The 72,089-nt window shown below is 39.9% G+C and overlaps 1 long non-coding RNA gene and 2 pseudogenes across 1 annotated transcript; 1 reads left to right on the top strand and 2 right to left on the bottom strand.

Annotated features, from left to right (window-relative positions):
* Positions 1 to 28,758: 28,758 nt before the first annotated feature.
* Positions 28,759 to 44,445, bottom strand: LOC134202946 (uncharacterized; annotated as a pseudogene).
* Positions 44,446 to 54,576: 10,131 nt separating this feature from the next.
* Positions 54,577 to 62,186, top strand: LOC134202942 (RNA-binding protein spenito-like; annotated as a pseudogene).
* A 5,999-nt stretch (positions 62,187 to 68,185) lies between these two features.
* Positions 68,186 to 69,676, bottom strand: LOC134202944 (uncharacterized). The gene is made up of 4 exons (XR_009977385.1): positions 69,095 to 69,676; positions 68,877 to 69,026; positions 68,468 to 68,765; positions 68,186 to 68,381 (listed from the first exon to the last, which is right to left on the bottom strand). It is a non-coding gene; the product is annotated as an uncharacterized LOC134202944 (long non-coding RNA).
* Between the last annotated feature and the right edge of the window lie 2,413 nt (positions 69,677 to 72,089).

The following is a 72,089-nucleotide window of genomic DNA, read 5'->3' as shown; positions in this document are numbered from 1 at the left end:
AGAATATCCTTCAAGAATTCCTCTAGAAATTTCTTTAGAATTTCTCCAGGAATTCGTCCAAGTATTTCCTCGGAAATTCTTCCCTTCCTTCAGGAATTTCTCCGGGATTGTTTCCGCGAAATTGTCCTAGAATTCTTTCCGGACTTCACTCGGAATTTACTCCAGAATTTCATTCGGAAATTAGTTTGGGAGTTCCTCCATGATATCTTCCAAGAATTCTTTCAGGAATTCCTTCAGAACAAACAAAGAACAGCAATTCACCTGGGAATACTTTCACGATTCCATCTGGGAATTTCTGCATTAATTCCTCCTGGTATTTTTTCGGGAATTCCTTCAGATATTTCTCCAGAAATTTCTTCATGAACTTCTCCAATAATTATTTCAGTACTACCTTGTGAGAATTCCTCTGGAAGTGCTTGTGGGAGTTCCTCCGGAAGCTCCCCCAGGAGTTTTTCCAAAAGTTCCTCTAGTAATCCGTCCAGGAACTTCACAGGAGATTCTTTGAAGATATTTGGCAGGAATTTCAAGGGAAATGGGATTTCGTAAGTTCCTCTAGAAATTCAACTCCGGGTATTCCATCGGCTGTTCCTCAAATTTCTCCGGGAGTTCCACTAGTAGTTCCTCCGGAAATTCATTCAGACTTTCGTTCAGGAATTCATTTAGGCTTTCTTTGGGAATTTATCTACAAATTCCTTCAGAAGTTCCCCAAAAAGTTCTCTGGGAGCTCCTCCGGGAGGTCATTTAAGAATTCTTCCAGGAGTTTCTCCTGGAATTCTTACGGAAGTTCATCCAGAAGTTCCTACGAGAGTTCCTCCAGGATTTCCTCCGGAAATTCTTCCTGTAGTTCTTCAATAAATTCACACCCGGAGGAACTGCAGGTGAAACTCCCAGAGAAATGCTCATACAAACTGCTGGTGGATCTCCCGGAGGAATTCACGTAGGAACTGCCGGAGGAGCTCCCGTAAGAAGTTCCGGAGGAATTTTAGAAGAAACTTCTAGAAAAATTCCTAGACGACCTCCCGGAGGAACTCCCAGAAAAACTATCGGAAGAACTTCGGGAGGAATTTCCAGCTAATTTTATGAAGAAAGCCTAAATGATTTCCTGAAAAAATCCTGGAAGAGTAACTGGTGGAACACCCGGAGGAATTTCTGAAGAAACTCCCGGGAGAATTTTTAAATGAACCCCGGAGGAACTGACAGTGAATCTACAAGAAGACTTCTCGGAAAAAAATCTTGATGAATTCATCTTATAGACAAATCTCGCCTGTGTAGGGGTATGTAGCAGGACCATCATCATCATCAGAGGACCTCCCGGAGAATTCCTTGAGGAGCTTTTGGAGGAATTTCTGTATAATTCCCGGAGGAAATTCTGGAGAAATTCCCGGCAGAATTTCAAAGAGCCCCCGTAGGAACTGCCGATAGAACTACCGGAATAATTCTCGAATGTAATCGTGGAGGAATTCTTGGGGGATCTGCCGGTTGAACTCCTGGAAGATTTCCCGGAGGAACTCCCAGAGGAATTTTCGAAGAAACTTCTGAAGGATGTCCAGTGGAAATCTTGAAGTTTCCACCGGAATTCTTTCAGGATTTCTTTAGGAATTAATCTAGCAATTCCTCCAAAAATTCCATTGTTGATTTTATTTTCGGTATAATTTCTGTATAAATTTTCGGTGGAATTCCTGGAGAAATTCTTTGAAATTTTCACAAGAAATTATTCGAAACTTTCACGGAAAAAATATGGAATTTACACAGAAAGTTCGAAGATTTTTCGCGAAATTCTCAGGAATGTTTATTGGCAATTCTGCGGAATTTCCACAGAATATTCTTAGGAATTCCAAGGTACAATTTTTTTGAGATTTTTTTTTATGAGAAACAGCACAAAAGAATTATCTAAAGGATTCCCTGCAGAACTTATAAAGGAATTCGTGGAGGATTTCTTGGAATAAATAATGGTGGAATTGTTGGTCGATTCCCGGCGAAATTGATGGTTGAATTCCTGAAGAATCCGGGCGTGAATGCGTCACGTTTATTGGCATTACGTTTTAGTACAAAACTCTGACGCGCAACGCGCTCTTGTGATTCAGCCTTTACAGTTGGTTGTGGATTTGGTTTCAAAGTTTATGGAGCTTAGAAGGAAATAGTACCAAGCACTAATATTCATGTGTTTTTATAAAACTACTATAAAACTACGATTCAGAAGACTTAAAAAATTTCTAGCATATCATATGAAAATCACAAAGAAGTAATTTTTTTTTCGTTCGATCGTGTTTTCTCCAAGGTTAAAAATAACTCTGCTCCCATGCATGGTTAAACAGTTCGATAGTTATTTTTTTTTAAATAACCGTCAATCTGTCAAAACTCAAATGAGTCGGCTCTGGAGAAGAATTTTAACTACGATGTCAAAAAAAACCATCGAACAGTCAAATTATAACAAGAAGTTAAACAAATCGGACATATCATATCATAAAGATAAATTTATATTTTGTAAAATGAACCGGTGCCAGCGAAAGTGGTACATAAACCATTTTTGTCAATTTTGAGTTTTTTACACGAACGGCTTCTATTTGCAAAGATCTAGTAAGGGAATAACGAAAAAGTGATTTTTGGCAACTAAATCTGGAGATATGCACATTTTATTTTCTGGTATATATCACAATGGCCATTTCGTTGCCAGAAAAAGTGGTACATGTACAGTTCCACCCACTAAAATCAGCTTATTTAAAAGAAAATTCGGCAACATGACTGTTTTCACAACAGATTTTAATCCTATTTTGAATTTCAAGATAGTTTTCTGCCGTTTAGAATGATTTTGAAAATGTACATGTACCACTTTTACTGTCAACGTTTTTCGGTTTCTGTTTCCTTTTGTTCCCATTAATAGTGGTACATGTGCAATTTGCTCCAATAAACTTGAAATTTGTCATAAACATCGCTTATTTTTCACAGCTATCTTCAGGCACATCAGTCATAACATGTTGGTACAGTTTAATTGCAAAAAACTGCAAATATAAATTTATTATTCGATGTTTTTGGGAAAATGCGTCTCCTGAAAAAAATTCTTAATGTAACATGTACCACTTTCGCTGGCACCGGTTCATAAAAATACTAGCGAAGGAAACCCAGCTTTGACCGGGTGTTGGACGTAATCCTACGTCAAAAGAAGTTAAGAGAACGTGATGATGATGATGATGAATAACGATTCCCCGAATATAACAATTCCTCGAATGTAACATTTCCCCGAAAGCTTCTCTCTTTTTATTGAGTGTGGAACAAAGTGTTGGGTTTCCAGTTGGGCTTGCAAGCCTTGCGAGTGATTGTACGACAATTCCCCGAAAACCAGTTCCCCGAATGCAATATCCTCGAATGTAATTTCCCCGAATGAAACATTTTCCCGAAAATATAGTATCTCCTGCAAACACATTTTTTCAATCGAGTGTTATGCGTCCGAGAAGAGCAGCGATCGAAGATACGTTCAAGAGTGTATTATCCAAGTGTCATCCTTTGATAGTATTGGATGTTCTTGGTCCTCCAAGATGTGTTGTTGAATTATAAAAATATCAGAGTAAAGTATTACCAAGGTAGTTTTTGAACTAATTTAGTTGATAAAAGCCAGCATTTTCTATAAATAGAACCTCGAACTACAATTCCGGTTGTCCTGTATATCCTTAAGAAGTATAAGGCAATGATGGATGTGATTCCTAAAAACCATTTTTGATGTTGAATCTAATATTATAAATTTAAAAAAAAAACTAAATGAAAACATAATAATCGTAGAAACAAAAATAATGCGTTTGTCCGGAATGAGGCAGTGATGAATGTGATTCCTTCTTTTAATAAAAAATTCATTTGCCCACTCAATGGTAAATTTGTCCCTTCTCTAGAATTGGGTGTTTACCCAGAATAATGAATGTTATTATTCTTTCTTTAATAAGCTGTATCTGCCCGGAATAAGATAATGGGGGATGTGATCCATTCTTCAGAAATAGGCATTTTCTCAAAGTATGGAAATGGACTGTGTGATCCCTTCTTCAGAAATAGTAAGCTCGAAATAAGGTAAAGGTAGTTTCCCTTTTTAGAATATAAAAAAAAATCTGCGAGATCCCTACCTGAGTAACATGTATCGAGTGCATAATATTTTAACAAAAAACATTTTGCCGAATTCATTTTCGTGGTACGACATTTGACGGATTATAGCTTTTTTAGAATGGATTTTGGATGAATGCCGTTTTCAGAGTGTTCGATTAAGCACATTGGCATTTTCTTTGATAAGTGTGGTGTAGAATAGCAGTAGTTTTGGAACATATAATTGCCCCACACCAACCTTCTATTATTCCTGAAAAGCGCGCTCCATCAGTGAACGAATTATCTCATCTCCTTACTTTATTACGGACCGACGTTTTTTTTTAATAATAGGGTTAAGGCACGAATTTTCGTCTTTTCGCCATAGTCTCGAAAACCAATAAAGGAGACACTTTTTTGACAAACTTATTCGTATCAAATCTTAAGCTCAGGAGATACCTTCTGCTATGGTGGAGCTCTAGCGAATGGATGTTGCTTTCGATGGTTTTAGCCCCTATGACGATGGACGGAAATACCTGCCGTGTCCCTATTTTATCTTTTCCTTTCCCCTTATACCAGATAGACGAATTCATTTAAAGAAGGCATTATCACCTATATTCGCATTATACCAGGCAGACGCGATCATTCAAAGAATTGTTTCATTCTTTTACTTTATTCCAGGCAAACGAGTTAATTTAACGTTCATACCGATCAAACGTATTCATTGGATGAAAGTAAAGAAAATGGCAGTGCAATGGATACACTTGTGCTCAAGCACCATTAAATTCTTCCTACCCTAAAACATCCTAGGCTGAACTGGGAATCGAACTCGCAACCCCCCAGATTGGCAATCCTACGCCTTTGCTTGCTTGGCTAACTGGATACCCTTCGCTAAGTATTGCACACAAAAATAAGAGAGAAGAATTTGGGGAATTGTCACATTCGGGGAAATGTTACATTTAGGGTTACATTCGAAGAATTGTTTTTTTTTGGGGAAATTGCATTCGGGGCAATTACATTCGGGAATTGTCGTACAATCGTTGCGAGTTCGATTTTCGATTCGGCCTAGGATACTCCAGGTGAGTGGCATTTTCAACTCATTGAGCACAGTATATCAATTGTACTAGCCACACAAGACATTCATGCAACTGGCAGGTACGAGAAACCTTTCAATTAATAACTAGTAGAACACTAAGTTGAGAAACAGCATAAGCTTTAAATAGAATGGGAGCCATTGTTGAAGAAGATAATGCGCAATAGAAGATAATACTTTCTTTGAATGAACGCATTCGGTCGGTATAAGGCGAGGTGAGGAGAAAATGCTTTCTTCAAATGAATAAGTTTGCTCGGTGTTATGAACGCATCTCCCCAGTTTAAAGCAAAGTGAAAAAGATAATGTTTTCTTCAAATGAACGCGTCTGCCCGGTATATGACGAAAGGAGGAGATAATGTCTCCTTTACATGAAAGCAGCGTCCTTTATTAAGGGAAAGGAAGTGATAATGCCGAAGGAAAATGAATATTTGCTCCGCGCAACCTGATACCTATTCCAAAGAGTTTTATTATTAGTTCTACGAAACTTTTTATACAATTTATCTCTTTCACGTTTCAGGCGTAAAAGATCTAAATTATATCAGCTGTTAGAATTATGCAAAGTTACTTACTTCTTTTCTACTAATTGATTGGTACAGGGTTTCAAAACGTTTGTAAGAACTGCTGATCTTTCATCATTATTACCGGAATTTTCTTGAAAATACAAGTTTCTTTCGAAAAGATCAGAAATTACTTGTTTAGAGTATTTTATCCTGTACATCAATTTAATTTAATTTTTATCATTACTATTATTGTCGGTAACGTTAATGACTAGCGTTTCATGATCGGTTACTTTTAAATCATTATTCGTATCGCTATCAATGCGTAGATTGGATCCGATAACACAGATTATGAGCATATCGAAAACTTCGTGGCCTTGGAGAAATGAACAAAAACGGTTAGCTATTTGTAGATTTCCTTGCAAAAAACGTTATGGTGATTGCGGAATCGTTGTTTCCCCATCAACCAGTGCACAAAGTCAATCAACCAAATGATGAATATTAATGTTGACATATCGAATTTCAACGGTACCTTTATTTGCCAATGAATGTTACGTCATCGATCGTATAAACAACGATAATCTATGGGGAGCTCAGAGATACAAGGGAGTTTCGGATAAAACTGTCAGTCTAATTGAAGTGCAGTACGAAACTCTCAAGGGTGAAGACCTGCATAATGGACCTCTTTCTCTGTCCCCATGTGGTTAGTCGTTAGAGTATTAGCATGTATTATATCTTCATTATATTAGATTATTTTATATCGTGGGTGTTTGATCTTTGATCACTAGCATGATGATCATGGGCTTGAAGCTCATCCTAGGATAAGTAGTACAATCTTTCTTTAGATTATACACCTTTATACACTCCTTAGCCTGGGGGCCCTCCTTAGCCGTGCAGTAAGATGCGCGGCTACAAAGCAAGACCACGCTGAGGGTGACTGGGTTCGATTCCCGGTGCCGGTCTAGGCAATTTTCGGATTGGAAATTGTCTCGACTTCCCTGGGCATAAAAGTATCATCGTGTTAGCCTCATGATATACGAATGCAAAAATGGTAACTTGGCTTAGAAACCTCGCAGTTAATAACTGTGGAAGTGCTTAATGAACACTAAGCTGCGAGGCGGCTCTGCCCAGTTTGGGGATGTAATGCCAATAAGAAGAAGAACCTTTATACACTATTGCTAACAAGTATGCCTTGTGTATCCTTAAACGTGGTAAACTGACCTAAAATTTCACATAAATAAAGTATTAAATAAAATCAATTGCACGAGTTCAACCCACTGCATCACGAACGAATGCGATCCGTCTTGAATGCAATCTAATGATCAGCACATCTCTCACAGTTTGCTCTAACCTATAGCAGTAGTAGTAGTCGAGTAGAGTATAAACAAGTGAAATTTGTGTTCTACCGTCCGGTTTCCAAACATATGTTTTCCTCAGCACCAGCCATAATTGGCCTTCGACGGTGGTTATCTCCAAACCGAGCATTACGATTGCGTCACGCTAGACTGGCTTTACATCGAAAACTGTGTTGCTAAGGTTCTAGCTGGAAAGCACTTGAACTTCAACAGTTGGCTGAGTTCAATAACAACGATTTAAATTGCTACAATTATTGCCTTTCTCTTCTTAGCTTTCGGTGCATCTATGGATCCGTGATATAAACACATTCCACTCATAGACAGAATAAGAATTTTATGAATGAATGAACCACATGATGATTGCGCAAAAATTCACGTGTTCAACTCCTTCTACCAGCAGTTTGTTCAACCGGTTTTTCTTCATTGGCACGAAAGCATACTTACTGCAAAAATATTGGTTCCGACTTCGAACTGTGTGCACCACGGCACGTCGCCACCAATGAGTTATGAAGTTTAAGATCGAGCTGTAAGGTCACCAGCATGGAGATCAAAGTCTATCGTAGTCTAGCGAGCTAATACGAAAGGAGAACTGAGAGGTTCTATCAGCTTGTTTTTGCTTAAGAGTTGTGTAATGCCATGCGATTTTACATAAACATGATTTTAAGAAGATTTGATCTTCAAGTAAGAATAATGCAACAATATAATAGTAGATAAAAAGGCTTGCTGCCGTTATCTATCACCAGTGGGTCCTACGCAAAAAAGTTCTTGGGTGGAATATTGAAACGTTACAGTGACACAGCAAATAGTTTTTTATAATTAAAGGGCGTGTAAAATTGCAGCAAATACCATCAAACGTGTTAACATTTGACATGCAATTGAATTTGACTGAATTTTACAAGCAAGCACAGTTTCATTTTTTTTTTTTAAAGAACAGTAAGATCGATTGAATGTCACGTTTATTTTCATGCTCCTACCTACGTGCATGAGAATACATTTAAAATCGCAACATATGTTTGTCTGTGAGTACATATCATAAAGATACCATGGGTGTTCAAGTTTTATTTCTAGTCAAATAAAATCGCAAAGAATTCCCATTTTATATGATCAATTGTTCACGTTGGGGGAGAATGGGATATGAAACTAATCAAAAGCCTCTGTCCACGTGGTTATAAACAGCCCCAAAGCTAATATCCCTATTCAAGCTTTAGCCAAATATGAGTCGAAATCTGGAAATTATTTGCAACGTGCCAAAAAAAATTGTTTCATTGATTTCTCAGTGTAAGTATATCAAAATCTTCTTCTTCATTACCATTACATCCCCCACTGGGACATTGCCACCTCGCAGCTTAGTGTTCAATTAGCACTTCCACAGTTATTAACTGCGAAGTTTCTAAGCCAAGTTACCATTTCTGCATTTGTATATCATGAGGCTAACACGATGATACTTTTATGCCCAAGGTAGTCGAGACAATTTCCAATCCGGAATGGGAATCGAACCCAGCCACCCTCAGCATGGTCTTGCTTTGTAGCCGCGCATCTTACCGCACGGCTAAAGAGGGCCCTTAAGTATATCAAAATGATCAGGCAACAACTGTTAAACCTTTTTCGAGGTGAAATTGTTAATGTTAATGTCGTAAACGATATACAGTTTCACCCTTGGAAAAGGCCAAATATACAGGCCGAAACGACGGGAAAAACAAAACTGATGGTTTGGACATACTTTCCATCGTAGCCCTGATCAACCGAATCAGTTTATCTGGAAATCCGCGCTGGTACATTATTTTTTATTTTATTTATGTCATTTTGGATTTTTTTTGGATTGGAAGTTTTCTTGACTTTCCTGGACATAAAAGTATTATCGTTTTAGCATCATGATATTGATTTCACTTGATGGGCTACAGCTCTCCCTCGATGGATCTATGCCGAATGGAGTATCCTTCACAGGATTCAATCCTGGTTGAGAGCCCTCAGGTCCTTTTCAACTGCAAAAGGCCATCGTGTACGCAGCCTTCCACAAAGCCTACGTGTCCAGCCCACCGTAGTGTGCCGCGTTGTATAATCTTAACAATATCCTGCTCTTTATACACCTGCTATAACTCATGATTCATGCGCCGCCGCCAGACTCTATTATCCTGTTTACCGCTGAGTATTGTCAACCGCACCTTACGCTCGAATACTCCGAAAGCTCTCCGATCAGCCTTCTTTAATGTCCATGTTTCATGGCCGTATAAAGCCACCGGAAGAATCAGAGTATTACTTACTTGATACTTGATAGGCTACAGCTCATCGATGAACCTACGCCGAATGGAGTATCCTCTCCACTGGACTCGATACTGGGCCAATCGCTTGCAGTCGCCCTGAACATTGAGCGCCCTCAGGTCCTCTTCAACTGCAAAAAGGCAAAGCCTTCCGGGTTCTCTACTAAATATTTTCGTCGCTTGATAGATGTTATACTTGAATGCAGTGTTTGTCGTGGGGACCACGGCTCGGAAGTCACGTTCTCCGGATTTGGGCCATCGAACTTTTCGAATTGCGGCCACGTTCACTACAACCTTCTGCAGTTCGAGAGCCAGACGGCTCACTCGTCCAAGTTCATTTAGGGTCCTGACATTCCAGGAACCGAGTTTCCAATCATAGTCCTTATTTCGTTGCCGGGTCGGTTGCCAAAAATAGCGTTCTCTTTCTCTTCTGTCTCCATTTATGTGGAATTTGAGAGGCTTCAGTAAGCTACCTTACCGAGGTCGCGTTGCAGAGTATTACACAGCTCAAATTTCGTTTTCGTTCGCAAGCTGGTAACGAAGTTCATAATAACCCTTATTCGTAGCTGCAATACGCTTTTTCACCTCACGGCCCAAGTAACATTCATACAGTGTAACCGTTGGGTTCCAATACTTACTTGTTGGCTCCACCACAAGTCCTTTTTACCCATACCCCCCTCTAAATGTGACCATGCAACAAAAACAATAAATCCCATCACACTCATTGTCGACATATTTGTCAACGAATAAGTGTGCGTTTCGGCTTTCCTATTACTTATGCTTGACAGTTGAATCGATTCGAGCAGTTTGAGAATGAGGCAAAACATAATACAGCCCTGTTGCACCGAAACTCTCCACAGATGGTGCTGTAATTTTGCAACCAGGCTGGGCAAACAGATATGCAAAAACATAAAAACATGGTGAGTTATGCGAAACGAGGCTTCCTATATAAGAAAGCCAGTTTCTTAAGAAATTCTCTCTTTCTGCTGTTGATCCTCAAACGGAATCGTAGTGCGCGCGTGTGTAGTGTTTTAAATCGGCAAGGTTAGAATTCAAAACCTTATTTGGTGAAATGTTAATTACTTTGTGCTGTGTATTTTTCAATAATTTAGGGTCAGCAAAATCGCCATACGTTGCATCATTGTATCAAAGCAACTTTGTGAGCCCACAGTCTAAAAAATCATGGTTAGTAGAAATACCTAATGTAGTTACTTCTGAAAATTAATAAGCGTAAACTTTAGAAGAACACAATGTGAATACCGAACATATCTGTAACATAAAACGACAAGTGAAACAAAAACAGAAAAAGGTAATTATGAGTGAGCACTGAAGAAAGTCTTAGAGGTTAGGAATAGTGGCGTTGCAGGGTAATAATTCTTGGTGGTCAGGTTCGTGTAAAAGGCATTTTTCTTTCTATTATTTTCCGAGTGTTTCATCATTGCTGTACCCTGAATGGACTTCCCGGAAGGTCCGCGTCCGGTGAATGCATCGTGCCAAAATCGTGGTCATCGTTTAGATTTCTGGTGCAGTACGAACCGTCTCTCGACTTGGGTGACGCAATCCATCCCGACAGCCTGTTGTTCTTCATTGTCAGGCCGCCATCTTCTAAAGATCGTCGAGCACCGAAATCGGCAGCGCACGCCATCGTTCATGAATGGACTCACATTACCGTCGATCAACAAGAAAGGACACTGACTTGCTACGTCACCGTAAGCACAGACCGGACAAATAGCAAGCCCTTGGTCATCGCAATCCCCAATAGCCCCCCCCCCCTTTATGATGGGCTGTCGATATACAAAACCACCGCCTAGGATTCGGATCCGAAAACAAGAACTAAACATGCAAGTACCCATTATGTAACGTCACTAATAAAATTGTTAAATGTTAAACCTCAGGTGTAGCACATTATTGGAAAGATCAGTCTTGAGTAAGAAGCTTTTCACCAATTCTCATTTGTATCGTTTCCGGGTTCAAATAACTGAACCTTCAAGCCTCGCCTTTAGTTGATCAGCAGTCATTTCAGTAACAACCCCCCCCCCCCCTTTAACATTTCAATGCTCTGTTTGCCTACCCTTCGTACACAAATCCTCATTGGGGGAATTCTAATAATATTGACTCCTGCTCGAGTTGACTATCTGTGGTATGCGTATTGGGTTGTTCGAAATGTGTCCAACGACCCTAAGATCCAATCCCGATGAGCTAGCGAGTTTCAACAGCTATTTGGCATTCGATGTTATTTATTGTGGTTTTAAACAATGGGCTTGCTCTCCAGTTTTGATGAAGCATTTACCACGCATGAATAATGATTCATCTTCAAGCTGTTACCAAAACCTTTTGTGGTAGGTTATAAATTCCGAATACTATGAAGTTTTAAATATGAATTTATTAGAGCAGCCCTTGCCTTGATTAAACCTGTTATTTGACATGATGAAATACTTCTTAAACTCGTTTTGTAACTATAAAAGTTACTTTCAGCTTTACATCAGATCAATTGGCATTTGTGCTTGCTACATAAAGAGTCTTATAAAATCCAAACTCTGCAGCTCTGAAAAAAAAAATCAAAACCAAAAAAGTGGGAAAGTGAAGACGAGTAGTAAGAGCTGAATCTTTCATTTTTTCAAAAGAAATAGCTCTGAAACATCACCACGCTGCTTGCTTACTCATAATATGCATGCAGACAAATTTTCAGCTTTATTAATCACCTTGATATAGAAATTTTCATTTCCGAAATCGCGAGGTGACAAATTTTTAAGAATGAAAGATAGAAGGAAAACACGGTGCGTAGACCCGCTCCAGTCATTATAAAAAAATACCCTTTGCGCCGTCACCACTAGTGGAGTACTTCATGTTTTACTTACGTGCATCAATGATCAATTTGAATTCTTTACCCGTAACTTCTATCCATGCGTTCTGCTTTTTTTTTGTTTGGTAAACTTGAACTGTCAAATTTACTCTAGTTATGATCACCATCATCACTATATGTCGAAAAATGACCATTCAGCATTTGTAACAGTCATTCGATCCTTCATGCCCTATCTAAACATTATGATTTTATGGTTGATTTCATCAATGCAAAACAATGTTAATAAATAGATGGCGAAAAATCATCTCGGATGCCATCGCCATATTTTTTTCACTACAGATTAGGAGAGAATTCGAAATGAAATATCTATTAGTACTGCATTACATTCATGATTTTATATGACATTTTCTAAACAAATCAGCTGCAAATAATAAAACAAATTAATAATATGCAATTACCAGATTTTTGTTTTTGTAAACAGATAAGTGCAAATTTAACATAAATTTATTTTTCGAAAAATATTTTTTAAAACGGGGTTGACTGAGAGCGCATCAGTTATATCGGAGTTTCGCTCCATATGATGCAATAAATCTCATTTGGCACCAAAAATTGAAGCACCACACATCAAATCTGCTTCGAATATTTTTCTCGATGATTATAAATATTTCATTTCAATATTTGATTATGGCATTTCATGGATTGATGTACAATAAACTTTAATTTATTTTGTTGGGACTGAACGTATTTTATTATTTCATATGAATGTTTGCATAAAGCTAGATCTAGAGATCCCCGCAGGGATCAAGATTAAATGGCTGAAAAAGGGTTTTAAATGGTGCCTACTGTCTTTTATAATGGTTTACAAATATATTACGAAAGGTTTTTGGTGCCTGATTCGTATTCGTGTTCAGTCATATTCCGATCTTGAAACCTGTCTTGAATTTACCCTTCAAAACCATTTCAAGAGTGGGTCAACTAGGCAGATACTATTTTTCAAGAGGTTATGGTGTAAGCGATGAAGAATAAAATGCCTTGACTATGGTTTTATTGTTGTAGGATTCAAATACTCTTGCAGTAGATCATAAATCTAAAAATGTTACTTGGGGGATGACATCATTATCGCACGTCACTAATGTGCAAGTACTTCGTTTGGCTGGTATTAATCGTGAGTTCAATCCTCGCTGTCTCCCTCTTAAAAAGCACAAAAGCCTCTTCCACGGCACTGCTGATGATGATGGTTTGATTTTGAGGGATATTAACTCAGGCGGTCATTCATCCCTATCCACGGCACGGCGATTAATCCCGATAATATCGATAACGTCCGCAAATCCTAGGAGCATATGCGATGTTGGGATAATGGTACCGTTACAACGATTCAGCCGTATCAGTTTCGCTGGAAAACCATTTTCTAGCTTAATTTGCCATAATTCATTCCGTTTCACTGAATCGTGCGCCGCCTTGAAATCTATAAACAGATGATATGTCTTCAAGCTGTACTCCCGGAATTTATCAAGGATTTGTGCCAGGGTAAACATTTGATCCGTCGTTGATCAACCCTCACGAAAACCTGCCTGGTATTCGCCGACGAAGGACTTCCAATACCTGGTATATGGCGAACATCTGGCCCGTGGTAAAGCGTCCGCCCATGAATCCCGCGTGGTACTGTCACACAAACTCTCTTGCAGTTGCATTCTTCCTATCTATTAACTGTTAACTTTTGCAGCGGTTGAGGTGCTTCCCATGGCTGATTGAATATCGAATTGAATATCATGGCTGATTGAATATGGTGGCAGCAACTTGATTGTGACTGAAACCAGTCGCATATAAGTTACAGTAACCTATGTGGAACATGTGTGTTGCTAGAGTCCCCTTGCGTTGATTGGCTGCCACCTATGCACACTATTATTTGCCAGCACCATGAAGCCGGTTTCCAAGTCTTTGGTGGGGCCTGATCTTTGATAGAAAGTGAAACGACTCTGGGGTAGATGCCCGTTTTCTCACACTTTCTGTAAAGTCCAGCAAATCTTCTATAGCGCCACGACGTCGAAGTTGCGGGGATGTAATTCATTGTAGATTTCCCTGTCGCAACCTGCGAAGCCAAGCGACTTGCAGTTCCATGTTTTGGAAAACATCACGTCTAGTGAATTAGGGTTTGGGAACACCTCAACATTATATATGGATCTCCAAAAGTAAATTTGTTATCAGCAATATTCAGCTATCGAGAAAATAAAGCTTCTCAGTGCATATAAATAAATATAAAATGCACACTTTGTCATAAGCTTAGGCAATTGAATTTATTTATTGATTGTCTGTAACTAAAGCCTTGCCAGATCCGCACGAAGCTTAAAAATTCTTCCGGATCCGCGCGAAATCCATGTGTCTGCTAATTTGTTATCAGTACCAAACTTTCGCTATTGTATAAAACCGTTATCATGGGGCCCTCCTTAGCCGTGCGGTAAGACGCGCGGCTACAAAGCAAGACCATGCTGAGGGTGGCTGGGTTCGATTCCCGGTGCCAGTCTAGACAATTTTCGGCTTGGAAATTGTCTCGACTTCCCTGGGCATAAAAGTATCATCGTGTTAGCCTCATGATATACAAATGCAAAAATGGTAGCTTGGCTTAGAAACGTCGCAGTTAATAACTGTGGAAGTGCTTAATAAACACTAAGCTGCGAGGCGGCTCTGTCCCAGTGTGGGGATGTAATGCCAATAAGAAGAAGAAGAAGAAGATAAAACCGTTATCAGGATAATCTTTATTTTCTTACAGAACTACATTCCAAATGGAACACAGTCTGCTCTTCAGCTTGGTGTTATATCAATATTTCAGGAATTCGAGTCCTACAAGAAAACATCATCGGAATCGAATTCGTCATCTCCTGATTAATAACCCTGAGCTTTTGCTCACAAGGGCTAACTTAACCTATTGGCTCTTGAGTGGGAACTCAATATCGAAAAAATGTTTTTCTTGAGTATCAAATTATTTATCTGTCAGGTAGTTCTAAGTGTTGCAATAGTTTATCTCAAATTAAAGAAAGTTTTTTATTATAATTAACACATGTAAGGCTTGAAATTCCATGTGAATTGAAGATTAATTCTGCGTGTGCCTTTCACGTACATTAACTACACAGTGGTTTTATGTTCGCTCAAAGAACAAATATTTTACTGGAGACCCATAATAATACGCGCCTGACAATTTCTAGAAAAAAACTGAAATTTGAAAATAATAGTTCTTAGCGGTTCTGCATCGATATTTGGTTCTGATTTCAGCAATCGATCACCAAAGACGTATAGCTTTTTGGGCACTGGTCATCATTTCTAAATTGACCGTGTTTCCGGAGATATTAACTCTCATCCCGCAAAAATGATCAGGCCGGAATCGCGGCTTACGATTCCTCTAACTTCTTTGTAAAGCAAAACAAGTTTACAGGAAAGTGTTCAAACAGTCAAATTTGCCGATACCTATGTACGTATAATCATTACATGTATCCATAAATCATATGTTTGCCTAATATCGGTAAAATTAATCTTAATCTTCCGAATTTCGAAAATTTCTCACCGAGTTCTCTGTTGTTAGATTCTTCGCATAAATTTCGTGAAATTTGATACGTTCGACGTTTGTTTGAGAAACTGCACATGTAACATTTTTGGCCAAAATAAGATTTGTATATATTCTGAACCCTCATCCAAAAATACGTATTCTGGCAAAAAATACGAAAAAAATGTTTGTTCAAGAATGTATGATTTTTTCTCGTTTGTTTGAGAAACTACATATGTGTATGCACGAACTTTGAAGAGCAATTACGTAGTTCTGCTTACAGTTTTTGCACTGGAAGTGCCCCAGGGTGTTCAGTTTTGCCAGAAACCGTTGATCTGTATCAAAGAAATCTAAAGATTCGACGCCAATTTGTTCAAATTATTCAGATGTATAAGATAATTGCGTGAGTAGAAAACAAAACAGCCGAAGATTCCAAGATTGAACGTACCAATGCATAGTAGAGGAATTTTTAACATAGAGGATCATTAACTCTCTAATGCACAAGACCGCCTTTAGACGGGGTATTTTGATTATTATTTTTGTTATTTTCAGTTGATGAGATTTCGAAAAGTTTTTGATGTTGATCAATAATATAAACTTAAATGCATGTTTAAATGTGGTTTAAAGTCAATTTTCAAAGTTCTACAAATCTATAAATTTTTTTTTTTGAAAATTGAGTAATATTTTGTTTCTCCGTGTTTTTGCTCGTACACCTTTGAAGAGTGAATTATTTGCAGTTAAGTATTTTTCTACAAATAACTTATATCTCCCGCATAATGTGCATATTCACATATGATTTTTCACAACATTGTAAATTAATAAAGGTCCAGCTGGATACCCCAAAAAAATATCTTTCTCAACCTTTTTGTCTAACCCCTGAAAATAAATATTTCTTTTTCTTGATTGATGACTTGTGAGGAAAGTCAGATTTTTACTTTTTTTTGGAAAAGATGTTTAATTTTGACACATAGTTACGTTTGCCATTTTAAAGGTGTTTTTATGAAATACTAGCAGACCCGACGAACTTCGTTTCGCCTAAACTGGATTTATTCTCTGCTTAGTTCTCCAGTTATGCAGAAATTTCTGTTTTATTTGTATGGGAGCCCCCTTTTCCAAAGGAGGGAGGGGCCTCGAAGAACCTTCCCCGGCCCCAAAAACCTCTGCATACAAATTTTCACGCCGATTGGTTCAGTAGTTTCGGAGTCTATAAGGTTCAGACAGACAGACATTAATTTTTATGTATATAGAGAGAAGAGAGACTAGAGAGATAAGATTTCACAATATGTCATAAAAACACTCTAAAAATGGAAAACTTAACTATGCGTATTAAAATTTAATATCTTTTCAAAAAAAAAATTATCTAATAACTGTAGGGAATTTCTCAATTACGATTCATGAGGAAATCTTCCCCTATGAATTATATGGAATTTCTTCTCCTTGTATTCTGGGGAATTTCTTCGATAGCACTTATAAAAAGTTCCGTCTACAACCATACGTACACCATATTGTGTCTGAATCAAGACGGCGCCTGCGGCAACTGCAGATGCATCAGATTCGCTTATGAATTGCTGGTCGAAATCCGGGTTGGCAAAGACAGGCGGGGTAGTCAAGATGCCTTTGACATTGCATAAAGCTTGTTCTGTGTGCTCGCTCCAAACTAGTTTACCCTTATTTTTTTAGCAAGTCTGTGATGGGTGCAAGAATCGTCGAATAGTTAAGGATGAATTGTTTGTAGAACCCCAGCATGCCCATGAGCCTTCTAACCTCCTTCAATGTTGTAGGAGAGGGATAATTTAGGATTGGATGAAGTTTGGTACTATCAATCGATCAATTCTTCTGACAATACGTAACCCAAATATGATATTTTCTTTTGAGAAAAACGGGATTTGTCCACACTTATGGACAAATTTGCTGCTCTTAATCACTGGGCTATGATGCGCCATAAGCGAAAGTGTTCCTCTATTGTCCTCGAAGTAACCACGATGTCATCGAGGTACACGAAGACCTGTGGTTCGAGATCGTATCCTAGAACTCGGTTCATTAGTTTCGTTTGCGTAACCGGAGCTCCTGTTAAGCCAAAGGGCATAACGTTAAATCGATATAACTATTTCCCAGTTCGAAATGATGTGAAGTCTCTGCTTTCCAGAGCAAGAGGAATCTGCCAATAGGCCTTTGGCAGGTCGATTATCGAGAAATAACGCGCTTTATCGATTCGACCTAGGATGACCTGCATGTCAGGAAAGGGGTAAGCCTTTTTTTTGTGACCTCATTAATACGTCGGCAATCAAGGCACAGCCTCCATTCGCCAGATGACTTTTTCACTGGGAGGAGGGGATTACACCAGTCTGATGTCGATTCCTCTATCACGTTTAAGTCCTTCATTCTTTGCATTTCCCTTTCCATTTCTCTCTCCGTTGTGGGTGACCACCGGTACCTGGGTGGCCTTTCAGGTTTTTCTCCTTCCAAGACTTCAATGCGGTGATGCAGAACTGACGTCCTTCCAAGTTTCCCATCGGCTTTCATGATATCAATTATCTCTTTTAGCTCCTTTCGCTGCTCCGGTTCTAGTTCGTGTTCTGTGGTTATCTCTGATGAGTCTAGTTACATTGGTTCTTCTATAGATGGTAAATCTAAACTCGATTTTTACCGGTTCAATGACCTCGGGCTCGGGCGGGTTCAATGACACCCTCACTGAATTATTCGTCAATGCAGCTCATCGACCGATTCCATGTTGATAAAAAGTTCGTTTCTAAACGGGTCAAATTGCCGTTTTCTTCAAAAGCAGGTGTTATTTTAAAAGTGTTGCAAAAATCGTCACCAAGAATCATTTTTTTTTTGCCAGATTTGGAACGACTAATGTCGGTACAACTTTGGTAGTTCCACGAAACGAATAAGGAATATAAACTAGAATAACGCATTGGTGTGAGGTTCCATCCGCCGTTCGAATCTGAAGGTTTGTTGGTTCCTTAAAAAAATTATGCTTTGCTAACAGATTAGGGTCGCTTATTATGCTAGCGGCTGCTCCAGAATCCAAAAGTCCTCAAACACAGGTTCCTAAGATGTTTACCATGATATACGGACAACGGTTCTCCTTAGTTTGTAAGGTCATGACGGTTGGATAGTGATGGTAGATTGGTGAGATGCTAGTTGAATCCGGATAATTAGAAGTGGTAATCCCTAATTCCCTTCCCCTGATATTGCGATGTATATTTGTACAATTCATAGCAATTACCTCAGGTTGGCCACACATATGGCAAAACACCCTTTTATTCCTTGTACAATCTTTCCAAAAGTGCCCAAACTGCCTGCATTTCCAGCACAGAATTGGATTCGATATCGTACCTGCATTCTCTGCTGAGACTTACACCCTGTCTTCTGTTTGGGTTCCTTGATCTATGGCATTAATTTCCGGATTTTCCATCTCGGGCGTTTCGGGCCAATCAGTTTCGTCTAAACAATGCACCGGATATGATCTCGGTCGCCTTGGACAATTGCTGGCACAGCCGTTCCACTTCACCCATGATGGTTACAAAGGTTTCAGTTGGCATTTGTTTCCGCTCACGTATCTCTCTCTCGATGACTTTATTCTTGTTGGGGACCTCGAATCGCAGACGCAGGTGGTACTTCAGGGTCTCCCACGATGTGAATTTGTGACTAAATGTGCAGTACCAGATTTCCGCGACTGACTCCGGGCGAAAAAGGAGGTTCGCCTTACTCAGCAACTCTGTTTCCGACACTTGGTTGTTGCGAGCCAAAACTTCCACCCTCTTTAAAAATTCAACCGCAGACATTCCTTATGGGTCTCCACTAAACTTAATTTGCCATTTGTTGATGGATTATGGATATGTATATGGATTTAAATGTTGTTCGACGTCCCTCTCGTTTCGCTGAACAGGAGTCGATGTAGCATTTCGTAAATGATTCCGGTTCAGCATCGTTTCTTGTGTTTGTGGATGTCTAATGACTCCTTGTGGTTGTGCATTTTGTTCCATCAGTCCACTTCAAGCTGCAGCCCCAAAGCTAGGATTTGGGTCATCCCTACGTCGATCGTCATTCGGGTAGGACCTCCAGTTCTGCAACTACTGCATACCCTGAACCACACGAATCATCATTCCTTCCAATTGATTGGTAAGCACATTCTCCACGATTCTACAAACTTCAGCCCGAAGTCTGGTATTATCCCCAATAGTGGGAGTTTCTGGACTTTCATTTTCTCACATTATCCTTGGTTAATGGGGGTGCGAACGGTCGATCGTATTCCCCTTCCCGTCGAAGGCCAATAAAAGGAGTTGATCGTGGGGGAGATGAAGGGCTAGAGAACCCTGCAACCTCACTATTTATATCCAATAGAGGCGAAGATCGCAAGTTTGGTTGTCGAACCGCTTCAAACTCTGCTTGCCTTATCGATGACGATACCACTGGCTGTTTTATCTGCCTATCAAGTATTTGACTTGTTTGTCACCCGCCACAGTAATTGTCTCTTACCGCGTCATGCTGGGCTCTGGCGTGGTGGACCTCTTTTCCCGAGCAACTCGTTAGACCAAAATGGAAAACCAAGTCAATTCTTCAATTAGTGGTAGTAGTGTAGGCGACAACCCCTTCGCAAGAGGTGGGTTGTTCAGGTCTCCGCCTAGGAGACCAGAGACAATAGTTGGCAGCTCAGTGCGCAGCGCCAGCGTGGGTTACTCAACCTTCCTCTCGGCTAGAAAAACGCCGGTAGGGGTTATTGACGGCCCATGGCTTGTGGAGGCGATGAACCGCAAACGCGATGGGCTTTCGGCCTTCGAGGTGGCGACGGAACAGATGGACGCCATCATCGACTTTGCGTCATCGAAGCATAATATCAGTAAGGACCTCAAGAGGAGCTTGCTGAAACTTCGAAATTCGATGCTGGACGCCAAGCTGGAGAGGGCGGTCGGGACGGCTAAGTGTAAACCCGTGAAATCGGTGGAGTCGAGGTCTACCCAGACTGAGGCCCAAGGATTCGCGGACTCGGGCAAGGTCGAATCGACCGAAGGTGTGCCAGCGAAGACGGTGGTGCCAAAGTCTACCCAGACTGAGGCTCAAGTATTTGCGGGTACGTCGGGGGTGACTGTCTCCAGAGGATGAGCTCCCTGGGGGCCGCTCCAAAACTCGGAGGGTTACTACCCCGAACAAGGGTAGTGGGGCTGGGAAGCTGAACCCCGGTCAGGTACCTCCAAAACCGGGGGAGGAAGGACCTGGAAAGGTCCGTCCACTCAGGCAAGACGGTGGTAAGGGGTTACGGCAGGCTGAAAGTTCTCAGCCGCACCATACCAGGGATATAGAGGGGGATGACGCCTCCTCGACCCTGGTCAAGAACAAGTGGAAACCGAAGACGTCAAGAGCTGAAAAGAAGGCCCAGGCGAATGAGGGTGGCAAGAAGTCTAGGGTAGGCGCCAATCGCTCCAGGGGCGATGCCCTAGTCATCACGGCGGACGAGGCTAAGTACTCGGATGTTTTGAAGGCGATGAGGAGTGACGTCAAGCTCGGTGAACTAGTCGCCGACGTACGTCGAATAAGACGTACCCGGATGGGCGAGATGATACTCGAGCTGAAGCGGGGCGTCTCGCAAAAGGGCGCCGCCTACAAGAAGTTGGCGGAGGAGGTCCTAGGCGAGACGTCAAGGTGAGGGCACTCACGACGGATGTGAATCTAAGGGTTAAAGACCTGGACGAGATCACCGAAGTCGAAGAGCTCGTCACGGCACTGCAGCGACAGTGTGAAGTGGAGACGCCCACCGCAGCCGTTCGGCTACGGAAAGGTCCGGCAGGGACGCAGGTAGCATTGGTTCGGCTATCTGTAGCGGACGCCTCCAAGGTAGTCAAGTTAGGGAGCGTCAAGGTGGGGTGGTCGGTATGCCCTGTGTCGGTATATGAGCAACCCTAAATTTGCTTCAAGTGCCTGGAACCGGGGCACAAGCAATGGGACTGCAAAGGCCCTGACAGAAGCAATCTCTGCCGACGCTGAGGATTGGAGGGACATAAGGCACAATGCTGCACGAACCCTCTCAATTGTTTGATTTGTTCCAGCAAAGCTGTGAACAGCAAGCACCCCATGGGGGGTTCGATGTGCCCGTCGTTTAAGCGTGCTGCAAAATCACAGTGCAGGTAACGCAGCTGGCTTGCTCGGCCTCGCCCGAGTGTTTGGTGTGCGCAGGTTTAGAGGAAACGGCGGAACACGTGTTGTTCGTGTGCTCACGTTTTCGCGCAATGCATGACCACATGCTTGCTACATGTGGTCTGGACACTACCCCGGACAACCTAGTTCGGAGGATGTGTAAAGATGAAGTTGGCTGGAACGCCGTTTTATCGGCTATCGCCCAAATCGTCTCGGAGCTACACAGAAGGTGGCGCGTGGACTCAAGGATGGCTAGTTCAGGCGCAAATAAGAGGTGGTCCAAGGGATCGGAGTCGGCTTCATGGGTCATACCGGTGGTCATGCTCTGTGGTTGAACTCGATCCTTTTATCGAACAAGTGGCCGCGCGAAGAACAACATGGTGTCGCGTTGGTCAACCGGGCGGGTTCCGAGCCCGATGACGAAAAGGGGTCCTCGTCAAAGCTGGGGCAGGCGTAGGCCTCGCGTCGGCAAGTCCCTCTATGTGCTGGCGAATAGGCCCTATCGCAGAAAGGTCAATTTGGGGTGCACGCGGCATCATCATTTTTGATACCAGTCGTGGAGAGGGAAGCAGGGGCGAAGTCGACCCTTCCCACCTTCATAGGGCGTGGTAAGGCCACCTGTAAAGCCGGCAACGCGCTGGCACGATACCATGGTGCTCTTCTAAAAAAGCGAGTTACGATGTTCGATGCTGCAAGGACACGCAGCTAACCTCGAGGGTGCGTTGTGCACTGGCCCCCCTTTGAAGCATTACTTTCTGGTTTTACCGAAGGGACTATGGGCTTGGCGGCAATGGAAACGGTTTAGCGGGTCGGGGATGTAGTCCTGCCTCCCTCGGTGATCCCTAACCCCGCACTTCCTGGTCAACCCAGGATGTCTGTTGAGCAGATTCCCCCTCCATTGTTTAGGAAGAAAAAAAAACTACCCCCTACGCCCCACACTCGCACCTTCACTTGAAGGATGGTGGTGTCCTATAAAAGAATGGAATACAATAAACGTTCGCATTACATCGTTATCCTCCTAGTTTATGTCAAAATTCGTTTAATTACCTGCACCTCGTGGGAATAATTGCACAGGCGGTGTTATGGCGCAGCCTCATTTTTAAGTTTTCCTAAATCCTCGATTGGACTCGGCTATAATTATCATTATTTAGATTATTATTTACACAATATTACACTAGCTTTCCTGGACTCACATTTTGCGCTTTGAAAACTTTTCACTTTAGGGCCGATTTTAATTGATTCCACTTCTGTTTCTCAAACTGTAATGGCATTTATTATAATTAATTAAATACATATTTTACTTGAAATTCCGTACACTTACGATCACGGTTTCACTGGTTTTTAATAGCTTAGGTTTGAATTATCGCAATCACTTCTAATCTGCTCACCGATAGAATTGAGATTCCTTGATCGTCCGAATTTTATCAAAATTTAAAGGCCGATGCAACGCCCCCGTTATAAATCTATTGTCTACGAAACAACGCCCTCATCAGTTCAAATGGAACCTGATGCAGTTAATCGCTATCAATTTTAGTGATGAGATTTTTCCAGCAAAGTTGTTACAGGAAAGATTTGAATTTTTGGTTTAAAAACCCACCAATAGGAGCGTTTGAGTTGCTTTAAAAAGATATCGTTTAACCTTTGCGTATCCATTGCGTTCAATTCTAATGTAACTAGCTTAGCGAAAAGTGGGATCTGGTCATTTTATTCAACGTGTATATAATTAAGCTCGATATTCTCTGTAACCTTGTTACAAACTCCTTTGAAATTGTGGGGGGAGGGTGGTTTACACTCCCAGTTTTTCATTTCACTCCAAGAATTCCGTTTTTATGAGTTTTAGGGATTCCCTTATCCAGAAGTTCTAAGGAATGAATAATACGAGTCCCAGAATTCATGTATGGGAAACTCTTGGGAAATTTCGTTCAACAGTTCTTGTAAATTTCTGTATGATTTTCACGTATGTCTTGCAGGAATTCTCTCATCTGATCTTTTTTGTTGGCATTACATCCCCATTTGAAAATTGCCGTATCGCAGCTTGGTGTTCATCAAGCACTTCTACAGTTTTTATCTGCGATGTTTCAAAGCAGATTCACTATTTCTGTATTCCTTTGTCATAACACTAACACGATGATGCTCATAGGCATAGGGAAAAAACCTACACCGTACCGCGTACCATGAAATGAATTCAGTCACCTTCTGTATGGCCTTGCTTTAGGATCGCCAGGCTAAGGATTTTTAATTCGGATTTTTCATAGTAATTTTATTAGGATTTACAAACCCTCCCGAACGAATTGTTATAGAAATTCATGGATGAATTTTAAGGAGAAATCACTGGATGCGATAGTAATGAAATTTCTGAAGAGCTTTGTAAAGGAATCTAAGGAGAATTTTTTACCTGTATTCCTGAAGGATTACTTACTAGCGAACAATTTAAATTATGCTTATTGCCATTAATGCACGAGACATGCAAATAATATTTAAAACAAGTATTGTTTCAGGAAATGATAGCCGCGGCCGCCGTTCAAAATTTATGTTCACGTCGCCGCCGGTTCAAAGTGCATCGGTACACAGGTCTAGCTGTGGAACTGAAATGTACCCTTCTACAGGTTCCCGTAGGTCCCAGGAGCGGTCATAATCGTCAATGGTACATTTCTTATTGATATACGGATACAAATTTCATGTGCATTTGATTCAAAAATATACATATTTATTTGCAGGTAGTTTCTGTTGTGTGAATCAAACATATTTATGACACAAAAAATATTAATAATATCTATGTTTGCTTCAAACAACCCGCCGTTTGAGACAACTGGAAACGTATATTTGATTGAAACATAATTTACATTCGTTGCGACAATATGTTTGTTCTAATCATATTTATGCTTGATGTTAGAACAATCTGAAATTATGTTTGAATTTTCATAGAATATGTTTAAGTCTACTGTAAAGTGACCAGACGTCCCGGATTGTGCGGGACAGCCCCGGATTCAACCTAGCTGTCCCGCATTGCCAGGTGTCCCGGAAAGCATCTTGCATTCCATGTCACATCCGTAAAGTTTTGGAAATCTATGGATCATTAGAAAATGGGATGTTTAGAAAATCTGTAAAAGACCGAACTATTAAATAGAAAACTCAAAGGTGCAGCCCAATCGGGTTGTACGCAAAGGTGACGTAGGACTACGTAGCTATTCGAAATTGATGGTATTTTCCATAATAGTTTGTGTCGTTTTATTAACATTGAGCAAACTGCTCGGAGGCCAACTGAATCAAGAAGTCGAATAATTGTGCCCAGTTGGATGGACTTTGAGTCTCTAACCGTGGAATTAACATGACTCAATGGTCACTGAAGCCACTCGACTGGCTTTCAGTTGGGGACGTCACAATCCTTACTTTGCCACGTGCGCTTCCATCGCGGGCAGAATCCAAACGTTGCAAATAAATATATTTGTGTCTGGTTTCACGCCACTTCTGATTCTGCTTATTTCTCCTTTATTTCGGCCATTTTTGAGGATGGTGTCCTCCAAAAAGGTCTTTATACAAAAGAAAGTTGATCCGACAATCCGATATGAACTTTCATCAAAGTGCAAAACTCAATCGAGGGAGATGATGCAATTAATTTGAACCGATGGAATCACTAACAGCAACCAAGCTACCACGCTAAACCCAATGAAGCCGAAACAATCCATTTTCGCAATTAACTCTTTCTTTCCATAAAATGCTGGTCCTGAGAAGAGCCGATTTTCTTTTCCCAATGCGTCTTTCCAATAACGAACTGCATCCAAACGCTTGTCGGCACCTTGCGTTGAAATTTTCCGACCGCCACTTGATCATTTTTCGCTAAGCCTCCAAAATTTGGAATAAATTTTCCGCATTGCCACTGCCGCCTACGCCTCCGTGCTACTATGTCCGCTCCGATGCATCGAATGTCGAATGTCTTTATGGAATCTCGATCAAAATGGCTCGCACGCGCCGAACAGCAGCTTTCTTGTATGTAATAAATTAAGCCCGTCAGCCCCGCCCCTTTGTGATCTGATATGGGTGTAAATATAATGTGCACTCATAACGATTAATGAAGGGGCGGGGCTAATGGAATTATTTCTTTAGATATAAGAAAGCTGGTATTCGGCGCGCGTGAGCAATTTTGATGGGGATTCCGCAGACAACGTCGCAGAATGTTATTTGCCACTGCCTTGCAAGCGGGCAAAATGCAACAAAAATAAATCTCAAAATTAAATATTTAAAAAAAATTGGTTTTACGTAAAACAATTCAAAACAAGGCACGTTACATTTTTTAGTGAAGAGTCCTAGTTGGAAAACGCATAATAAGTGAAAAAAATTTGTTTTGCACTTTTTTTCCCAATCAATTTTGTCAAAAATACAAGAAAGGCAAAGTATTTTTCACGCTAATCACGCCATAATCTAACACATGAGATTCAAAATAATTATTATCAATGGAAAAAAGTATATCTTTGTCGTCATTTTTCAACGAATTATAACTGAAAATCCATCTTCCACTCGAAACTTACGATCTGTTCGTAAAAAACCGTTCTCAAATTGACATTTCAATTTTTATGGCTCAAATTAATCTGGGGGATTACTAGGTAGTAAATATAGTCACTACATGGGAAATAATAAGTAGAGCTCTTGTTAATAAACAGAAAAACATATCATTTGTTGGTGCCAATATAGTTGCCACTGCCTTATAAATGGTTAAACCGTTCTTTGCGGAATCCTGTAAATTTGAATGGATGCAATCACTAACAGAAAGCAAGCTTCCACGCCAAACGCCGATGCCACCGAAACAGTCCATTTTTGCAATTAAACCTTTCTGTTCAGAAAATGCTAGCCCTGAGAAGAACCAATTTTCTTTCCCCAATGCGTTTTCCCAATAATGTAATAAAAGCATCGCCACTTGCGGCATGGGATCGCAACAGTGCTATTTTTATAGTCAATCCTTTCTTCATATAAAATGCTGGTTCGTTGAGGTTGAATGATATGCAGCAACACACCGAGGACCACCACCAATGCGATGGATTTCCGTTGAAAATGTTACCAGCGCCTCCGTAATGCTGTGTCTGCTCCGCTGCGATCGCTTTGATGCGTTTGCTCTGCGTGAAATCTTGTTCAAACTGAGGATTAGATCCAAACCCGCAAGTGATTGATTTTTGATGTCTGTGCTAGTGATACATGTACGTGATTGGTTGGTTTATCTATTTCTAAACTTTTTTATAAATTTTCGATAATAAATAGATAGGAATCGGTATTTTCATATAAATATAAAGAAGCGTTGACTCATCCTTGATCGAATGGTCCAAAAAAATTGAAAATCCATCGAGAAACGGCTGAGATATTAAAGTTTAAAGTCTATCATATTTTCGTGACGGTCCCTGATTTTCGCAATCGTAAAGTGTACCCCAATATAGAAAAGACAGACGTAGTCCTACGTCAAAAAGGAAGAACTTAAGCAACCTAGAGGGTTTATTGAACTTGGAGAATAGAGTTTTGAATGTTTTGAGAATCTAAATAATTTCCGTAATTTCAAACGGGATAATTGATTCATCGTGTTGCAATCTCTTCACTCTCGCCACTAACAATAGACGGGGACAAAATCCGCGGACCAGATGACCAAGCTATCTTAACTTTTAAAGATTCTTGAGATATTTTGAGAAGTTTAAGCCGGCTCCAGAGTATAGAAAACATGGGACATCAGAAAATGTGTAAAATTTTAAGTAATTTAATTCTGCAAAGATCTAAAAATCTAAAAACTTCTGGTGCTAAAACTGAATGTCCCCTTCTGCAAGTTCGCTTGGGACGATCCGCAGATCCCGGCAGCGGTCATAGTCTTGAATGGTCCGTTTTATATTCAAATCTCACTTCCTGATAAAAACATGAAAAAAAGAACGGTCGAATCATGATGGAATATCCGTCATAAAGCTTGTTTTAAATGAATTTATGGCCTGACTCCTTTTAAAACTATCGATCGGAACCGATTCTAAACAAATAATAATATCTCACTTGATTCTGGGCCGATTTAAAAAACAAATATGTGAATCCAATCAGTAAGAGCCCCTACATTAGTTGTGATTACTGGTATTATTCTTTTTTTTTGTCACAAATTATCCTAATACCCTCCACAAATTTACGGTTCTGAATCTACCATAAAAAAAAAACCAAATGAAAGCGTAGCCGTCTCCCGGTCACCTGTCACTTTACAAGCAGTCGTGATGGTAATTTTCCTTTTTTTTTTTATCTAAATTTCTTAATAGTTTTAATAGATCTGTGCAAATAACGATGACTAGTCGATAAAATGATTGTATTGTTTTTGATTTTCGAGTTAGAAGTAACATTATTGAAGAAGAAACAGCTTGTTTACAATAGTTTGATGCGCTTCCGTGAAAATTTGGCAGAATTCTCTTCAATGTTTATATTTTCTATGAAAGCGGGAAAGAATAAAATGTAAATATCGCGTGACCTCTCTCAATGAAAATGAAAATCTCAGTACTGGTTACAACACATCTAATTATACCCAAAATTTGCCTATCACATTTATTTTGGACATCCCATGTAGGTATTTAGAGCAATGTACTTTTGAACAAAAACATAAAAACATGAATGCTTCTAAAAAAGATTTGAATAAATTTGACATTTGACAACACTAGGTAAGATTTGGCAATCAAAACGACGGAAACGGCAAGATTTGACAGTTAGCCTAATATTTTCTGTCAGATTTGCCGTTTCCGTCGCCGTTCCGCTGGCATTGCTTTTGGGGCTTAAGAAAGAAATATTTATTCATCTGATCTATATTGAGCGTACAATTCTGTGAGTAACTGTTTATTCTTCGTGATCCACGAACATAGAATCTATGCATCTCTAATCTAATGGTAGGGGAGCAATGCCATCCTAAATAATCCCGGCATAAAATAATGAAACAACTGCAACTCTGTTGATACAGATTGCACGAATAATGTCGTAGCACCATTGACAAAAAGGGTCTTTCGGGAAATAAATATCATTCCATCATTCTGTTTTACATGAACGTTTTTTTATCTCGTCACTTATCTACCGTACAAAATCGTAACCTACTCTCAATCAAAACATCCATTATCACATTTAAATTCTAAATCATTGAGATACTCAGTCGTGGGGGGTGTGTAAACTAATTAACAATTAAAATGATTGTCGCTGTCGTGATTACGTCTCACTGTGCTCAGTCATATCTTATAAATACAATCCTGCACTAATACTGCATACAGTTGCGGAGAAACCAGTTATCGGTCATTATTATCGCCACAAGATAAATCTAAACCGTACCCGATTACTGTAGGTACATTTGTGCGCGAATGATCGTGACGCATTGCACAAATAAATTGCGACTAATATCAGCTTAGGGAGTCACCTTTGTTGAATATGTTATTTGGTGCGCGATGGTAATCTTCATTTCAGTCACGTCGCCGCTCGCAAGAGATGCTTATCTGTTGATAAATATGGATATTTCCTCCAGCAGTGTGTCCGATATTGATCGCATTCATGAATCGTTGCAGCACGAAGCGTAATGTGTTGCGAGATTAGCCCGTTGTTGAATGAACTAAGATAGTGGATAATCTTTCGATTTGTTGCACATGTTTCAAGTGGAAAACTTTCGGAGATTTTTCTCTTCTGCAGAACTTTACCGCTTGATCAACAGCACCACGTATCGTTCAAAGAGCAATATGCTTCACAAATCACTTGAACCAGATTTCACTGATGCAACCTTTATATTCGCAACTGGAAGCCATATATCCTAGATTCGCACCACTTGAAGGAAACCTGTATTCGATTCACGTCGAAAATGACGTCAAGAACCTTAAAAGTTCCAGTCTTTTCACACAGTGACTGATAACTGGAGTTCGGCGCGGTGTGAATGATTACGATTTTCTACACAATCCCTTTCAGTATTGCTGATTGGTTCTGCAGGTTGCATTACGTCAGACAGATTTGCCACTAAATCCTCGGTAAACTGTTCTCTGCTATCAGGAACGGGTATGATGAAAATACTATCCGGCCCTTTTTCAATGACTGACTCATAGCTAGGTGGAGCAAACAGGCGGTATGATGGAGCTGGCGTTGGGGGTACCGGCGTTTCTTCATCCGGAGGTTTCGGGGTGAAGCACTTTGTTCGTATCCGCACACGCCATCACGACAAAGAACGATACCAGAGCTATCAGGGTAGCCACATACCAAATGATGGGTGATCAGGTCCATTGTCGGAGTTGTCACAGAATTGAGTTCCCGTAGATTTGTCGTTTGGTTCGTACTTAAAGTTGAAGTTTCTGAAAGATAAAATGAATTAGGCAAAATAGTGGATTCCAGTGCAACTTTTGCTTACCAGCTTCTTCTTCCTCTACTTGATAACCGACTGCTGATGCTTTCTGATTATAGAAATCCACGGATGAAACATTGGCAGCCTGTTCTTCCTCAACATTGAGCTCTTCTACGGAACAATTCCTAGCAAAAGTGGCTCCTTCTGAAGCTACCGTCGATCCATTGGTTAAGCTGACTGGAAACAGAATGGATAAAGATGTTAATTCATAGCTGCATGGTACGAATCAGGGGTGAGTCTACATTTTCCTATAGAGATAAGAAAACGGCAGTAAAGCAGAGCTTTCTGATAAAACGCGCTACTAATCATTTATTCGCTCGAACTTCTGTCGATAAAAAATGCGGCATTAGTATAGCAGTAAAATTTTGCAAACACCATTTCAAAAAATCCAAATCGTGATAATCATGCGTAAACACTGGTCTCTCCATAAGCTTGTAGACCAGTACATCCTGTTATTGAAATGACGCGAAAAGAACCATTTGGATAAAGTTTATCTTTGCAATTGATCTATAACTGATAAAATTGTGCCAATAGAATTAAGTTCAATAAAATTATTGACGATCAGATTTTGTTTTTTTGAACATCATTGTTTTAATTTCTTTGTCAGACTGCCAATGCGGAAGTAGCTGGTTTGGTCCCTTTCTTCTTCTTCTTCAATGGCTCTACATTCCAACTGGAACTTGGCCTACTTTCCAACTTAGTATTCTATTAGCATCTCCTCAGTTATTAATTGAAAGTTTTTCTATGCCCGCCATTGCATGAGGATGTAACTTGTGTGGCAAGTACAATGGATACACTATGCCCAGGGTGTCGAGAATGTTTCCAACCCGAAAACATCCTAGGCCGGACCGAGAATCGAACTCGCCGTCTCCGGATTGGAAATTCTACGCCTTTGCTCGCAAGGCTACTGGAGACCCCTTCGGTTTGGTTCCCATAGATAGGAAAATCGAATGAATTGTTTCTAAAAGTTTAAGCAATTCACGATTCACTCGCTTCTTCCATGTAGCGCTTCCTTTCGCACTCCATAGAAGACTCACTAATTGTTTTAAGCCTCTACGTGCGTGTTGAAAAACGACAGAATCATCGTCTTCGACCAGAGTTCGCACAGACTGAATACTTAACGTATAGCATGAGACAACTGACAGGACATTTACACAACACCCAGTGGACCAGTGGAGAACTTTTTGCTTTTCGAAAAGTTTTCTCCTTACCGGGGCGGGAATCTAACCCACACTCCACAACACATGCGTCTAGACGATTGACGTCGCTAAACGCACGGCCACGAAGCCCACGTGTTGGTCCTCATCGAGCAATATCTCTGTCTCGTGTTTATAAAGTGCATTCGCAAAGACTTTTTTCAAATGATGCGCCTTCGTATTTTACGACTAACTTTATTGTCAGCCTCCAGCAATGATCTTCGAAATCCTCGATCCTCCGAAGGTATCAACTTTTATTGTCATACATACATCCTAGACGGGTCTGTCGCGCTCGATTTGGCACACTGTACTTTGTCTTTGACACATTCGCCACTGATCCAACTCTTGTTGACACACGTTTCAGGTGGGTGAACAGATCTGTCACCTTTTCATAGTGAGCTTCGCGACAGTGCGGATAGCAGCGACAGTCGTCTATGCGGGTTTGAATGCGTCCCAGTAAACCACATATCTTATAACAAACAGCAAATAAAGTCGCATTTGCGTCCATCAAAAATCTTAATCACATTGCATATCAAACTTTGTCAGATTATTGACGAAAAATCTTTGTCAGATTAAAATGAAAAATGTACACGATATTTTTTACCGTAATGAAAATCAATCGTTATTGTGTGAATGAAAACTCGTAATGTGTGAATGGGCCCTCCTTAGCTGTGCGGTAAGACGCGCGGCTACAAAGCAAAACCATGATGAGGGTGACTGGGTTCGATTCCCAGTGCCGGTCTAGACAATTTTCGGATTGGAAATTGTCTCGACTTCCCTGAGCATAAAAGTATCATCGTGTTAGCCTCATGATATACGAATGCAAAAATGGTAATCTGGCTAAGAAACCTCGCAGTTAATAACTGTGGAAGTGCTTAATGAACACTAAGCTGCAAGGCGGCTCTGTCCCAGTGTGGGGATGTAATGCTTATAAGAAGAAGAACGTGTGAAAAAAAACTTGTATTCCTTGCAATATCCTATATCAGTGCGAATGAATGTCTATGTGAATCGTAATACAATCGAAACCACTTCAGTCCAAATGGCTTGTAAAAGTTTCAAGCAGTTGTAAAGATAGAAACTGTGTAGTTTATGTTGGACAAAAATCCGACTTACTTTAAGACGAGCAGTATGGGGTCGTTCAATAATTACGTAAGCACATATGGGGGGATGGGGGGGGATCTGTAATTTTCTTACTCTGCCTATAAACAAACAATAATTTGTATGGGAAAAATCTTACACGCAGCCTACGTAGTCGTCCAATTTTCGCAGTGAGAACGATGGATCGTTCTCCCAACAGGTGGTGCAACTCATGGATCATTCGCATCCTCCACGTACCATCTGCCACCTGCACGCAGTATAGGCACGATGATACACGGCACTTTTATTTGAAAAACTCCAAGTGTTCCCAAACAAACAATTTAAGCTGAATAAGCTAGTTTTTTTAGCTGAAGAAGACTATTTTTGGTTCAATAAGCGCTCCATTAGCTTCAAATGTTTGTTGGGTCGTTGGTTCTCTACGAGCATCGTCCAGGTCTCATGTCCGTAGCGGCCTACGGGGCCCCATACAAGCTCCGACATGTTGTACAACTTTGACTCTGCCCAAGAGTTTTTGTTCTGTCGCAGTAAAGTCGGACCGTCTGTGGACATTTCCTAAATTGTGTTAAAATAGACCGTGCAACACCTCAAACTTCATGACTTCCCAAATCAATGATATTTTCAAGGGTCCTGGGCCACTCGGGTTCAATCCAGGGAACCTCCGGAATGGTCATTTCCGAAATTCGGACAGCGAATTTCATTTTTGAAAGCTTTCAGAAACAGACGTCAATGACGGAAAGGTTTAAATTAAATCAAAATATGTCGTGTGACACCTCAAACTTCATGATTTCATAAAAAAATGTTGGATCCAATTAGGTCACATCGGCCACAATCCGGGAAGCCTACGCAATGGTCATAGCCAATTTCTAAACTGAGTGAGAGTACGCCTTGTGACACCAGGTCGAACTTTTAATTTTATAAATCACTAGCTGACCCGGCGAACGTTGTATCGCTCAAATTTGATCTTTTGTCTGATATATTTTTTTGCGTTCACAATTTATTTAGAAAACAAATCGGTTCATTGGAATGGTTTTTAATTTTTTAATAGGTTTTATCATAACATATTTTCTATTAATTAAGTAAACATACACAAATCCCAAATTGTGGACTTCGTAGCCGTGCGGATAGTGACGTTACTCGTCTAGACGCATGTGCTGTGGAGTGTGGGTTCGATTACTGCCCCGGCAAGGAGAAAACTATTCGTAAAGCGAAAAGTTCTCCACTGGTCCACTGGGTATTGCGAAATTGTACTGTCCGTTGTCTCATACTAAATGTTAAGTGTTCAGTCTGTACGACCTCTGGTCGAAGACGGCGATTCCGTTTAAAAAAAATGGTTCAAATCGATCATTCCATTATCGAATTATAATGCCGACTTCGTATTATATTATACAGATGATCAAAATTTGAAATTCTCATACAAATGTACAAAAAACTATTTTATCGAAGAGATTAAATTTTTAATCCATTTTTTTCAAATTATTTGTAAATAGAAGAAGAAAACGAATATAAATTTGTAAAAATTGGGTTGTTTATTTTTGAGTGATGCGCGGTCGTACAAATGCCAACTTTGTTTTATTTATATAGATTGGCTGTGCTCAACCATGTACCCCTGGCGATACCTTCGCTGGCCCTAGGGGGTACCTAGGACAAAAATGCGTAATGGCGGATGTATTACAATTGAGGGGGTTAGAAACAGAAAAGTGTAAGTGACAATTTGAAAAAAAAAATGTGTTGACTACAACAAAAAATGTTTTGGTTCTAGAGCTTTGCGGCAATATGCTGATATAGTTTGTACGTTGTATATAAAAAATGTGAAAAATCACAGAAAGTTTGTAAATTTTTGAACTTCCATACAATTTGTATGAAACGAAAAAACATTAAACCCAGTTTTGATTTATTTTTTATTCTAGTAAATCCAGCGATCAGTAAATCAAAGACTTTTGAATTATGTCCAGCCCAATCAGTACAGTGTGTGGGACAAAAGATCAAAAGGACAAAACGTTGAATGAACAAATTTTGAAAATCTTCAATGTGATCTACCTGATTGAGGCAAAATGTTGAATAATATTCTGCTGAACTAAAATCTAGAATCTAAAGGTTTGGAAGCCTCTATTTGAGAGACATGAAGGCCTTTTTCCGGAAAGCTCAGTAGCTTAGTTGCAAGAAGCTTGGAAGCCTCCTTTCAAGAGGCTCGGAAGCCTCCTTTCAAGAGGCTCGGAATCCTCCTTTCAAGAGGCTCGAAAGCCTCATTTCAAAAGGATCGGAAGCCTCATTTCAAGCGGGTCGAAAGGCTCCTTTCAAGAGGCTCGGAAGCCTCATTTCAAGCGACTCGAAAGCCTTCTTTCAAGAAATGGAATCCTCCTCCCTAGAATCTCGGAAGCTCGGAATGCTTTCGCCTGCTCTCGAAAGAGTTGAAATTTTCCTATCAAGAGGTACCTCATTAAAAGCATAAGTTTGAAGGGGTTCTTCTCAAGAGAAAGGTTTAGAACCGCTTATATAGATGGTCAAAATTTGCAAACTTCATGCAAATTGACTGAAAAACTATTTTGTCGAAAAGATTGAGTTTTGATTTCCAAAGTATTCCACTTTCATTATACCATTTTTCCTCGTAAATAGAAGAAGAAAACGCATATTTTTTTTTTGTTTTTTACTCGACTGTAGTATTTAACTTATTTTGGGAGATCTTGGGCTCCGCAGCCTTGAAGGAAATTGAAAACTATGTCTTTAGTCTTTTCCCGACGTTTCGGACTTGAAAAAGGCCCTAAATGGACCGAAACGACTCTAAATGATTAGAAATATAGTTTTCAATTCCTTTCAAGACTGCGAAGCCAAAAATCTCCCAAAATATAAATTTGTAAAAATTGGTTTATTTATTTTTGAGTCTTACAAATGCCAACTTTGTTTTATATATATATTGATGGTCAAAATATGAAAATTCCATGCAAATTGATTTTCAAAGTTTTCGAGTTCCATCATAACATTTTTCTTCGTGGAAAGAAGAAGAAAACGAATATAAATTAGCAATAGTTGGGCAGTCCATTATTTGTTTTATATATACACCCAGGTTTTTTTTACGCGGTTGGAATTCATTAATTTCTCGGTTAATCTGAACTTTTACAGCTTTTCAAATACCCTCTGAATTTTCTTTGATTTTTTGTGAATTTTTTGGTGGGGTTAACTCATTGCTTCATTGACCCTGAAGGTCTTAAACGACCAAAACCAAACCGTGTAAAAAAAACCTGGGTGTAGAAGATTTATCTCAGAGGTTTTAAGAGGGTTTTGCTTGTAATTCACACTAGGAACAAGGGGTATAGCTAAACAATTATGAATATGCAAACCTTCCACTTTTGTGCTTGAGTAAGATAATTATCTTAAGTAGCTCGGAAGCATAATTTTAGGCAGTATTATATGAAACTGAAGCCCACCTTAGCCTTGTGGTAAAATCCGCGGCAACAAAGCAAGGACATGCTGGGGGTGGCTGAGTTCAATTCCCGCTTCGGTCTAGAAAATTTTGGGGTTGGAAATTGTGTCGTCTTCCCTGGGCATAAAAGAATCATTGTGCTAGACTCATGGTATAAGAATGCAGAAAATGGAAACTTGGGGTTCTTTCACAAATTACTTAACGCTGAAGGGGGAGGGAGGGGATCAAGCAGAGCATTACGGTCCATACAAAAAAAACCTTCCATACAAAAAGTGTTACGTGGGGGTCCAAAATCACCAAATTTAGCGTTACGTAATTTTAGAAAGAACCTTTGGCTAAGAAACATGTCACTTAAGAACTGTGGAAGTGCTTAATGAATACTATATGCTGCGAGATGGTAATGTCCTAGTGGTTATGTATGATACTAAGGGATGTAAGGATAGATGAAACTAAGTTCGTCCCTTTTTTGTCAAAATCATAAAGTTCCAGACAGGAATCGAACATTGGTATGCTGTGTGAGCGTCACTCACGTCAACGTTACGTAAAAACGTTTAAGCGTGCACTCCATGGTTTGCAATTGATATGCGTGAACTACTTTTATATTCGAATACAATAGATTTCTTAGCAGCACACACTGAATTCCTACATTTTGAAGACAAAGACTTGTTAAGCAATTCAACAAAAAAAACAAAACTAATAAAGAAATGCGAGCTGAAAAAAAGTTTACCGAGCCCAAAGCAAAAAAAAAATGCATCCTTTCTCAAACACGGGATTCTTCAAGCTTATCAAATAAACGATGGAATTTAAAAAAATGTGTTTCATGAACAAACTGCATTTTCTAAAATCTACCACAAATTTTAGAGTACCGTAGTACAGAATTTGATTCACTGCGTTATTTATTGAGTTTTTCTGCAGTTTTCTAACGAAAATCATCTTCTTATTGACATCAAATCCCAAAACTGGGACGTTACCGCCTTGCAGCTAATTGTTTATAATCGTTAGGCATTTCCACGATTATTTAAACTGCGAGGTTGTATGACGGGCCAAAAATGGGTAATGTGGTTCCATAAGCAGAGGCACTTATGCCAAATCTGCGGAATGAATAGAGTATCTACTTCCAGAAAAAAGTTCGAGCAATCCATCGTTTCCTAGTTTAACCCAATATATAGGGAGAAAGCCTGATTTTTATCCACGAAAGTTGGAAATCCCACTCTTCCTATTCAAATGATTGTATAAATTGAGAAATTGTTCGAAAATAGTATTGATTATGTACTTTTTATCCAAAAGTGTAGAGGAGAATTCATTAAATATTTCCTCGCATCTTGTAAATCGGTCAATGCCTTCACGAGTTTTGTAATGCCTCAAAAGAAAAGCAAACTCATTTTTATATATAGAAGATAGAAGAAGAAGAGAAGAAGATAAACCGAGCATCAAAATCGCCACCTTCGAATTGGCAATTCTACGTCTTTGCTCGCAAGGCTAAATAGATACCCTGCGTAAAAGCAGCAAGAGTAAAATTTAGCCACAAGTTGGTTCACCATTGGTTACTCACCCTATTGGGATCGTGTTTTTATGAAGCCGTTTGTTTTAATGTAATCGGGGATGTCCTGACCGCACTAAGCGTCGTTTTGACTGTTCTGCGGATCTATATTTGTGAAGGTATATCATCAACTTTGAGCTGGCGAACATTCGATACTATTTGTGATTAACTCTACACGTAAGCATATGCGAAAAATTAAGTTTTTTTTGTGACCTTATCAGCATGATACTATGCTACACGGGCATCGATAATTGCCAAATGATTCGAAATCAAATGGCGTAATTTTTAATCCATGGTAACTGCTTCGACGTGTTGTTCTACAAATTATTTTCGATTGCTTCGTCATTTCATGAAAAAGTCGTGAGCATGTCACTCTGAAGGACTGTGTCTTTTTTAAGCTTATGTGAAATTACGTCAGCATGACCATTTTTCCGGCAAACCTCTTTTCTTGTTTGCGATTTCACAAGGGTTCAGTAACTTTTGATCATCAAATCATCGGGCAGATCATCAAATGTATTTGCACGGAACGTCACATTTCTGAAATATAGAAGAACGGTTTCGAATTGCCCATGTTTCAACTTTGCCTGTCGTGTAGAATAGGATAGCTATACTTTAAAATCATCCGATAGATTCTCCATATTTCCTTCAATATTCATATGCGTTGAATGCGAGTAAAATTTTAGTATCAATCCATAAAGAGGAGTAAACGAAACGCGATAATGAAAACGAAGAACAGCGGTGCTAATTAGATTATTGGTATTAAAATTGCGTGATGATTTCATATGAATCATCCAGTATTATCACACCACTACCAGTAAACTGTCTTCATTAATTTATCTTGAACAAATAGGTTGTTCGCTATTCAACTGGTTAGCATTTCCGTCAAAATGTTTGCAAATCTATTTAATCATCTATCGTATGATCACGGGTTGTAATGTTGGCTTAAGATATGACGGTGGCTTATCGTACAACCTGAACTGTTGAGAAATTATGAATGGTGAAGAATAAAACATCTGAACCATAAATAATTAATTATAATACTGGCGTTGATAATAAGACTGGCTCCATATAGAAGTGAACTTTGTCACGATTTTAATGCTAATAGGGCGAATTCTGGGAAACTAAAATGACTCTAGAACGTTATAAGCCAATTTTAATCAAACAATTTTTGGTCTGGAATATAAAGAATTTAAATTATTTAAGAATTTAAACAATCTTATGAATTAACTGCTTTTTAAAAATGAAACATAAAAATTTAGGTAACATTGATACTTATTTCGCGTGCTTTTAAATTTTTAACCCCTTGAAAAAAAGAATTTTTAAAAATCTATAATTTTTGTTTGATAACAAAAATGTAATCCATTTCTTATACCTCACCGCGTGAAATTTCCATGAAGCTACTTCTTCTCTAGGTGACAGCTCGCGGTCTTCTCCTTCCCTATAACGGCGCCACATTCTCTTTATCGTTTAAATATATATAAATTGCCAGCAACAGAAAACCTCGAAAAGCGGTTTGATCTCAGATTGATTCTTAATCGTCATCGGAGCGTAAGCATCTGGAGGCTGTTTTTCATTTAATGACATTAACTTTGCAGAGCTGATGAACATTTTTTGTTAAGCAACGCATATCAAGTTTGTTTAAACAGCAATTTGAAGACAGGTTTAAATCGATAATATCTGGCCAAAACGCCCCCTTTGATTTCTAGAAAACTACACAGAAAAAAATAATGAAAACTAAGAAGTGCGTAAAAAATAAAGACATGAAAAATTACACTATTTTGAGTGTATAACTAACTGAGGGTAAAATTGGTACCTTTGAATATTTGTAAAAACATCATACTATGTGATTGTGGAAGTATTTTTGTATTACATAATGAAAATAATAGCAAAAAAAAGTTACAGTTTTGATGTACACAGATTTTTTTTTCCTCGTTTGTCGGGTGAAGATCACTGCGTCCAGATTTTAGGACTATTGTGATATGTACACAGATAGAAAAAGTTGTTGAAATTTACACGAAAGTAATGCACATAAAGGAATGCCAAAAAGAGCGTAAATTTAAACGATATTATCGCCTGAATGTATGCATTATGTCACTTTTTATATGATGTATGCCGTAGTAACTGACATAATGCTATAGAAATTGCATACATTTAGGGTGTACTTGTTGGAAAATATCCATGTACGCTCAAAATAGTGTAATTTTTCATGTTTTTATTTTTTACGCGCTTCTTAGTTTTCATTATTTTTTTCTGTGTAACTTTTCATGTTTGTTTGCTCAACATTCTGGAGCGACGCTAGCATACTGTCCGCAAAACTTGCACTGAAACACTCAGTTTGGCAACAAAATAACTTTTCGCAGTGGTTTATATGATATAAAATTTTTTCCATCTTCAAAAATGTTACGTTTTTCGAAAATATGTTTCACTGTTCAAAGCCCTGCCTGCCCTTCCAAATGGACACAAGCGCAGTGAGCCTGCACCAGTTGCTTCCAAATGATATGGAAACTATTGAAATGTAATTCAAATCTGCTAAGGGGAAGAGGCCCCAAAACGCCCCCCCCCCCCTTCGGGGCAAAATGACTTTCAGATATTTACTTATATTTACCTTGTTTGTTCAATCGTTATAGCTAAGGCATAAAAGCAGTCTATGCTTAGCTAGGGCATATTGCCCCTCCTTCTCCTAAATGGACTTATGTTGGTTTTTTAATGTCAAGCACATAAGGATGTGTAACCTTTTTATTATGGGATTGATAAAATACTAATGAAGGGCTATGAAACATCATTGGTTAAGGTGGGGCGTATAGCCCTGGCACTTTTTAAAATCCATTTTTTCACGAATTTAAAAAAAAAAACTTTGTTGCGCGTTCTCTGTAATATTTTTATATGACTACTCACTGGCAATACATTTGAGACTTGTTGGACTACCAAATAACACAAAGTTTGCATAAATTGCGTTGTTAAAAAGTTTTTATAGATATTATCTTCGTGGGGGTGCATATTATACCGTCTAACCCGTCTCCCCATTTCCTTTTGGCAGAATCAGGTCACCAGTTCCACACATTTTGTACGGAAAACAAATGTATGTATCATTTAACACATTGTTAACAAAATGCGTCATACTCAATGTTTATGGTTGATGATAATAAACTAGCAAAAAAGCCGGCTTAGATACAATTGGATACCAGCTGATAAGAGCCGTTCCCTACGTGATAAGTCCATTCCACTTGACCGTCTGGACCAAGCCTTCCGAGATGTCTGCCTATAACCGGTTAGCTGTTACACAATTTCACACCAAAGTGTATTTTCTTTTACATGAAAATGTATGCTTTTCAAATTGTGTAGAACGAAATTATTCTTATTAGCAGAGGAGTGTCTCCAGTTGTGGGCCACTATGAATATGTTTTCACACTTGATAGATACGACGAATCTGAGCAATGTCGAACTACAGCATATATAATCAGAGCCATTATCGAAGCGTGCACAAGTATATGGTTTCTTGCCGCGAGCAAATAAAAAAATCGTTAAAATTAGTTTGTGTTTTTCAAAATTTTGTCATTTTTCAAGTGGGATAAATCCAACCAAAACATTGGAAATAGTTAAGTGACAAACTTTATCATTTAGTACATTAAGTGTACTTTGCGATGTGATATCAAATTCAGACATTTTTCTGGGTCTCAAATAACAACAAGGTTCCTCATTACGCTGACATATTAAAGAGCGTCTCCTTAAAAAGTGCATTTATGACAAATGGGAGTATGCTTTCGCGAAAAAGTTATTCTCGGGCAATTGGAGGTTTAGTACAATTTCATTACAGTCAAACCTTCATGAGTCAATGTTCAATGACTCGATATCGCCTCATGGATGCAAATTATGCCATACTAAAAAATATTTTTTGGGTTGCTGTGATGGTCCCTTCAAACAGCTTTCCATGAATTTTTCATTCCACATCTGAATATTCCTATGAGTCGCTGGAGTTGATTCAAAAGTATTAGATTGCTATAGGGAACTGCACGGAAACATCTCTTTCTCTTTCGTTCCTCATAAATTTTGACGTTTACTGGCCTTGTTGTTTTCTAATTTCTTTGCAGCGAAAAAGAGACAAAACATCTCTTTCTCTTTCGTTCCTCATAAATTTTGACGTTTACTGGCCTTGTTGTTTTCTAATTTCTTTGCAGCGAAAAAGAGACAAAGCAGTCCGTGCAGTGCCCTAAGAACGAAAGAGAAAGAGATTCTTCCGAGCAGTGCCCTATTGTCGCTCCTGTTCGTGTGACTAACATCTAGGTTACTTCGACCTGGCAGCCAAAGTACCGGTACTACAAGTGACAAACTCATGTTGGTGATGCAACCAAACATGCACTTCAATATGATGGATAAACTATGGCCAATTGAAGCTTGTTGAAGCATAATTTGACAAAATAATTAAAATGACTACAGCGCCACTAGCGTTCTAATACTTATGCTTCTACTGTCGCTGGTCCCTTCAATATCGACTCACGGAGGGTTGATTGTATTTTAAGCCAATTAGCAAGTTATTAGTAATTAGGTTATCTAAATCAGCCGATTCCGAAGTTCACACCAAGATGAATACACCACTAGGTGTTCCAATCTGCCAAATTCACGATTCAGCCATCTTGGATTTTTTTTTTTTGTAATGGCCCACCACTATCCCCCACACCAAGAAGCTCATATTTTAGTATGGGAGAGCCAGCCGGTTTGTTTATGTTTTGCACCGAAAATGAATTTTTCACCCCGCCGTCTTCTCGTCCATAAATTGGGAAGATTGAAACACCTAGCTGTGTATTCATCTTGGTTCACACTGTCCATCGTTGAGGTATAGCAGAAAGACAAGTGGTCCGAAGTGAATGCCCTGAGGACCCCTGATGTGGCTACGAAAATAGATCAATTTTAGAAAGCTGCCATTGAAGCCTAGGCGAGATAGTTTAGCTACTGCAAATTCATAATTTATTTTTTCAAAAGCAGCTGGGAAGTCCGTGTAGACCGTGTCAGTTTGGATACCTTGCTCCATTCCCTGGATTATTTATTTATCTATTGTTCATCCTTGATTCCATACCACACAGACCAAAGTATCTCAATCCTATTTTTAAAGACTAGATTATTAACATTTAAATCAAACATGTCACATACATCATTAAACAATCTGCAGTGTCTGTCAAGAGGTTTGTTGTTACCGTAAGCAGTGCGGTGTACTAGAGTTCATAGCAATACTACAAAACATAAGTGGTATCCAGTTGTCACTTCCTCAAAAGTAAATCTGGCCTCCATGAATGATATGAAGTAAGGTGATCGATTGATTTTGAAGCATCAACAAACCGCCATTACCGGACCTAAATAGCTTGATGCAGTCATGTGAGTCTTCCGTGATGATCTAATTAAAAATCAAATCAATCATATCTACTTCATGCAGAAATGTAAACATCGCATCACATTTGATCATCATCTTTTTATAAGCATATTCCGTCAACGTATTTTCCAGAAGAAGACTTCCAGACCGAATGAAAACGTAAGTAGAAGCGGGTGGCACGAATCTTATTTCGTAAAGTTAAGACGAACAAAAACTAGCGTCTTCAAGAATTTTGAATACCATTCCGGGAATAGAATCTCAAAAATTGAATGAATTTTAGCAATTTTCCCTATATATAAAACACTGAACAAGTCACGTGTAGTCACAAGTCGAATCGATCAGCGAAAAAAAATGGCAAATCAGATCATCCTTTCGTGAGTAAAATCGTGACGAATTATGTATGTAGATAGAAGATAAGATGGACAAACATTCTTTCTTTTACTTTCACTATACAATATCTGTTACACGCGTTTCATCTTCCATTCGAGAATCTACATGTTTTCATATGAAATAGGGTTGAGGCAGGTATTTTTGTCTTTTCGTCATAGTCTCGAAAACCATTAAAAAAGAAACATTTTTGCCAAACTCATCCGTACCCAATCATAAGTTCAGGAGACACGTTCTGTTATAGTGGAGTTCTAGCTAAGTTACTTTCGTAAATTTTAGTCCCTACTACGATGGATAGAAATACCTGCCGTATCCCTATGCATGGATACTTGTGATTTTATAGCAATAACCCTTTAGCATTATATTTTACGCATGCTGCACTGCAGATTTCATAAAAAATAGATATAGCTTTGTGCCTTTCTTCTTTTTACGTGCTTCTGAAATAGACTTTCTTATCCAAAGATCTTTTTCGCTAGACTTTATTTTTTATATTAAGGATAAAATCCGAAGTTACTTACCTGATTTGTAAACAAAGATTCAAATGCCCATTTGAAAAATCTGATAGAAGATAGAACCTTAATTTAATACTTTTTGCTACCTGTGCATGATATCGGTTTGCAGGGATGTGCTATCAAATTCATCTAATCCTAGTTTGAATCTCTGTTAAAAATCACATAAGTCTTGTAAACTTGATGTTGATTTGTCATAAAATCTTACCCAATCGTATCAGCAACAGTACGATGATCAACCTGCGGTGGGCACCACAACCGTTTTGTCTGCCGTCCATCACTGATTATTCACCTGCCGACTGCCAGCCAAAACAGTTAGGACACCTTCCAAAGCAATGCGTTTCTACACTTCCTTATGACAAAAATCACTTCTGTCGTTATTAAACAGTACCACTTTTGCGATTTCATTAAAACTATTAGCAAAACCATTAGCATCGGATGAAATTCATCGTTTCGGAGTGAACAAAATTGCACAAATCTAACGTCGTCAAAATCTATCAACCACCTGATCCGATAATTTGCACAATCCAACAAACAACTGAGCCCCGGAGATGAACTAATATGGTGATAGCAATATGAATCGCCTTTATAATGAACAGAACGACGATCGGCGAGATGGGATATTGAAGAGCAAGGCCAAAACACGTCCAATTCGCGAAACGACCGAATAGTAATAGACTGCAGTTGCTAGTGCCGGCTTTAGCACCTCTTCTCCGGACGACACGGCAACACTAGATAGGCAGTCCCACTCAGATAGCTCGAGCTTCCAGCTCCCTCACGACGACCACGAGAAACACCTAAACGCGTCCGATTGGCGCCAATTGTTTCTCGTATCTGGGCGTTAATTACTCTCTTATCCGATGCTGGGCAAGCGAGAGGAAAAGCATGTCGTATCATTTTTATTAAGATACCAACAATCTGCTGCGTAGAGCGGCTGTTTTTTCTGTGATGTTGAACGTCACCAGTTCAGAATACAAAATATCGGTTAGGACCAACAGACAAATAAGGCTATACGGGTATTTGTTGTAGAAGTTAGCTTAATTTAAGTAATCGGAAAAATAGACAATGACGATAAAATACAAAGAAGAAAACAAGTAGAAACAGGTGGAAATTTAATTCAGCACGATCTAATTTTTGCCTCCCTTGTCATACAGAAATCTTAAATATTGTGATTGACGCATTTCACGCCAAATCGAATTCGGGGGACGGCAGCACTCTCTCAGATTTCAAGGACACTTTCTGGACATGTAGACCCAACTAGGCCACTTTGCATACCTACCTATAACTATGACGGTCGTACACTCCGTGTTGTCCAGAGCAAAACCGAATGTAATGTTTTACTCCAGGTCGCTCGTTCGTGGGCTGCCAGTCGCCTGTCTCCCTGAACGCCGGGACGGCCACCCGTCACAGCTGCTTGTCGACCACGCGGCGACTGACCAAAGCACTATTGCTGCCATCAATGAGGTTGGATGATCTGTAGCAATCAAAAGACGACCATCACGCTTCCATAGTAAAAAAATACAAAAATCGAAAAAAGTGCTGAAATCTTACTTTGACTAATATTTGCCAGATTTTAGGGGAGCATCAGGCTTATTCTTCAGGCCAATCCGGAAATGGCGTGTTCTAAGCTCGGTCCAGCTTAGAATGGGTATTTTATATCCACAGACAAACAAACGTAACAGCTAGAACAATTTCCTGAAAAATCTATCGCTCAGTTAATCATCAACATGTTGTACGAAACGCGCACCTCTACGTGTGAAACGAGTAATCCATTGAATTTAAAATGACAGTTGAGTGCAAGGACGATAGGAATTTCTTAAAGGGTTACGTCTACTTGTTCGTGGTATATCCATTCTACTTGCTTTGAGAATAGATACTAAGATGAGGAGAAGAACAAATGCAAGCGTATTAGTGGATGGTGCAAAACGTAAACAATAGATGATGATGTACTTTATTGCACGGCTTCTTATGGGAGCTCGTTCGAATGTAGTAGTGAAAGCTTTTTCGCTGTACATGGATTTCCTCACCTTAGTATCTATGCTCGTTGGTACTTGCCATTCATTTCAGTTATTATGTTTACATCTAAACACATAACACTGAATCAACAATTTGACGTCACAATACACGGTTCGAGGCCGCATCTCTCCATCCACGAATGTCTCCCAGGCTCGCCAAGTCGTTTTCTACCTAGTCATTCCACTTCGCTCGCTGCGTTACACGCCGTCTCGTACCTGCCGGATCGGAAGCGAACACCATCTTTGCAGGATTGCTGTCCGGCATTCTTGCAACGTTCCCTGCCCATCGTTACCTTCCGGCTTTAGTTACCTTCTGGATACTGTATACTTCTAGAGCAGGGCGAGCTCGTGGTTCATTCTTCGGCACCACATTTCATCTTCTTGCACAACGCCAAAGATGGTTCTAAATACCCGGCTCTTGAATACTCCGAGAGCTTGCAAGTCCTCCTCGAGCATGGTCCATGTTTCATGTCCGTAGAGGACTACCGGTCTTATCAGCGTCTTGTATATGGCACATTTTGTGCGGTGGTGATCCTTTTTTGACCGCAGTTTCTTCTGGAGCCCGTAGTAGGCCCGACTTCCACAGATGATGCGTCTTCGTATTTCACAACTAACATCAGCTGTAAGCAAGGATCTAAGGTAGACGAATTCCTTGACCGCCTCGAAGGTATCCTCGCCTAGCGCGGGCCCTGTCGCGCTCGGTTCCACCCGTAAGCATTTACTTTGTTGCATTCACCACCGATGCATTCACCACCAGTCCAAACTTTTGTTGCTTCACGTTTCAGGCGGGTGTACAGTTCTGCCACCTTTGCAAATGTTCGGCCGACAATGTCATCCGCGAAACAAATAAATTGACTGGATCTGTTGAAAATCGTACCCCAGTTGTTACACCCGGCTCTCCGCATGACACCTTCTAGCGCAATGTTGAACAACAGGCACGAAAGTCCATCACCTTGTCTTAGTTCCGGCGCGATTCGAACGAATTGGAGTGTTCGCCCGAAATCTTCACACAGTTTTGCACACCATCCACCGTTGCTTTGATCAGTCTGATAAGCTTCCTAGGGAAGCTGTTCTCGTTCATAATTTTCCACAGCTCTATGCGGTATATACTGTCATATGCCGCCTCAACGAACAGATGGTGCGTTGAGACCTGGCATTCATGGCATTTTTGGAGGATTTACGGCACAGTAAAGATCTGGTCCGTTGTCGAGCGGCCGTCAACGAAGCCGGCTTGATAACTTCCTACGAACTCATTCACTAATGGTGACAGATATCGGAAGATGATCTGGGATATCACTTTGTAGGCGGCATTAAGGATGGTGATCGCTCACACTCCAGTTTGTCCCATTTCTTGTAGATGGGGCATATAACCCCTTCCTTCCACTCCTCCGGTAGCTGTTCAGTTTCCCAATTTCTGACTATCAGTCTGTGCTTGATTGGTCTTTAGCTGTTGAATGGCATCCTTAACTTCCCTCAAGATCGGAAGTGATTGGCTTCCATCGTCCGCTGAATTGATGTAGTTATTTCCTCCGCTGCCTTGACATTCACTGCCTGTACTCTCAGCGCCATTTAGATGTTTCTCGAAGTGCTGCTTCCACCTTCCGATCACCACACGTTCATCCGTCAAGATGCTCCCACCCATATCCCTGCACATTTCGGCTCGCAGCACGAATCCTTTGCGTTGGATGCGTTGAGCTTCTGATAGAACTTGCGTGTTTCTTGAGAACGGCACAGGTGTTCCATCTTCTCGCACTCCGCTTCTTCCAGGCGGCGTTTCTTATCCTGACGTCTACAACGTTCCACGTTTTGCCGGGTACCTTGCTACAGCGTGACCGCTCGCGCTGCGTCTTTCTCCTCCAGAATCTGTCTGCAGTCTTCGTCGAACCAATCGTTCCGTCGACTTTGTCACACATACCCGACGTTGTTATCCGCTGCGTCGTTAATGGCTGCCCCGAGGGGCCCCATCGGATTCATCCTTTTCCGGAAATGCTGCCTCGAGATGCAGCGCGTATGCAGTGGCGACATCAGGTTGCTTCAGTCGCTTTAGGTCGTACCGCGGCGGTCGTCGGTACCGAACATTGTTGATGACGGATAGTTTTGGGCGCAGTTTAACCATCACCAGATAGTGGTCAGAGTCGATGTTAACGCCACAATATGTGCTGGCGTAGATAATGTCGGAGAAGTGCCGTCCATCAGTCAGAACGTGGTCTATTTGTGATTCTTTCTGCAGTGGTGATCTCCAGGTGTACCGATACGGAGGGCTGTGTTGGAAGTAGGTGCCGCGAATGGCCATATTCGAAATCAATTAGTCGTAGGCCGTTTTCGTTAGTCAGCCAGTGAGCGCTGAACATTCCAATAGTTGGTCTTAACTGCTCCTCTTGGCCAACCTGAGCGTTAAAATATCCTATGATGATTTTGACGTCGTGGCTTGGGCAGATGTCGTACTCACTTTCCAGCTGCACGTGGAATGCGTCCTTATCATCATTAGTGCTTCTGGAGTGTGGGCTTTGGACGTTGATTATGCTGAAGTTGAAGAACCGGCCTTTGATCCTCAACCTGCACATTCTCTCATTGATCGTTTACCACCCGATCACATGCCTTTGCATATCGCCCATTACTATGAAAGCTGTTCTCAGCTCATGTGTGTTGCCGCAGCTGTGGTAGATGGTATGATTACCTCTAAACGTTCGCACCATTGATCCCTTCCAACAAACCTCCTGCAGCGCTACGATGCCGAATCAACGATCCTTCAGCACATCGGCGAGAATGCGTGTGTTGATGATGAAGTTGAGAGATTTTCAATTCCACTTACCGAGTTTCCAACCATTAGTCCCTTTTCGTCACAGTGGTTTTCGCCGATTGTTCCGGTCCGTACTCTCTTGTTAGTTATTCGTTGTGTAAATTTTTTTTATTGCTGGCTTGCAGGACCTGACACCAAACCCCCAAAATTTTCGGAGGACCATTCCTTCTTACTTCCGGTGGACCAGGGTGCACAGTTTCACTTGGAGTACCTCGCTGGCACTCGGACGATGATCAGCCGCCCCTGATAGACGCTGTTGTGAGCCGCTCCTAACATGGAGAACAGACGCTCATTAAAATTTGCACCTACGACCATAGTTCCCAACGAGGTTGGTTACCCGATCTTCCCTAAGGTTGCTCGTATCCCTGCCAGCGCCACGAGGAGATAGGGATAGGAGTTGCTGGGTAAGATGCTAAGGACCGCGAGAAGGGGTCTATTTTATTCCTTCAGGTACGCGAAGTACCAATGGTACGATTTGCCCAGCATTTGCTGTGCCTTGCCTTACAAGGTACTTATTCATGCAATCAACGGGCATAGGAGAAATTGAAAAGCAGAATAAGTTCCACTAGTAATGTGAGATTATTACTGATGAAGGATAGAATAAATGTTGCATAATTGTGACTGATAATCGTCATAAGAACTTGGCTGAAAGTCTATATTTCCGAGCAATTAGTTTTAAAAACCATCGCCCAGCTATTTTACCACCACCTAACGTGCTTGTTGTACGAAATAAAGTTTAGCACGACAATGTCAACAGAAGGCGCTAATGTAAGATGTCAAATACAAGGGTTTACGATGCGCGCGCCCCTGGATGTGAAACTCAAGCAGTTGAATTTAAAACGACTGTTGAGCTCATGGTCGATGGAAATTTCCTCAGTGTTACGTCTGTTTATCTGTGTCAATATCTTCCACATAACGTACATATTCACATATGAGTTTTCACAACATTGTAAATTAATGCCCAAGTCGGGTGGTTTAATCCCCGGAATTAGGAAATTAACTTTGATTGAACTAATTTTACTATTTACTATTTACTAGCTTTACTACTTGAAACGACGCATTCTACACCAATTTAGATGGTTAGACAGTTAAACGCGTGTGTTGCACAAAATAATTTAAAAAATAGCTTGAGTTCAACTAACATTATCGTGAGCAATATTCATAAAATCATGCACGATTACTGGATCATATAAAACTATGGGTGAGCTGAAAAATAACGAAAGCTGTGCTCGTGATGTCTGCAATGCAAATTAGCTCGTTCAAATGGAATTTGCGTGGAGCCACTAATGAAGCTTAAGAAATTTAAAGAATTTGGTTCGCTGCGCAAAGCTGATCATGGGTACTTTGTCATTCATTAAACTGATCCAGCTTTTTCACATGGATTCGCTGATTTTTTTCAGCAGAAAATCTATCACTAGTTGATTAAGCTTTGTGGAATCTGTAATGTGAATCATCAGTCTTGCACGAAAGACAATAACACCATTTCTGTAACACATGTTTCAATATACAATCTGAACTTTTTATCAACCTGCCCCCGCACTGCGCATCAAATGGCCACACTGAAGACGTAAATCTCATGTGATGCATAATGCGGAACCTAAACAGTAAAATGGCACGGACTTACTAATTTTCGTATATAATAACCAATTGATCCACCTTGTAGTGATAGTGATTTTCTAATTCTTCATCAATATTACGTTCATTAGATTTTTCTTTAAGGTAAAGGTTGAAGTACGCAGTTTGTTGCTTTTTTTCCACTGACTTACGCACCGCGTTACGTTACTGCCACATAACTCAGCATCCATTAAGTATTCCCCCTGCGTGAACATACCTTCGAAGCCCATAAAAACTGAGAGCGACGTTGTCATCTTCTTCTAATTGGTATTACATCCCCACACTGGGACAGAGCCGCCTCGCAGCTTAGTGTTCATTAGGTACTTCTACTGTTTTTAGCTGCGAGTATTCTAAGCCAGGTTACCATTTTTGCATTCGTATATCATGAGGCTAACACGATGATACTTTTATGCCCAGGAAAGTCGACACAATTTGCAATCCGAGTCGAATCCAGTCACCCTCAGCATGGTCTTGCTTTGTAGCCGCGCGTCTTACCGCACGTGTAAGGAGGGCTCCTGAGGGCGATGTTATATGCTATTTGTTTTGCTATCATTTTGTTAGTTAGTTATGGGTTTTGTACCCCTCCGGTGGTGCAAACGACCAACTTGAAAGATCTCCATCCTGAGCGATGTCCAGCTATCGCTTTAAGTTGTTGCCAGGTTGGATTTCGGTCAACTTCATATATTTCTTTATTGAGGCTTCGCCGCCATGAGCCGCTGAGTCTGCCTCTGCTGCGATGTCCCGCTGGGTTCCAGTCTAATGCTTGTTTACAAACTTCGTTTCCGCCCCTACGTAAAGTGTGGCCGACCTAGCCCCACTTCCTATCCCGAATTTCTGTTGCTATCGGCCTTTGGTGACAACGACTCACGCCATTTGGCTACCAAGATATTGGAAGCTTTCAACATTCTCCACTGGTTGTCCGGCTACTGTGAAACTGGAAGGGGTCTCTGTGCTTACATTCATCGATTTGGTTTTGTTGACGTTGATGAGTAAACCTGCAGAAAAGGAGCACTCGGCAAGTTCGTTGAGCTTACTCTGCATACCAGAGCGCCGTTGAGCGAGGAGTGCAACGTCATCAGCCAATTCGAAGTTGTTTAGGTGCTCCGTGGTTATAGGCTGCCATAACTGCCCGTTTGGTTCACGGTCAATCGCACCTACCAGAATCTCGTCGATTACGATGAGGAACAGTAACGGTGATAGAATTCATCCACACCAGCTACGACCCGGATAGGGTCGGACAAGACACCATTGTGTAGCACTCTATACACGATGAGGCCGATGATTTTCTTAGCGTCTGGCCTGGCTGACACTTGAAAACGTGGTTCAAAGTGCTCAAACGGGTTCCAACGCTTCAGCTGGTCAGTTGGGTCGATTAATAACCAACCATTCGCGTCTTTAACAGGCATCGTTGCAATCATCTTTGTCCCGCTTAAGCGTCGTGAGATATCGTAGAGGATGTGAATGTCCCACGTTGCTGCGGCTCTCTCTCCTTCGTCGGCAAGAGAGTCCGTCCACGTTCGCTTGTTCCTTCGACATGAGCGTTTCACTTTCTTCCCCAGAGCCGAGTATCGCTGACGAGCTAAGACTTTGGCTCCTCTGGTTTCTGATCGCTCTATCACGGCTTTAGCTTTTCTTCGCTCCTCTATTTTCCTCCAGGTCTCAACGGGGACCCTTGTTTTCTATGGGTGCGCAGTTCGCCCAGACTATTCTCGCTAGTGGCGATGTAGGCATTCTTGAAGGCGATTCATTATTGGTCTTCCACGCTGCCATCTTCTGAAGCACCGTTTCACCGTGGCATTTTCCAGTCGGCGTGTGTTAAACCGCCGTCCAACTACTCTCTCTTCCTGCCGACGAATCCGCGCAATGCGCAGGCGTATTTCACCGATGAGGTGGTGATTATTAGATTGCTTTAATGGCCATACAAAATTGGCAGCTGCTCTAGTATGTGCGAAGTAAAAATTATCCTAGCGAAATAATGGAAAGGAATATTTATTCGCTAGGAAAAGTGGAAGCTCCTTTTAGTATACACGTTATTAGCGTTACAAAATTTGCTCCTCAACTTCTCCAGGAACATAAGCGGAATCATTCCTATTGATCACTATCTATTTATTTGCATAGCACCTCAGAAGTCCATATCATCCAGTTGGGAAGATCATTTAATTGCGTAACGCAAAAATTGGCCGTTTTCAAAACTGCCTCTCCCGCCCCTGAAAATGTTGAGTGTATTTACACCCCCCCTCCTTCTCTAAGTGTTAAGTATGGACATTCCCTTAAGCCTAGTATGCTGTTCTCAATATAAATGTGCTTCAATGACTGAACCTGCATTTACTTCACATAGCAGGCGTTATTTAATTTACTCTACTTCGTCCTGGGCGGCTGCTAGTATTTCGCAAACACGAGACAGCAGCCCTAGCCTTCTTGATTCGTGCTTCTATGTCGATCTATGTCCGAAGCTTGGTGGCTGCCAAGATATTGAATGTTTTCGTTCTTCTCCACTGCTTGCCCGACTTCCGTAAAGTGGGAGGGGTTGTTCGTGTTGATACAACGATTTTGTCTTGTTGACGTTCATTATGAGACCCTCCGTAGAGGAGAGTTCAGCCTGTTCGTTCAGCTTACTCTGCATATCAGAACGCCGTACTTTTTTCCTTCCTAAGTACGTGCTAACCTATTATCGTCTGTTGTCGTCCCAAAGCAATCATTTAAATACGTATACATTTATGTCACAAATCTCTGTCATAAAATGCTGACGGAATGCCAAAAAACACCTTTTTCGCCGCTACAATACCACAGTTCTATCAGCGATTAAGATGCTCATTTATGTCTCTCTTCATTGGGGATCATATTTTTAATTGACACTGGCGCAACTTTAGGTTGGAAATAAAACAATTGCCGATAGGAGAACCGAATTATGGACATGTGCCATTTTCTTCGGTATTTCAATGGTATCAACTGTCGCGTGGCATCAATGATAAGAAGATAATAAATGTCCCAGAAAGAAGTCGTCGAAATCTTTTCAATTGATGCAGTTATAATGCTATTTTGATTGCATTTGTTTGTTTTCGAAAAGTCGCACGATAAAACGTCCATGAGAACGTCAATGTATTGCAGACAAACAGACATAACAGAGCATAACATTCGACTAATCGTGCTGCACTAATCTACTAATTGAGTATGAATAGATACCTACATGGGTCAATAACTTCAGACAGAAAACATAATACTTTATTAGAGAATACTGTATATTTTATTTAATTTCGACTAAACGACCATTATGCCAACACAACTTTATTCCCAAGTGGGTACGATCGATCAGTACATCTGCCTGTAACGTGAAACAACAAAAGTTAGACTAATGATGAATGCGTCAAAGTACATGCTAGTGGGGCCTTCCTTAGTCGTGCGTTAAGATGCACTGTTACAAAGCAAGACCATATTGAAGATAGCCGTGTTCGATTCCTGGTCCGGTCTTGAAAATTTTCGGCTAGGAAATTTTTGGGTTGGAACCAGAGATTGTGGTGGCCAAAGTTATATTGCTATACACAGTTCATACACTTGTTCTACGAGAAGCTAACGAGGTTCGCTTAGATGAATTGGTCGAAACCAAATAAATAGACCTAAAGCAATGAGCTGACATGATAAGTATGACATTCTCTGATCGGTTTGCATGCGAGATTTGATACCAAACGCTTAATGCAAAGAATGTCACACAAAATTGTGTTGGGTGTATTGATTACTTGATAAGGCAATTTAGCCGAATGCCGTTTGGACGAACAGTTGAAATAAAATTCCACAGACACTAGCGTGCACAGCGATCATGTGAAGGGGGGGCACGGAATGACAAAGGTGCAGAATAGTTCAAAGTGGTGGCGTGGTGCGAGGTGCGAAAGGTGCATAATGCAATAAAAGGTATCATAGCTTATCAGATGGTGTAAAAATGATCTAACATAAAAAGGTGCAAGGAGATATTGATGAAAGAAAGAGCTTTTCGAACAAATCACCCCACTGGCAGAGTGTTCTGTTTAGTTTCACAATAATATTAAGGTGGTAAACTCAATCAACCTTGCTAAATATGTACAAAAACACCTTGCAAAATACCGCCTGAAACGTGAAGCAGCAAAAGTTGGACCGATGGTGAATGCATCGAAAACTAAGTATATGCTAGTGAGCGGAACCGAGTGCGACAGGGCTCGTCTGAGAAACAGTATTACGATAGACGGGGATATTTTCGAGGTGGTCGATGAATTAGTCTTGAATCTTGGAGCGATATAGGCGCATTCCTCCATTTGACTGCATGCAAAGTGCTTATATGGCCTCCACTTTATAACTTATTCTCCATGATATACGATCTTGTGTTTGCTGGGTTATGAACGGCTGATAATAATGTCATTCGTGAAATACGCATTATCTGTGAAAGTCGGGCCTACTATGGGCTTCAGAAGAAACGACGGTCAAAAAATATTCACGCCCATTCTATCGCAAATGTATCATGTATAGAACGCTCATAAGACCGGTGGTCCTCTATTGACATAAGACTTGGTCCATGCTCGAGGAGCACTTGCAAGAACTCGCAGGATTTGAGAAAAGGGTGCTTAGGAACATCTTTGGCAGTGTGCAGGACGGTGTGCGGCGGGAAAGTATGAACCACGAGCATGCTCAACTCTACGGCAAACCCAGGGCAGGTACGATGGACAGGACATGTTGCAAGAATGCCAGACGGCAACCCTGCAAAGGTGGTGTTTTCGACCAACCCGGCAGGTACTAGAAGGCGTGGAGCGCAGCGAGGGAGGTGGGCTGACTAGGTGCAGAACGGCTTGCCAAGCGTGGGGCGCAACCGTGGCCTCGAACCGTGTATCCAATTCTCCGCGAGCGGTAATGGCCGCAAGCTTGCCTGTGGGCTAGTCTCTGGAGAAACTTACATTTTTTTTGTCTTAGACACTTTTTCTTGCAGTCTTTTGTACATGCTAAGGTTTTTTTATAATTGGTTTTGGGTATAGTAGTATCCCCAGTTGGCCCTCCTTAGCCGTGCGGTAAGACGCGCGGCTACAAAGCAAGACCATGCTGAGGGTGGCTGGGTTCGATTCCCGGTGCCGGTCTAGGCAATTTTCGGATTGGAAATTGTCTCGACTTCCCTGGGCATAGAAGTATCATTGTGCTAGCCCCATGATATACGAATGCAAAAATGGTAACCTGGCTTAGAAACCTCGCAGTTAATAACTGTGGAAGTGCTTAACGAACACTAAGCTGCGAGGCGGCTCTGTCCCAGTGTGGGGATGTAATGCCAATAAGAAGAAGAAGAAGTATCCCCAGTATCATTTCAGCTTTACGCAGGTTTCAAAGCAGTCTTGAAAAGTATTCAGCACTGTTATAAAACTCAAAATGTTACTTGGGTATGACACCGAAATATGACACAACCACTTGTCGAAAATTGTGGTTGTGTTATGGTTATTGGTGAAGGGCCAATTTTTCTTACTCAATAATATGTTTTATTTCTTGAATTGAACATGAAATGTGTTCATTGTTATATTATGGAACTACTGAATATATTATAAGTAAATATACTATGGAAAGATCCACAAGGTACGTGACGCAAAAATTGGCCCTCTACCCCCTCCGTTACACTTTTTGTATTAAACCTTTAAAATTTTATATAGATCGTCCCGCTGCTCGGAACACTAACCCCCTTCCCTCCCCCTTAGAAGCGTGACGTACTTTGTGGATGATGCCTATTTCTTTTTCTACAGCTTTATAATCAGAGTAGAGCATGCTACACAAATTTTCTCGGGGTATGGTTTATAATTTTCACGGGTAATCTTTTTATTTTAATCAGGAAATGCTTTATTGGGATTTTTTTATATTCACACAAGCAAATCCACAATAGTACTTCTTTGACTTTCAAAGGAAAATTATTTTTGATTTTAACGTGATTTTTTTCTGAATTTCCACGAAAATACTTCTGATTCTCTGCACGCAGCACTTTATCACTTGAATTTTCACTGAAAATGAGACTGAAGAAGAGATTCTACTAGAACTCCACGGGATTTTTCTCAAGTTGTCAAGGTAAATTATTACCATTTTCACAGAAAGTTCTAAATTTTAATTAACTTTAACATGAAGTGCATTTAAATTACACAAAATTCTTCAGCATTCCTACAGGAAATTAATCTTAACTACCACGGGAAAATATTCTTAATTACCATGAGAAATTCTTATAAATATCGACGAAATATTCTACTAATTCGCCAAATACCCCATTTGTAGATATTCAGAATTTTTTTTTATTTCCATAGGAAATTCTAATCAAATTCGTAAGAAACTTGTTCTGAACTTCTTCGGATGTTCTCCAGGCATTTTTTCAGATATTTTCATGAGCATTTTTTTCGATTGTTCACACGAAACTTCGAATTTTTAACGATTAATTTGTATTTATTTTCTAGTTTTTGCTTTTAACAATAATTTTACATTATAAGTTGTTGACCACAGGGCCCTTGATCTTAAGAATTATTAATTTCTTTATATAATTAAAGTTTTCGCACCGGGGAAGTTAATCCTACATAGTAGCCTGAGCAAGGATTTGTTTAACCTTATTTACGAGCGCCCTAATTGCATCTTGGTCAGAGGAAAAGCAACAGACCCTAAACTTTTCTTTGTGCTCACCAAAGCGATCTTGCAATGTTTTAATCTCGGTCAGACGGTGGACCTTAGATGTTCTTTTCCTGGTGAGGTGCTCATGCAGGGTTGTTAATAAATAAATTATCATCGTTATTTTAACGGCCACTACGACGACGATAACGGTTGTACGAAGATGCTTCGCTGGCGATAAAGTGAGCGTTGATTCATCGTTATCGTTATCGAGTATTCGTTGATTTATCTATAATTATCGAGTTAACTGTAACATGTACTACAGTTAAACGTACAAATATTCACAAACTGGTGCAATATTTATTTTTAAAATTGCTTCGCCTCAAAATACTCAGTGACATCCTTAAATCATGGGTTTAAATTGGTAAGAAGAACTTCAAAAGAAATATTTCCGGAGAGAATTTCGGAGCAATATCCGCAGGAATTTTCCGAGGAACTACGGATGAATTTCTCGAAGAACTGCCGAAGGAAATTTTAGAGGAATTTCCATGGGGATTCTCAGATGAACTTCTGGGGGAATTCCTAGATGAACCTTTGAAAGAATTCCAAGAGAAAATCCGGAGGGATTCCCAGAAGAACTTCCGGAGGAATTTCGAGGGGAACTTTCGTAGAGATTCCCGGGGGAACTTCCGCAGAACTTAAGAACTTCCGGATGAATTTCTGGACAAATTTCCGGAAGCGTTCCCGATTAAATTTGCTGAAGAACTTCTGGAGGCATCTGCTGAGAAACTTCCGGAGGAATTTCCAGAGGAGCATCTTCCAGAGGAAATCTGTTGAAACTTCTAGAAGAATTCCCGGAGGAGCTTCCGAAGAAATTCTCAAAAGAATTTCCGGAGAAATTTCCGGAAGAACTTCCGTGACATTCTATGACGAACTTCCGTAGGAATTCCCGGATAAACTTCCGTAAGAATTTCCTGAAGAACTTTAATAGAATATATCGAAGGATCTTTAGGAGGGATTTTCGTTGTAATTTCGTACGAAAGTTTTGTACGAATTTTCAGGGAGGAATTTCTGAAGGAATTCCCAAAGGAACTTCCGGATGAATTCCAGAGGAACTTTCAAAGGAATTCCAAGAAGAACTTCCAAAAGAATTCCAAGAGGAGTCCGGAACAACTTCCATGGGAATTTCCTGAAGAGCTTCTAGAGAAATTATAGGGGAATTTTACGGATGAATTCACATAAGAACCTTTTGGAGGAATTCCTAATTGAATTTTCGTAGAGGTTCACAGAGGAACTTCTGGATAATCTTCTGTAGGCATTTGCTTAAGATCTTCCAGAGGAATTTTTGGATAAATTTCCTAAAGTATGTCCGGAATAATTACCGGAGCAACTTCCGGATGAATTTCTGGAGGAATTTCCTGAAGAGCACCCGATAAAAGAAGTTTCGAATTTGCTGAAGAACTCCTGGAGTCATTTGTTGAGGAACTTTCGAAGAAATTCCCAGAGGAGCATTTTACGGAGGAATGCTGCTGAAATTTCTGGATGAATTCCCGAAGGAATTCTTGGAGGAACTTCCGAAGGAAGTCCCGGAGGAGCTACCTGAGAAATTTCCAGAATAACTTCCAGAAGAATTGCCGGAATAACTTCCAAGAAGTTCTTAGACGAACTTCCAGAAGAAAACTTCCGGAGGATTGTCTAAAGGAACTTCCCGAGGAATTCTTGTAAATTCCGGAAGCTTCCAAATGAATTATTATATGAATTCCCTGAAGAACTTCAAGAAATTTTCGGAGGAATCTCAGGAGCAACTTCCAGAAGATTTTCTGGAAAAACTTCCTAAGGATCTACCGAAGGAATTTCTTGAGGAATTTTTGGAGGATTTTTTTTTAAACTTCCAGAGGAATTCTCGGAGGTATTCTTGAGAAAATTCCAAATAAACTTCCGGTGGAATTACCGGAGTAACTTCCATAGACATTCCCGAATGAACTTTTGAAAGAGTTTCTGGAGGAATTTCTAGAGGAACTAGTAGAAGAATTTGCGGAGAAATTCCCAGAGGAATGTCCGGAAGAATTCCAAGAGGAACTTCCGGAGAAATTGCTAGCGCAACTTCCGTAGGAATTCTCGGAAGGTCTTCCAGAGGAGCTTGTGCCACCAAGCGAATGAACTAAAAAATACCTCGAAAAATACCATGTTTTTTTATTCTTTATTACCGAGACTTTCATCCCGAGGCTGGCTCGTCTCGAATAATATGTTCTTCATCAACAAATTTGATGACGACGACAACTTTCTAAATATTACGGATTCGAACCAAACGAGTATTACCATATATACTAACACCACCAAGCGGATGGGTTTCAAAATAATATTATGGTTAATAAAATGGTTTTGAGCTGCTATAAAAATTGTTAAAGACGGCAACTTTCTGAATATTACGGATTCCGAAATATTTAACTCAACGAGTTTGTTATATACACTAGCGCCGCCAAATGGACGAGTTCCGAAATAATATGATCTGCAACAGTATGGTATTGACCTCCTGAACAAGTTTGTAGAAGACGACACCTTTCTAAATCTATGGATTCAGAAATATCTTACTAATACTATCATGAACATCAAAGGTCATTTTTGGTCCGATCGGAGGTCTCGACATCTCAAACAAATCTTGATGGACGGGAAGTTTTGTGAGTCCCAAAATTGTTCAAATCGGATCACTAACGGCTGATATATACTTCGAATATTGGTCGTTCGTGAAAGTAGAACCTATCTCGGTCGGAGGAGTATTATACTCGATTAAGTTGAAAACCGGAATACGGGACTAGCGAAGTTGGATTTTTCTCGCAATCCGTACGTTAAACCTAACTTCGCTAGTGGCGCGCTAGTCTAATTAGGGCCTAATTAGACTAGCGCACTACTAGCGAAGTTAGATTTATCGTATGGATTGCGAAAAAAATCCAACTTTGATAGTCCCCCATTTCAGTTTTCAACTTGACTAGCGATAATAAGATTACAAATTAATTACAATGTTTTTTATAATACTTATACTATGTACTATCTACTGGTAATTTCAAAATACAAGCTGCTGAATCAATTTTAACTCATTTATAGGCTCTCCATTATTTCCGTTTACTAACAATTATAGGGTGCAGAGTGTATGTAATTAAGAATGGCGACACTGTCAGAATTGGATCAAAATTCATCTGTCATTCCCATACAAAATCGTATTCCAAACGAGCAGGAGACCTGTCAAATGCGGCACATGTCGCAACTCTTAATTACATACACTCGCTGGCAGGGATGCCAGATTTTAAGACATTTGAATCTCTGTGAAGACATTTATTTCATGAAGACATTTTGAAGACTTTTAAAAAATTTGAAGACTTACCTTTTTATGTAAAGATACTTGCAGAGCAATAAGCCAGCGAATAGAAAATATAATTTGATGACTAACTTATAAATTTTGCGACTTCTATATGCAGATCATATAAATATTTCAAAAGTTATACATAATAGACTAATGTCTCGGGCTTAAAATGTCAAACGTAAAAACACAGCTGGTTGATAAGGTTGACAACTGCAACACATTTTAGTTATATGCTGGTTAAAAAATTCCCGATACAGCATTCGTTTAAATTTTCCTTGGTAGCGGTGGCGTTTTCGACGTGTCTGATAAAAAGATATTTCGATCATTGTATCAGAACGCAATGACCGATCTAATTTATTTCAAACGGCAAAAAAGACAGAATTTTACTATAAGTTGTTGGGCTAGAACCATTTTTTTTTTAAATTTGTTTATATTTCATCTGATCTTTTCGGTATGTATTCCCACAATACCCGTCGCGAAAGAGAATAAATTTTGAAGAACTCGATGAATTTTCCGTGGATTTTAGAAAAAAAAATTCAATGAAAATTCGATTAAAAAAATTAATTCGTGTAAATAAGGAGAATTGGGTCCCAAAGCCCTACTTCGTTTACGTTTGCAAACGATAGAGCATCGATCAGAAATACTTGAACCGAAGTTATAAAAATTCTGGTAAAAGTCTAAATCAGTAGAAATAATAATTTTTATTTGGCATATTAAGGCAAATTTTGGACTGTGCAACATTTCAGGCCCATATTTAAACTGTCAAAGGTTGAATCAAGTGCCCTACCATTGACGAATACATAGACCGAAATGTCCGGTACAAAGCCATCAGAAAATCGGGCACCATGTCTTCTTCTTCATTTTGAAGAAAATACCCCTTGTGGGTGACGAATTACATAAATATTTTACGAGCGCTGACTTACCCCTCTTGACGTTTTGACAGTTTGTTTGTTTTTCTCCCTCACTTGTGACGTCGTTTCGGTTCGTTTGTTGTTTGTTCGTTTCGTTACTCAGTTGGAGCGTGAGTTCGACCGTTTTGGTGCCATCAAAAAGATTGAATATTACAAAGGGGACACCCAGGCCTACATTGTGTACGATTCTATTGATGCTGCTACGGCTGCTGTGAAGGAAATGCGTGGATTCCCGTTAGGGGCAACGGATCGTCGTATTCGTATCGATTTTGCTGATAACGGAACAACACCATCGTTGTCAAAGCGCAGTGGAGGTTTTGAGGAAGGCGGTGAGTATCGTCGCGGCCCCGACTACGAATATCCGGAAGGTGGTGCATCATACAAGGAAAATTCATTGTACGGCTATGGTGGAAGACCGTTCCGCGGCAGAGGAGGATTCCGCGGGCGTGGTGGTTTCCGTGGCAGTTTTCATAGGATGGCCCACCGCACCACGGGGACAATGATGAATGGCGTCGATCAGGAGCCGATGGCGAATATGATTCACGCCGTCGTTCTGGATCACGTGAACCAGGAATCGATAGAGCTCGCTCTCGTTCACCGAGGCGACGCAGTCCGGCTGATTCGTCTTCTCATAGGAATGGCATGTTATCGAATGCAAGAACGTTACCAGAAGTGGCACGGAAATCTACCACATTCTGGCAAGGGGCGCTGATTTTGAAGAGTTCACTATTCCCGCCAAGTTGCACCTAACGGACGGAAACAACGAAATAGTGGACAGCCTGATGAAGGACGAGGAAGGTAAACACCACCTTCGTGTTACTCAGCGACTAGGCCTCGATCAACCCAAGTTGGAAGATGTGCAGTAGCGCATATCGACGTCATCGTCGCACGCAATCTTCCTCGGCCTTCCGGGATCGACGTCATCGGTAGCATCGTCGGATGATGCCAGCGTTCAGCAGCGTCCACTGCGTAATCTCGTGTCCTACCTGAAGCAGAAAGAAGCGGCCGGCGTTATATCCTTACTCAATATGGAAACGGAAGTAACTGATGAGCTCTACTCATTCCCGCCATGCGATTTTTCGACAGAATTGTTGAAACGAACATGTCACAACCTCACCGAGGAGGGACTGAAGGAAGACCATCTGGTAATCGTGTGGTCCGAGGAGGAACAATCCTCTGAAGTGCCTTCTTTCTGGAATTGCAGCAACTAGTCCATATTGGCACAGCATACAACATGGCTGGTCTAAAAATTTGTTTGTAAATAAGTAAAATAATAAGTAAATAAATGTAAATAAGTAAAAAATAAGTACAATAAAAAAAGTAAAAAAGTCGGCTGGTTAGTTGATTAATTGTTTTGTTGGTTGCTTGGTTGATTGGTTAATAAGTTGATTGGTAGCTTGCTTGAATGGTTGGTTGTTTGATTAGTTAGTTGATTGATTCGTTGGTTATTTGGTTAGTTGGTTGCTGCTTGATTTGTTAGTAGGAAGAATGGTTGATTGGTTGGTTTCTTTTTTTGTTTATTGATTACTTGATTGGTTGGTAATTTGGTTGATTGGTTGCTTGACTGATTGATTGATTGGTTGGTCGGCTCGTTAGTTTATATGTTGATTTGTTGGTTGCTTGAATGGTTGATTAGTTGGTTGGTTGATTGGTAGCTTGCTTGAATGGTGGGTTGCTTGGTTGATTGGTAGTTTGCTTGAATGGTTGGTTATTTGATTGATTGCTGCTTGATTTGTTAGATGGTAGAATAATTGATTGGTTGGTTGATTGCTTGCTTGATTGGTTGGTCGGCTGGTTAGTTGACATGTTGTTTTGTTGGTTGCTTGGTTGGTTGATTAGTTGATTCGTTGCTTGATTGATTGGTAGCTTATTTGAATTGCTGATTGCTGGATTAGTTGGTTGGTTATTTGGTTGATGGGTTGCTTTACCGTTTGATTGAATGGTTGGTCGGCTGGTTGGTTGATTAGTTGTTTTGTTGGTTTCTTGATTGGTTGATTAGTCGATTGATTGATTGATTAGTTGATTGGTTGGTTGTTGCTTGATTTGTTAGTAGGTAGAATTGTTGATTAGTTAGTTCCTTGATAGTTGCTTGTTTGGTTGCTTCATTGTTTGTTGGTTGATTGATTGGTTATTTAGTTGATTGGTTGCTTGATTGATTGGTTGGTTGATTGTTGGTTGGTAGAATGATTAATTGGTTGGTTGCTGCTTGATTTGTTAGTTGGTAGAACTGTTGAATGGTTGGTTGCTTCATAGTTGGTTGGTTGCTTGATTGGTTGGTAATTTGATTGATTGGTTGTTTGACTGGTTGATTGATTGGTTGGTCGGCTGGTTAGTTGATTAGTTGTTTTGCTGGTTGCTTAAATGGCTAATTAGTTGGTTGCTTGATTGGTTGATTGGTGGCGTGCTTGATTGGTTGGTTGCTGGAATCGTTGACTAGTTAATTATTCAGTTGATTGGTTGCTTGGTTGGTTGATTGATTAATTGATTGGTTGATTTGTTGGTTGGTTGATTGTTGGTCGGTTGCTTGATGAGTTGATTAGTTGTTTTGTTGATTGCTTGATTGATAGATTAGTTGGTTGGTTGCCTGATTATGGGTTGGTTGCTTGATTTGTTAGTTGGTAGAATGATTGATTGATTGTTTGGTTGCTGCTTGATTTGTTAGTTGGTAGAACTATTGAATGGTTTATAGTTGGTTGGTTGCTTAATTGGTTGCTTCATTGTTGGTTGGTTGCTTGACTGGTTGATTGATTGTTGGTCGGCTGGTTAGTTGATTAGTTGTTTTGTTGGTTTCTTAGTTGTTTTGTTGGTTTCTTAGTTGATTGGTTAATAAGTTGATTGCTAGGTTGCTTGATTGGTTAGTTAATTGGTTGATGGGTTGGTTGGTTGCTGCTTGATTTGTTAGTTGGTAGAATGGTTGATTGGATGGTTGCTTCATTGTTGGTTGATTGATTGATTGGTTGGTAATTTGGTTGATTGGTTGATTGTTTGGTTGCTTGATTGGCTGGTCGGCTGGTTAGTTGATATGTTGTTTTGTTCGTTGCTTGGTTGGTTGATTAGTTGATTCGTTGCTTGATTGATTGGTAGCTTGCTTGAATGGCTGATTGCTGGATTAGCCAATCAAGCAAACCAATCAACCAAATAACCAACCAAGCCAAACCAACAAAACAATGAAGCAACCAACCAACCAATTAAGCAACCAGCCAACTATCAAGGAACCAACTAATCAACAGTTCTACCAACTAACTAATCAAGCATAACCAACCAATCAATCAATCAATCAACTAATCAACCAATCAAGAAACCAAAAAAAAACAACTAATCAACCAATTGATTGTTGGTTGGTTGCCAATCCAACCAACCAATCAGGTTATTTGATTGATTGATTGCTTGCCTGGTTGATTGATTGGTTGGTCGGCTGGTTAGTTGATATGTCGTTTTGTGGGTTGCTTGGTTGGTTGATTAGTTGAGTCGTTGCTTGATTGATTGGTAGCTTGCTTGTATGGCTGATTGCTGGAGTAGCCAATCAAGCAACCAATCAACTAAATAACCAACCAAGCAACCAACAAACAATGAAGCAACCAACCAACCAATTAAGCAACCAGCCAACTATCAAGGAACCAACTAATCAACAGTTCTACCAACTAACAAATCAAGCAACAACCAACCAATCAATCAATCAATCAACTAATCAACCAATCAAGAAACCAAAAAAAACAACTAATCAACCAATCAGCCGACCAACCATTCAATCAAACAGCCATTCAGGCAAGCTACCAATCAATCAAGCAACGAATCAACTAATCAACCAGCCAAGCAACCATTGAAGCAACCAACAGAACAACATATCAACTAACGAGCCGACCAGCCAATCAACCAGTAAAGCAACCAATCAACCAAATTACCAACCAATCAATCAATCAATCAACCAACAATGAAGCAACCAACCAATCAATCATTCTTCCAACTAACAAATCAAGCAGCAACCAGCTAATCAAATTACCAACGAATCAATCTAACTAACTAATCAAACAACCAACCATTCAAGCAAGCTACCAATCAACTTATTAACCAATCAACCAAGCAACCAACCAACAATTTAAGCAAGCTACCAATCAACCAAGCAATCAAACAACCAACCAGCTAATCAACCAATCAAGCAACCAATCAATAACTAATCAAACAACCAACCAATCCAGCAATCAACTTATTAACCAATCAACCAAGCAGCCAACAAAACAACTAATCAACTAACCAGCCTACTAACCAATCAAGCAACCTGTCAAGCAACCAACCAATCAACCATACTACCAACTAACAAATCAAGCAGCAATCAACCAAATAATCAACTAAGCAATCAAGCAACAATCCAACTAATCAAGCAACCAACCAACTAATTAACCAATCAACTAAACAACTTATCAATTAACGAGACGACCAACCAATCAAGCAACCAATCAACTAAATAACCATAACCAATCAATCAAGTAAAGGAACCAATCAACCAAATAAGTAACCAACCATCAATCAATTAACTAATGCAGCAACCAACCAATCCAGCAACCAACCAATCAAGCAAGCTACCAATCAAACAACTAACTAATCAACCAACAAGCTAATCAACCAAACAAGCAACCAACCAATCAACGATTCAAGCATCCAACAAAACAACTAATCAACTAACCAGCTGACCAACCAATCAATCAATTAGGCAACTAATTAGCCAATTAAGCAAATAACAATTCAACCAACTATCAAATCAAGCAACCAACCAACCCAACCAACCGGTCAACCAATTAAGCAAGCAACCAATCAATCAACTAACAAATCAAGCAACCAACAAGCTAATCAACCAAATAAGCAACCAACCAATCAACCATTCAAGCAACCAACAAAACAACTAACCAACTAGCCAGCCGACCAACCATTCAATCAACCAGTAGAGCAAACAATCAACTAATCCAGCAATCAGCCATTCAGGCAAGCTACCAATCAACCAAACAATCAAGCAACCAACCAACTAATAATCAACCAAGCAACCAACAAAACAACATATGAACTAACCAGCCGACCAACCAATCAAGCAACTAATCGATCAACCAGTCAAGCAACCAATGAACCAAATAACCTTATTAGTTGGTAAGATTGAGAACCAATCAACAATCAAGCAACCAAATAACCAAACAACTATTCTACCACCTAACAAATCAAGCAGCAACCAATCAGCCGATCAACCAAATAACCAACCAATCAATCAACCAACCAAACAACCAATCAATTATTCAACCAACGAACTAATCAAGCAAGCAACAAACAGTCGAGTACGAGACACTGAATACGACCACACAGCTGTGGTCGAAATACGTATCTGCAAAGATATCAAAATAATTGGTGGAATTAAATGGAGAGTCCTAATCTCGTCTTAGACGGTTGAACAAAACAGTATCAACTAACCAGCCGACCAACCAATCAATCAACCAGTCAAGCAACCAATCAATCATATAACCTGATTGGTTGGTTGGATTGGCAACCAACCAACAATCAAGCAACCAACCAATCAACCATTCTTCCAACTAACAAATCAAGCTGCAACCAACCAACCAAATAACCAACGAATCAAGCAACCAACCATTCAAGCAAGCTACCAATCAACTATTAACTAATCAACAAAGCAACCAACAAAACAAATAATCAACTAACCAGCCGACTAACCAATCAATCAACCTGTCAAGCAACCAACCAATCAATCATACCATACTACCAACTAACAAATCAAGTAGCAGCCAACCAAATAATCAACCAACCAATTAAGTAACCAACCAGTCAAACAAGCTACCAATCTACCAAGCAATCAAGCTACCAATCAAGCAACCAACCAACTAATTAACCAAGCAATCAACAAAACAACTTATCAACTAACCAGCCGACCAACTAATCAACCAATCAACTAAATAACCACAACCAATCAATCAACCAGTAAACCAACCACTCAACCACTCAAGCAACCAACCATTCAACCATTCAAACAAGCTACCATACCGATCAATCAATCAAACAAGCAATCAACCAATCAAGCAACTTAGCCACTTAGTCGTTTGATGTAACAATATGGATCTTCGGGCCTCTCAACAAAAGTTCGTTTTGAAGTGATCTTAAAATAGGTATGTATTCGTAATCATTACGGTAATTTATTACACATTACGGTAGTGTGGGCAGCAATGCGAGTCACCAAATTATGCAAATGTATCTCCGTAAATATAATCAATGATTCATATTGAATGAATGTCATCGTGTATTTTACGCGACAATATTATTTAATGTACCGATCTCCGTCTCACTGAACATATTCATCTCATCGCGGAACAAATAAATACGTCACCAATTTCGTCGCTTCTTTTTGTAAACATGTGGTCGAGTCAAGTACGAGACACTGAAGACGACCACACAGTTGTGGTCGAAATACGTATCTGCAAAGATATCGAAAATTAATTGGTGGAATTGAATGGAGAGTACTTAATTCGTCTTAGACGGTTGAATACATTCCACTAAAAGAGCTAAATATATTTTTCATAAAAATGAGGTTCTTGTTATTTTAATTCATTTGGGATAATATTAAAGTCAAGTAAAAAATTACTTTAACTTGCAATTTATTTATGTTCATATATGTTTAAAAACATTACATTCATATTGAATACATAAATTACTGGGGCCTGCCCTCTAAATAACGAACCAAATCCCATTTTTTGGAATAGGAATGTTACCGAATATACGCCGAAAAAAACCTTTCGAAGTTCATTAACTTACCTTATGAAATTTGGCCACAATAAAATTGATTGAAAACCATAAGGTTGCTTATGGAACTGAATGAATTATGCGCATAATGAAGCATATGTTTTTCTTAAGGTTGCTCTTGAATTTTCATTGATCAACCTTATGAAATTCAAAAAGTCTGATTTATGAAATACTTATTTAATAAGTATGAAAATATTTTAGAAATTTGTTATTTAACAATTAAATTCAAAAACGAAAGAATGATATAGTTTGTTTTCAATAATAATATCTTTATTTGAACAATTTATAGCACGAAGAAGAATCACTTGCTGATAACTGAGTCTTGTGAGTGTTGTCTTTAAACCTACACTGCCTCTAACCGCAAGTCAGACTTATCTGTATATGGATACCGTATCCAGGTTAGCCTGATTTTCGGTTAGCGGCAGTACACTACTACACCTGGATGAAACTATATCTCTATCAGCTGAGTTGAGTCATGTGCAATGGCTTGCTGCCAAGCTACGATCGTATAAGCTGCCTCTGTAGTCACAACCTAATATCTGCGATAAATATTGGCTCAGCAGATCTCATCTCATAGCCGCAGTTCTGAAGAACTTATTCACTAAATCCGAGTTTGTCGTCCGTGTCGAGTTACCGCAAGTTATCGCAAGCTATACTCCCAAGGAGTAATGTCGAAATTCAAGCTCAAAAGAAGAAATACTGTAGCATCTGAAAGAGCAAAGACATCGTGTGTTAATCATGTCATTTAGAAGACGTTTGGCATTTAGAAAGTCTTCCGAGTGAAAGTATGTTACCTAGCAACGTCCTCACGGTTACTGGTTACTGTCATTCCTAACTTTTACGATCGTTGATGGGGCATACAAAACGACATCCGCTTCACAATAATCTTCTTTTGGAACAGACAGTTGCCATCGATGAGCTGCCGTCATAAATATTTGTCGAGACGCTAGTTACCCGATTATGGCTCACAGAACAATACATTTGCACCACAGGCCGTCCTTCACAAGCTGTCAAGAATTTTAGCAGCTGAATATTCCATCTTCCAGAAAAGTTCTCAGTTTAGAATCCCCATGTAGTATATATGTAATTTGACTGAAATAGAAAAGAAACATTTTTTTAGTACGTTTCAATAATACAGTTATTGATGCAGTATTATGTGTATCATGTACATCATATATCATCAATACATCACTCAGTGCTTACCTAATTGATTTCCCGTTCAATTATGTTAACGACCGAGTTGCTGTTGATATTTCCTAATATGCGCAATGTTCGACGACGATTAGCTTTAGCTTTTCTGCAGTTTCGAACGGCATGGTGAGCAGCGATTTCTTCAGCTGATTGATATCTTTTCTAGAAGGAAAGAGAAAGTTGTAGCTTGTTATAAGTACATATACATTAAACATTCGTAAGAATCTCACCTCTTAGCGTCTTCCTTTTCTTCACGCACTCACAGGATTATCGAGTGCAGGCGCTATCGGGACATACAACAGATGAAACTTTTACAAACGCAACGGCATTCGGAGTGGAAGTGACAAGTGAGCCCACTAGGAACAACGATTTCCTCCATTTCCTCTGATATCTCCACAGATATAAAAACTTGCTTAGGCATTGTCAGTCTGGATAATTGTGTTCCGAATTCCTGAGTCAGCGACCACTATATCAAGGAGGACGTTGATGGCTTTCCTTGCAAGGAAAAGATCCAAGTCTGTCCAAGGGATATCGTTCTTTCTGATGATATCATCGATGTGGATTATTATCGGCGGTTTAGTTCCATTTCCTTCTGCTACATACGATGGATTCAGATACATATGATGATACTCGTCTCGATTCATTGAATCAGAAACAGGAGGTAAACAAAAATGGAAATGACAACTGTTGTCAAACTGACGTGATTTGAATTGAGGGGCTTCTCAATGGTCGAGTGATTGTAATAATTGTAATCCGTCACTCCCCAGGGGTATATAGTGGTGCCCGAAAAAATGGCCACCACTCCGTCTATGTATTCGTCAATGGCCCTACGGTGTTTTTATAGTGCGTTTGAATTATATTATTCCGTACGTCAAACAAGACCGAAAATATCGAGGAAGCATTTTTCATCAATTTTTAAATTTCAAATTAAACACTGTTCCTTTCGATTTTTGAGTCAAATGGAAAACTGACGCGTTCAGGATGATTGACTTCATCGTTCTCTGAAAGAAATTGAATATCGATTCTTCATTTTGAGACTGAATCGCCGTAATCTGACAAAGTAACGTAGGCGCCAAATTACAACCTACATGATTTCCATTTTTCTGTTAAAGAGCTCGATGAGTACTACTCGTTAACACCATTTTTGAAAAATGACGTATACGTCACTTTTTCAAATTACGCCAGTGAAAAACTCGTGTAAAATGAAGAGAATTTTCCATTAATAGTCCGAGGAATTTCTCATAAAAATTCAAAAGAAATGAAATTGGAAATTCTTTTCAAATTATCTTGGAAAATTATAATAATTCCAGTATGGGCAGTAACGGAATTCCCCCAAAGTTTAAACGGGAAATTGGGTCCTAAAGCCTTACCTCGTTTATGGTTGCAAACGATAGTGCATCGGTTCAACTGTGGTCAGTGTGATGGTCAACACTAAAGCGATTCGCTAACTACGTAGAAGTAAGAGATAACACAGACTACGGTAGAAGGTAAAGAGAAGCAAAATTGATTGATACTTGTACCGTTGTTATAAAAATTCTGGTAAAATTCTAAATCAGTAAAAATAATATTTTTGTGTTCAAGACATTTATAAGGCTAATTTTGGGCTGTGCAACATTTCAGAACGAATGAACCATCAGCCCAAAAACGTCAGCCCCATATATTAATCTGTCAAAGCGTTGAGTCAAGTGCCCTGTGGTGTTTTGCTTAACGCGTTTGAATCCGTACGTCAAACAAGACCGAAAATGTCGAGGAAGCATTTTTCATCTATTTTTCAATTTCAAATTAAACAATGTTCTTTTCGATTTTGAGTCTAAACAAAACTGACACGTTTTAGAATGATTACTTTCATCGTTCCCTTAAAGAAAATCGAATATCGATTCTTCATTTTAGGACCCAATTCTTTTTAATTTCCACAAAATTATATCTAAGTCCTTGCAGGAAAAATCATCTGAACTCCTGCAAAGAATTCATGTTTATTTCCACAAGAAATTTGTCTAAATTTTCGTGGGATGTACTCCGGATTTGTATTTGAAAGTTAAGGGATGTCTTTTCGGATTTTCCATGTACCACATTTTTACGAAAATTTTCACGGGAAATTATTTTTCATTTTCTCAGAAAATTTTCTTTAGTTTCCATAGAAAATTCTTACGAATGTCGACAAGAAATTGAAATTGTTGGAGTTAAATGGATATTTCTCAGAATGGTCACGGTAAATTATTTTTAATTTGTTCAGGAGAATATTCTGAAAAAAATTACAGGAATTTCCTAAAAAAATCCGCCAGAGTTTTTATTAAAGACTCAGTATTTAGAAAGTTCAGGGTAAACTCGCTACAGTTCCTTGTTGAATTCTTCCTTGAATTCCTTTTTGACATTTTTTCAAGAAATATTTTCGGCACTCTTCCAGTATTTTAACTGGGAATCCTCTAAGAATTTCTCCAGTAAACATCTCTGGAATTCTTTCTGAAATTTCCCATGAAATTCCTCCAGAAATTCGTTCAGCATTCCTTCAAAAAATTTTCAGAAAATTTCTCCGGAGTTTCCTTAAGAAGTACCTCTAGCAGCCACTCCATAAGTTCGTCCAGAAATTTCTCCGTTAGATCCTCCAAGAATTCGAAAATTCCTCCAGTTGCTCCTTCAGAAATTCCTTAGTTTGTTTCTTTCACGACTTCCTCCAGCAGATCTTCCAGGAATTGCTCTCGATGCTCCTGCAAGCATTTGTTCGGAAATTCCTCTAAGAATCCTTTCGGAAGTTTCTCCAGCAATCCCTCTTGAAGATGCTCCGAGAATGTTGCCGAAAGATTCTCCAATAATACCTCGTGAACTATACTCTGGAATTTCTCTGTTATTTCCTTCAGTAATTCTTTCGGAAATTCCTGTCCAATATTCCTGAGCAATACCTCAGAAAGTTCCTCCAAAAAGTTATCCAGAAGTTCCTCTGGAAGTTTCTTTAGACATTTATTCAGAAAACCTTTCAGTAATTGCTCAGGTAAATCCTTCAGGAAGTCCTCAGGAAAATCCTTCAGGAAGTCCTCAGGAAAATCCTTCAGGAAGTCCTCAGGAAAATCCTTCAGGAAGTCCTCAGGAAAATCCTTCAGGAATTCTTCAGAAAAATCCTTCAGTAATTCTTACAGAAAAGCCCTCCGGAATTTCTCCTGTAATTTATACGGAAGATCCATTAGCATTTTATCCGGAAGTTCTTTCAGAAATTTATCTGAAAGTTCTTCC

The sequence above is a fragment of the Armigeres subalbatus genome, unplaced genomic scaffold (genome assembly GCF_024139115.2).
Source record: "Armigeres subalbatus isolate Guangzhou_Male unplaced genomic scaffold, GZ_Asu_2 Contig1540, whole genome shotgun sequence".
Classification (NCBI taxonomy): domain Eukaryota; kingdom Metazoa; phylum Arthropoda; class Insecta; order Diptera; family Culicidae; genus Armigeres; species Armigeres subalbatus.
Note: the sequence above shows the minus strand (reverse complement) of the source record. Positions and strands in the feature narration are given on the sequence as shown.